Consider the following 72,089-nt stretch of genomic DNA (forward strand, 5'->3'; position numbering starts at 1 on the left):
CCAAACACAGATCAAGTTTGAATTTGGGTTTGTGTCACTTCCACCGTTCTCGAGTTATGTCAAATTAAAATGATAAAATTCACATATTTGCCATTTCTCCGATCTAAATTTACTCTGCCTCAACCCAAGTGTTATGGAACGTATACACAATGCTTATACCACTTAACACACTGTGTTACAGATCAAGTAGTTCGAGTTTGGGTTGCGTCACTTCTGTTCTCGAGTTATGTCCATTTATGAATGGAATTTCTAAATTTGCTGTTTCCGCGCTCTTTTACTTCGACTCAACAGAATTTTATGAAACTTATACATTATGATTATTAGCACCAATTACAGATTAAATTAGAATTAAGGTATTGTCACAATGGACACATTTTTCTTTTATTCAAGTCTACTATGCACACAATTATGGCAAACGAAATATATTTAGAAACACACAGCGTTCGATATCAAAATGCAATTAAGCAAGTATGATTTCATTATCAACAGATAAATTATTTTTCGCTTGTTCTCAAAACTAGCAGCATTGAGTTTGATACTATTATATTATTGCAGCTGCTCAATGATTTCATTAACGCAACAATTATCAAATCAAGTGCAAACTATTTATTTGGAATTACAGTTACATTTACCCTTTAAAAGAGAAAATCATGAGCATGAACTAAACAGTTCTATTTTATGCCATTTTAGTTTCATCCTGGCAGCTTCAATCGATGTTTGATACATGTGAAAGGGAACGAAGTCAGTATAGTTTATTTTTGGACTTCATGTCAGCATATTTAAACTTCAAAATCTGTGGAAAAATTTGAAGCCAACGTAAGAAAATAAATTGTTTTAGGAATGCACAAATCAGAGTTTAAAAAAAACAATATTGCTTTTCCTCGACTTGCCCCTCTATTCGTATATGATGCTGATTTCATACATCGGCTTATGAATAACTATAGGTAAAAAGAAACTATCATTTTAATTCAACTTCATGTTCTGCTATATAAATGAATTTCTCTCAGTTCAAAGTTTGTTGATTTTGTTGATCGCATCTATCCCATAGACATTGAAATAAAGGTTTCACAGATACCACAGATACAGTTACTTCAACTTGTTATCTTCAGTTTAATACAAGTTTTAACTGTACAACAAGAGATGGTTTCAATTTTCCCATTGTTAATTTTCTATCTTTATGTCGCAGCATCCAATCATCACCTATCATTATAGTAAATTTGCAGATCTAATATTATTGTCGGAGCTAAATCTGAAACGAAGTATACAAGTATATCCAAATTACTACGATACTTTAGGGCTTGTGTTTTTGGGGAATAACTACAAGGAAGCTTCTGAATCACAGGTTCTTAATGTGTTAGATTTAGTGAATGTTCGAAATTTTCAGGAATGCCACCATATTTTAGTTGTCGTCAAGGATAGTCTTTATCAAAGATGTTCACAGACAAGTTCTATTAGTCTATACGAGCAACACGGTGGGTTCCAAACTCCCCGGCGCTTTCAGCTCCCATCCGCATGTTAAGATCTGTGTTGTAGAATTAATATTGTAACATTCCTGAGCGCCTGATTTTACCTGTGTTTTGTATAGGGTAGGTGTTTTTGAATGTTTATTATATTGTATAGACTTAATACATTGACTTTTTAACTATTGCTTGCCCATTCGTCTTCTTTTGTTTTGTTTTCCAACGTTCATTGTGCTGTTTTATCTTAACCTTATACCTTGGTACATTCTCTCCAATTTATTTTCTTCTCTTGATGATTTCATTTTACGCTTTCAAAAAATGATTGGTGATTAAGGAAAGGGTCTGATTATTTACAAACAAATGGAAACACAAGTCAAGAACTTCGTAATTGATCATGTTGCTGGTTAAAGATCATATGAGTGAATTTGTGCATAGCTGCAGCACATATTATATTGACTGTGCGGTTATCGTACATTGTTGGCGCTTTCGTCGCTGAAGTCAATGTGTCTATTATTGGTTAAACTTCGGGTATTTTTTCTGTATTTCTGGTCTTAATTTACCAGTTAATTGTTTCTGATATATTTTCAAATCAATATTGGATCGGAGGTATCATATTGTAACAAGTATATATGGCATAAAGATATATGTGTTATACATTATTAAAAAAATAAACAAACAAATTAGATCGAAATTTGATAATTGAACATAAGTCTTGAACATTTATTCAAAGGAAATGTGTAATGTAGTTCAAAGAGATATCTGAAGTACTGCTGTGTCAAGTACTTTCAATAACACATTTTATTCAATAAACATGTCCTGTACCAATAAACAAAGTGGAATTGTTTGCTTTGGAAAACAATGATAATGACTTGTTCGATCCAAGCTTTTCAAATCAATTTAATTTACAAAACGTTAAAACAACGGTGCGCTGTTTCTTTCAATCAGAAACAGCAATCATGCAATCTAGAATTAAACATTTATAAATATTTGCATTCTCTCTGTGAGTTTACAATAAATGTGTAGTTGACAATGCATTTTTTGTTTCCATGACAACATTTAATCAATATCTTTGTAAGTAAGTTGTGTCCAAGTTTTAGCATTGATCGGGATTTGTGATATTAACAATTAAGGAGAATAGTTCTATGCATGTTAATATGATTACTAGTATGTATATTGAGATATCTTCTAACATTCCCAAGTTATGCTAGTCCAATAATAGCATAATGAATATTTGATAGACCACTGATCGTTTATTCCACTGTTTCTTGTTGTCAGAGGGCGAGAAAGCGATAGTCGACAGTTAATTAAATAATTATTAATGCAGGTTTATTCAGAATGAAAGCATGTTGTATGTTTGCCTTGAATGCATTGATGAAACGACAATAATTTACTATTAATTATATCTTTTGTGCTCTCCAACATTTGGGTCAATACTATATAGCATTGACAGCTCGGCATCGTTTTAAACGTCTGTTAGTGTCGTCTGTGTGAGGAGATGTGAAACGGAATGTCGTACTACGGTTCATTGTAATGTGTAGATATATTTATTTCTATATACTAAGTGTGTCCCTAAAAGGGAACCCATAGGAGGTATGCCTTGTTGGATTAAGGAAGGGATTATCAATGCTTTTGCCGTGGGTTTGCTGTCTGTCGAGAGAAGTGCGGAAAGCTGTAATGTTCTGTTGTGGTTCAGTAGAGGTGAGATTCACACTATTTTTAATTGAATTTTAATTACATTAACGATTTCAATAATTTGAAATCAATATCTATCTAATATAGAAAACGATTCATTATTCCACAGAGAACGACGAATAGGTTTTTGGGTCTGTCATAAATAGCTCTACCATATGTATACTGGGGTTTTATACATGGTATATATTTAAATTTTTGCAACCTAACCATTACATATGGAAGCGTTAATAATACTTCATAATAGTGTACAAGTATTCATAAAAGTTAATAGAAAATGTTATCTTGAGTACAATTTTTTTTCATTAAAAAAAACTTTCTTTTTTTTTGGCACGAAATTCTGTGTAAAACTAGTTTTTTTAATTTTTTTATTAGCTTTTTTAATGCTAAAAGGAAAATATAGCATATTTTTTTCTTTTATAGAAATGTCTTAATCAATATATCCTTATCATGAAAACAAACTTAAAGCCTACACTTACTCTTCATTTTGTTTTTAATGGGAACAGTTTCATATGTCTAATAGGGTTTTTAGTTCTCCAGTTGTTTTTTCAGCTATCAGTTCTTGATTCTTTTTTATGTCTTATCGCTGGATGTTCTTTTTTTGCTTGTAAATATTACCTTATTAATGGTATCAGCCATTTTATCCAGGCACAAAATGATGTATACAATTTAAATAGATCTACTAATATATAAAGGTTCAAGGTTTCTAATGTAGTATTTCACACTTAAAAACAAAATTATTGAATGATTTGATTCACTGGGTGGCACTTAGAACATTTACATGCTAAATTGAATACAAAATTTAACATCATTATAGAACAGCTTCAATAATTGCTATGTAATAATACTTGTCTTTGTGAATGTCCAGCGAATTGATTATTTATTATCATGGCTATTGATCAGCGTCAACTAATTATACCATAATCACCAGAGTGCGATTATTCTAAGAGTCATGGCAGGATTAACGTTAAATATTCACGAGAACAGTCTTGTACAACCATCAATGTGGATTAACAAGTACATAATACCAGAGACTCCCCGATGATAGCTATATTTCAGTTGCTAATTGACCTTTCTTTTCCTTTTTTTTTTTGTCAATATGTATTTTCGTTTTATATCAACATAGTTTTTGTTATTTACAATAAGCATTAAAAAACAAGAACACAAAACCAATAAAGAAACAGCCTTAAGATTATATCATCTTCCGTTTACAGGGAGTACATTTTTTTCATTTTCCTCCCTTTAAATTACAACACCTCTGTCCCAAGTTAGGAGAGGTTTGAGCGTTCACACACATTTTCACCCCGCCAAATTCTTTATGTGCCTGTCCCAAAGTCAGAAGCTTGTAGCTCATTTGGTGTCGTTGGTTCATGTCTGTTGTTTTTTCGCGGTAAATTGTTGTGATATAAATTAGTCTGTTAGTTTTCTCGGTTGAATTGTTTCACATTTTTCATGCCGATGCCTTTCATGGCCGACTTTACGATAGGGGTTTTTCTCATTGTCGAAGGCTGTTTTGTTGCCAATAATTGCTGACACCCACTTCGGTGGGTCTCTTGAAGATAGTTGTCTCATTGGCAATCATACCGCATATCCTTATTGTATATCACTTCTCCCTATTGTTGATGATGTTCCATTAAGATTGCTAGTTTCAGATAGATTCCTATTTTTTCAGATTTTTTGTAACCAAAAGCTAAATTAACATTACTACTTAGAATTAGAACATTTTATAGATATATCAGTTGGTTAAAACCGGGACCATCTGCGTGCAATTAAATTTTATCAATGAAATAGATAGAATCCAAATTCTATAAAGTACAAATCTGTTTGAAGCGACTGTAATGTTTTCCTAAAAGACTAGGCTTATTTATCTTAAGATGTTTCCATATCGATTTTCTCTTATGACTTTGGCCAAAAACTAAGATCTTTAGAAATAGAAGAAAACTCATTATAACAACCTTCAGGCTATGGTGCAGGGACTTTGATTTGACAAATTAATGACACGCGACAACCGGGAGGATATTGGTATATAGAGATGGTTCTTCAACTATCTATTGGGTTAATAGACAAACCAGTGGTTTGGCTCCTGTCATTATTTACAGGATAAAGACTCGATGTTTTCAAGGGAACCTTGCTAACAATGGTTTCTGATGGTAAAGTTGGAAGCTATTACTTCGAATGTTTTGCAGTAAATCTTATGCATGGGTTGAGCATAACGTGCACGTGTCACAGATGATCATGGATATGTTCCGAGTTTTATTTTTTTATTAAGGCTTACACACACATCCATATTTATCAAAGAGTATATCATTATCATTGGAGTTGTAGTAGGGTATCCCGTTTAGGTCATAAAGTCACATTTTAAAACTGCTAAGGTCACAAGGTCACATTTTAAACTTAGTGTTGATGCTGTTGACTATGTCTTTTTCTCTTTTTTATGCTAACGACTTCTTATCCGGTAAGCAGAAATTACGGGCAACATATCAACTTAAACTTAAACCTTATATCTTAGGGGACGACCATTTGGTATTCTGGGGAGGGGGGCAGGAGGATTTTAAAAATAGATAACTCAGCCATGATAATCAAAAAAATAAATGGTTTGTTCTGTTGTAGTTTGAAAATAAATTACCTGACTGGCAATGTATTTAAAATAAATAACTCAGCAGGTCTAATCGAAAGTATGAGATGGCATCATTCTTCGTAAATTCATCTTTCCCCCAAAAAAAATCGCGAAACACTTCCCATTTTTTTTAATAATAAAAGTATAAATATTATTTAAATAAACTTGATATGTCTGAAAATTGGTTTTATTTAACTTGAGGTATCTTGTCTCAGGAAACCTTACCTCACTTTTATTTTAACATATTTTAAATGCTTCATGTAGGAAATTTCAAACTAAACGCTTGTCTCCATATCAAAATGTGTTCACAGCGAGTGCCTTGCAAGAAGCAAATTCTGTTTTCCCTCAGACGTAGCCTTGATTTTTCGGGATCAATATTTCTTATTTATTTGTCTTTTGTTCATTGATTGCCCTTCTGTATTCTGTTAGTGTTGCATACCTTTTGTAATCTAGTAATTTTGTTATGAACTTGATCATGAGTTTAAAAAAAAAACGGCAGCCCCAGACTTAACTATGTGAATTCCATTTTTACTTTATCATCCACATTGGTCTTATGATGTTGTCCCTAGAAACTTAAGTCTTACACTGAATTTATACATTTTGCTTTGAGAACAAATTATTGTTAAAATATTATTGATACAAAACTTGCATTTTCAGATTATGAAAGGGTCTTCGGAACACTCAGAAAGCATGATTTTGCATCATTTGTTCTATAGCTTCTTGGGCCTTCAGTGGCTCCAAAACCCTTTAAAAAGAAATTGCCTCGCTCCGCTCGGCGAAATATGCTTGCCAATACTTTTAAAAGAGGCGTTACAACCAAACTTTAATACAATGTATGTATGCAATACATGTACAATGTATATGCAATTGGGAATATAAAAGATTCATTTCTGCAGAGGATGATGATTAATTCTGATTAAAATGGTACATATTAATGACTTGACTATACATGTATTATTTATAATAAACAAATCATTTAAAAATTGCATGTTTTCGAATATCATAAATATAGTTGTGAAAATGAATAATCAGTCCCTTTCTTTAATGAAAATAGTTTACAAAAATAAATAACCGATCAAAAACAAATCCTCCTGTCCCCCCACCCCCCTGAATATCAAATGGTCGTCCCCTTAACTATACAACTGCTTTAATATACTAGGTTAAATGTATATCAAACTATACATATGAAGATTCGACGAAGCTTTGTTTGTTTCGTTTTCCTACGATGGAACTTTATAGATATACTTACGGAGCGAAAAATTAACAACAACAACAAAATATATATCTTATGGACAGACTACAAAACTAAAATGTCATCTGTTGATCTACCTGTTTGTCATGACATTCGCAGCTCTTTGAATCTATTATTAAATACCATTAAATGGTGTAACATTGCATGTAAAATGCTATTTGTATTTTAATACAACACTTGTTGTTTCATGTTTAATTTTGTCATCGTCTCATTTATCATTGACAATATAACAAGATTAAATTAACCTATCCAATCGATAAAACCATGGTTGTTTCTATTTATTTTAGATTTCTCTTCAAAATTCAAGTACTTTAGAGCAAATTTATTTTCGTTTAATTGGGTCAAAATAATTTCATATTTCAATGTGTAAGCAGTCATAGTTTTCTCTTTGATCAAATACAATATTTATCTGGACGATCTCGAGTGTCAATCAATATGTTTCATCGATAGGTTTGGCTTAAAAAATCTGTAACAGTAGTTAATGCAAAACAAATAGATACAAACAATACAAAACAACTACAAGATACATGTACGTCGCTCCTAGGAAAAGTCGCATCTGCCTTCCCATTCACTGTACAAAAATAGTCCCATCTTCTTCCCCTGACACTTAAAAAGCCGAAATCGAAGAAAAAATAACAACACAAGGCCTAAGAGAAAACAGTTTAACAGGAAACTACGGTTAAAGATACACATAAGCAACATAAAACCAGGAAAAAACAGCTCAACTATCGTGTGCTCCGGAGGAATAAGCAGTTCCGATTGCAATATCGTGAACCGTCGTATTGAAAATTTAAAGTACATTTTACAGTGATCAGTCGCATTCGTTGTTGTCATATATAGAAGGGAAACCGACAGTATTGTGACTTCACTTCCGCTGTATTCTATGACACAGTTACACAATAATAGTCAAACTACTCAGAAGATGCATGTTACAGTTTCAAAGAGAGATCTTTGGTTCATTATGTCTACTGTAAATGATAAACTCAAAAATATCATGATACGATAGCGGCGACCATGTTGATTTCAGCGGCGGATCCAGAAATTTTCATAAGTGGGGGCCCACTGACTGACCTAAGAGGGGGCCCGCTCCAGATACGCTTCAGTGATTCCCTATATAAGCAACCAAATTTTTTTCCAAAAAGGGGGGAGGCCCGGCCTCCCTGCCCCCCCCCCCCCTAAATCCGCCTCTGGATTTTGGATGAGCTTATACCTCAGGTTGAATTTATCAAATGTAAACAAGAGGGTACACACTGAAATGTCTCACACTTTCTTTACTAATGATTGATATTATGTTGATAGTCCTAAATATAAATCTTTACTACAACTATCCCATAAACATAACATGATCCAAGAAAATGAGGTCAAGGTCAAATAAACTAAACAAGAAATACATTTACACCTTACAATCATTCAATACCCTAAATATAGTTGACCTGTTGTTTAGTTTGTAAGAAACAGATTTAACCAAGAAAACTAAACATTGACCAATGATCAACCATGAAAATGAAGTCAAGGTCAGATGAACCATGTCAGACAGACGTATAAAGTTTACAATTCTTCTATACATCAAATACAGTAGACCCATAGCATTCAGTATAAGAACAACAAACCAAAACACAAAAACTTAACTATAACCACTGAACCATGAAAATGAGGTCACGGCCAGATGACACCTGCCAGTTGGACATGTACACCTTACAGTCCTTCCATACACCAAATAAAGGAGACCCATTGCTTATAATATCTGAGATTTGGACTTGACCACCAAAACTTAACCTTGTTCGCTGATCCATGGAATGAGGTCGAGGTCAATTGAAAGCTGTCTATAACGGGCATGATGACCTTGCAAGGTACGCACATACCAAATATAGTTATCCTACAAAACATTACGTTTTTTTCAAGTAGTCACTGAACCATAGAAATGAGGTCAAGGACAATGAACATGTGACAGACGGTAACTTCGTAACACGAGGCATCTACATACAAAGTATGAAGCATCCAGGTCTTCCACCTTCTAAAATATAAAGCTTTTAAGAAGTTATCTAACGCGGCTGCCACAGTAGCCGCCACCGCCGGATCACTATCCCTATGTCGAGCTTCATGCGACAAAATTCGAAGGCTCGACAAAAAGCAATTTTGGATGATTTATCGTGTGTTACAATCACACAGATAAATGCACAAAAAAAAAGAGTTATATAAGAAGCAATAACTACTCGAGAATATATTAACATCCGCGGCATTAATAGTACTAAAATTTAATGGAAAAAAGAAGGAGTAAGACGGACAGACAAAACATCAGTATAACTGTGCAATACTCAACTGAACATGTGTAAGGCGACATAAATACGGCATATGTACTCCAAAAAGGACAGAGAATAATATCCCTTTTGAAAATGTCTATTAAATAATGATGGAAATATTTTCCTGATCTTTAAAATCTGCTTGAAAATTAACCTTATGCATATAAATATTTAGATTCTTTCAAGAAGAAGTTCTGTCATTTTGAGTTTCTTGTCTCTTTGATATTTACAAAGGGCTCTCAGTGCCAGCTAAAAATCCTAGTTAAAGTTAAAATTAGTTTTATAAAAGATTACCATTAACCACAAAATTTAAAAATGAGACCTTCCTGATCTTCTAAAAGAATCGTTTAAATTGCAGTTGTTCATTTTTCGTCTCGTGGCCTTTTATCGCTTACTATGCGGTATGGGTTTTTCTCATTGTTGAATGCTGTATGGTTACCTATTAATTTTAACTTCTATATCATTTGATCTCTCGTGAAACTCGTGGTCTCTTTAGTAAGCATGCCACATATTATTTGTATAGCTTAAAAGTAAGGCCACCGCATAAATACAGATGCTCTCTAAAACAATCCGCGACTTTTCATCAAAGATGTAAAGAGAAAAAAGTGCTATTGGCAATATTCAAAATCGACAAAAATTAAGAAAGAATTGCTTAAGGCAACTGGATAATGTAAGAAGTTTGTAGTCTTATATTCATACATTTGTATCTTTCAGTGGCGGATCTAGAGGGGGTCATGGGTTGGAACCCCCTTTTTTTACCCCCCCCCCCCCGCTTTATCCTGGGTTGGGAACACCTATCCCCCTTTTGAAAATGGTTGGATCCGCCACTGCCTTTTCCTTTAAAAGTTTAATTGGGTCAAAGAACGGTCTTAATAAAGTCTGTCTACTGTTGTTATTTTTGTCTATAAATAAATCTCTTGTTTGATCTTACTTTTTTTATTCTTTGAACTTCCTTTTTTTTATTTGAAAGTAATAATTTTGTAAGCCTTGTTCAATATCGTTAACGTTTTTTTATGATGGTTTTAATGATCTTGATAATTGTTTGCGGTAATCGATTGTTAGAAATAAAAGCAGACGTCATGTCAGATGCCATGTTTTATAACTCGTCTGCCATATTCATCATCGAACGTAGCTAGGAACATGAACATCCTCACTGGTACAACATAACTGAGGCGTGTATTACAAGCAAACTCCTTATTTAATTAACTCCGTTTTACAATTTGTTATTGAAGTGCCTCTCCATATAATAACTTGGTTTGAGATTATTGTCATTAAACAGGCATTTGTACAGCTTGGTAATATTTACACAGAATTGTAAGCTAGTAGTCTGTAGCACGTTAGAAGAGGATTAAGCTACGGATATGTTTGATTTATAATGTAAAATGATTAATTCTCTGTAGAGACTAACATCGCCTACTTCTGCAATTACTTTTCAATATTCAACGATAGTTTTATTTGTCTGTATCATTTTATTGTGAAATATCTAAAACAGCAAATTTACATGATACGTATGTGACTTCATATAAAAGAGGGGCGAGGATACCAGAGGGAACTCATAGATCGAAAATAAACTGACAACGCTATGGCTAACAATGAATAAGACTAACAGACAATTAATAATACGCAAGACACAACATAGAAAACTAAAGATTAAGCAACACGAACCCCATTAAAAACTGGGGGTGATCTCAGGTGCTCCGGAAGGGTAAGCAGATCCTGCTTCATATAAATATATAACGAAATATATGTAGAAAGAAAAATTGGGAATATATTCCCACAGTTGCATTTGCTTGCAGGGCAATTACAAATACTGTAAAAAAATTTGCTTCCTGCATGTACCAAGACGCACACCTACGCCGTTAGGAATTAACTAGAGGCTCTTAAGAGCCTGTGTCGCTCACCTTGGTCTATGTGCATATTAAACAAAGACACAGATGGATTCATGACAAAATTGTGTTTTGGTGATGGTGATCTGTTTGTAGATCTTACTTTACTGAACATTCTTGCTTCTTACAATTATCTCAAATTTATAATGAACTTGGCCCATTAGTTACAGAGGAAAATATTTTGTTAAAATTTACAAAATTTACAAAATTATTAAAAATTGACTATAAAGGGCAATAGCTCCTTAAGGGGTCAACTGACCTTTTTGGTCATGTTGACTTATTTGTGGATCTTACTTTGCTGAACATTATTGCTGTTTGCAGTTTATCTCTATCTATAATAATATTCAAGATAATAACCAAAAAAAGCAAAATTTCCTTAAACATTTCCAATTCAGGGGCAGCAACCCAACAACCAGTTGCCGGATTCATCTGAAAATTTCAGGGCAGATAGATCTTGACTTGCAAAACAATTTAACCCCCATGTCTGAATTGCTCTTAATGCTTTGGTTTCAGAGTTATAAGCCAAAATCTACATTTTACCCCTATGTTCTATTTTTAGCCATGGCGGCCATCTTGGTTAGTTGGTCAAGCCACACATTTTTAAAACTAGATACCTCAATGATGATTATGGCCAAGTATGGTTAAATTTGGACCAGTAGTTTCAGAGGAGAAGATTTTTGTAAAAGATTAGAAAAAATTAGAAAAAAATTGTAAAAATGACTATAAAGTGCAATAACTCCTTAAGGAGTCAACTGACCATTTAAGTCATATTAACCTTATTTGTAGATCTTACTTTGCTAAACATTATTGCTGTTTGCAGTTTATCTCTATCTATAATAATATTCAAGATAATAGCCAAAAAACGGTATAATTTCCTTAACATTGCCAATTCAGGGCAGCAACCCAACAACCGGTTGTCAGATTCGTCAGAACATTTCAGGGAAGATAGATCTTTACCTGATAAATAATTTTACCCAATGTCAGATTTGCTCTAAATACTTTGGTTTCAGAGTTAGAAGCCAAAATCTACATTTTACCCCTATGTTCTATTTTTAGCCATGGCGGCCATCTTGGTTGGTTGGCCGGGTCACGCCACACATTTTTTTAAACTAGATATACAAATGATGATTGTGGCCAAGTTTGGTTTAATTTGGCCCAGTAGTTTCAGAGGAGAACATTTTTGTAAAATCTAACGACGGACAACGACGACGACGGGCCAGGTGAGCTAAAAATATCATAAATGTAAAAGGCCAAAAATCTTAGAATATGTATGTCAATTCCCTGGAATACAGGTTCGAAAATTTGGAAATATGTTTATATACATATGAGAAACATTAAAACGGCAATTCACAGACACAAGACGGAGTTCACCAAGATAGACATTAAGAAGTCATCATAAAGCCTGCAATAACACGATCTAATACCATATACCAATAAACACCCGTCCATACCTGTATACACAAGTTGGGAATTATTACAATAGATTATCAAATGTCTTACAGCAACACAATAGTATCATATTCTCTATATAATTAAAGAGCATCAGGAAACATATACATTTCTTTGAATAGGCACACACATAGGTGGTTCAATAAATTTTATTTTCTAAATAATTGACCTTCTCATGATAAATTCGACCAATGGAATAGAATAAAGTACATGAGAAGGCACCACAAAAACTATAGTTCAAAAGTATTTCAATATAATATTTGTATTATGCAGGCACATATCTATATTTTCTACATGGGAATTCATAAAAGAGGTCTATAGAAATCCAATTGGCCGTTTCAGAATCTAAAGGACTATCATGGGTAATTTCATTGTTTGTACCCCAAAATGAAAATAACGTCACGTCATTGGTTGAATTTCCATTGTTTAGGACGTTTTAAACCAATCACGACGTTTTGGTGTACACTTTTGAAAATATTACCCAGAATGCATTAGATTCTGAAACGGCGAATTGGTGAAAGAGATTTCACCCTATTGTCGGTCGATTTTATATGCTAATTCCGAAAAAGGCTGTTCAAACCACCGGACCTGTTTCTCTCTTTTTTAATGTATTCTAATAGATAACGCCTTCGTGCAGTATGGTTGTCGTTTGTTGATGTACATCATGTTTGTACATTTATCAGGCTGTCAGTTTTCTCGTTTGAATTACTCTACATTTGTCATATTGGGCCTTTTAACTTACAACTTTTCGGGTTATTTCTAGCTCATGGTTGGAGGCTGTGTGGTGACCTATAGTTGTTAACTTCATGTCATTCGGTTACTGGTGGTGGATTGAGAGTTATCTCATTGGCATCATACCACAACTTCTTATTTTTATATCCTCCCTATTCTATATTGGCGATAATAAAAATGCTGCGTTAAACAGTGTTATACAAGAATGTATCAACGTTACGATTGTTCAAAGTAATATTAGAAAGCTTAAACTATTTTAACATTTCTTTTTAAATGATGTCTTCTCATACTTCTAAAAAGTTTTCATAAGCAGCATCGCGAACAGCGAAGAAAACGCGGTCATGCGCAAAATTCAAATCGTAATTTTCATGTTATACCGATATAAAAAAAATGTAACTTAAACTTTAAATTTTTTCAACAAATCAATTATGATATCATATCGGACGATAACCCAGAAAATATTGTGACTGGCGTTGTCAATTTTGTCAGTCCGTCTGTTGCTTTTATTGTTTTTTATTTTTGTATTTTATGTCAGATTTTAATTTAGAAAGCAGATTTTTTTCAAATGTAACGTTTAAAGGGAAGATAAATGAATAGCGGTTAAAGTATAATAGTAACATTTTAAAACTATATTTAATATAAAGTTAACAGACATGTAGTAATATAATTTAAATGCATGAAAGAAGAAAAAAAGAAAAAAAATCGCTCGAGCTCACGAGGCTTTTCAACTTCGTACTTTATTTAACCTTTTTAACTTTTTTGGATTCGAGCGTCACTGATGAGTCTTTTGTAGACGAAACGCGGCGCGTCTGGCGTATATACTAAATTTAGTCCTGGTATCTATGATGAGTTTATTTGCATGACAAGTCATGTAGAATTTATAAGAAACACAACTCTTGACAAAGTGGACTCTTCAATTAAAAATCCCCCACCCCTCACACACAAATATTAAGTGCAAACAAGGATTATACAATACAAAGTCTTGGTGCAAACAAGCAATTGAATTAAAGTACATATTTTTATTTCGGGTCAGCTGAAACCGGCTTCCTGGTGCGGAAGAAAACACACTTTGATGACATTCGGCTGTTTTTTTGCTGTTATTTTGTTGTCTCAATAACACATTCCTAGTTTCCATACTCAGTTTTTATCAGAGACATATAAATTAGTATATATGTCTCTGGTATCTCTGGTTTTATATATTATGCATAAATTTGTCCAAAATCTAACGAAAATTGTTTCTGATAGACAAGTTATTCTATATATGGAAAGGCTGGAACAAACCAGAGACGTCTTCAAGGTTTTTTTTAGGGGGGGTGGCGGTGGCGGTGCCAGGACGGTCCTCTTATGGAGCTACATTTATGGTTCCACTCAAAATTTTGTCTAGTTTCGAACCTGTAGTTCCCCTTTTTACACAATTTTGGATCTGCATATGCAAACGGCATTCCAAATTTTCCGCTTTGGCCACTTAGTTTGCTTACTTGTAGATCTATATATGATAGCCTGAAAAGTCCAACAAAATCGATAAAACAATCGAGCAGTGCAATCACACAGACAATCAGAATATGGAATTGATTGCCATGATCCAGTTTTAGTACAGGCATTCTCCTGATAAAATGGGATGGTTGAACATGTTTTCTGTACCAACTCGCAGGTGCACAAACCATGCAAATGGGCTGTAAGCACGAAAGAACTTAATATAGTCTGTTACATTTCACAATGAAAAAATATATAGTTAATTAAATTGTATTCTGCTTTATATGAACAAAATGAATATGGCAACCATTGAACTTTGACTAAAATTGCCAAAATACAAATTAAATGACGGCAGTCATCATGTTGCAGTTTCTATGCGGCATTGCCGTTTATTCGAGTTGTTCACTAATCTTTAAAACAAAACTTCGGTTTTTTCATCTTTATCTATATATCGGAATACGACATTTGAATGACAGTCAAACGATAATAAGTGTAAATTCCTGCAAATGAACATACTATTATTCAATATTTATTAATATTTCGCTAAAATTATTTCACACAAGACGTAAAATTACAGCCAGCTATTTTTAAGACAGTAAAAGACGTGACGTACAGACCTAAAAAATTACAATTATGTGTATAGTTGTACTTAGTTCTGAAACTTTTTATTGAACTTCTACACACTGAAATATTTTGGGTGCTTTGATGATGGAGAAAACAAATAAGAAGTTTTCCTGATACCCATTCTCTTCATCGGAAAACATTGTCCACTGAAAAAAGGCGTTTCTTTGTGAAAAATTTATGCCATCAATTTAATTGTAAAGCGCGAACCTGAGAGAAAGCACCACTGATAAGTTCGGTGCGGACCTCGTTGAAAACACCCTTACTTGTTTAGTTTTATAAGAAAGACAGTTATCTTAGAAGCGATGATCTAAATGAAAGCACAATTATTAATTTTGATGCAGACTTCTTGGACAATAAATATAGTAGTTCTAAATTTTGAAGAACTAGAAGTGTTATAGTAGTCTCAGAATAAATCGAACAAATTTGAAAATTGATTATCGAACTGCAGTTTTGTAACAACACTTCGATGAATATGTAACATAGTAAATTGTCGCTTTTTACACTAAAATCGATTCCCCAGCAGTTAATAATTAATACCTTATTCGTGTTCAATGTAAAATCTAATATTGATTTACTGGCGATGAATCATTCCTAACGGTGTTACCTCCTCTTGATTGGAATTCTTCAAGTCGGTGAAATCACATAATGCATCAACTGATGATCACTTCCTGTTATTGATTTCGAAAGATGTTATTAATTTAATCCATGTCGTTTCCCCGATGGATGATAATAGTAGTAAACTATTTACTTCGTATTTCAGGAGGAAGAAAATTCTATGGCACATGGATTTCTGACTACACAAGAAAAACGACCAATACACAGAAAAAAAGTAAAAACCACTCAAGAAACCGCAACAGACACATATGTCAAAGGTGATCAAGCAACGAATGAAGCAAGTAGTGAAAGTTCCCCCAGTAATGGTACAGGCTTTACCGGAGCACCTGATATGGGTATAAAAAACATAATGATGGAAAATTCACATTCTATACAAACTGTTGAAATAAAAAAGAGACCCGGTCAGTCTTTAGGGTTTTATATTAGGGAAGGAAATGGCATGGATAGGAATGGTGGTGTTTTTATTTCTCGTATTCAGACAGGAACAGTTGCAGATAGCAATGGACTATTACATATTGGCGATGAAATTCTAACAATAAACAAGAAGGATGTGTCGAATATGTCTCTTGATGATGTAGTTATTCTTATGTCAATTCCAAAGAAATTAACTTTAAAAATCAGAACTAGAAAGTGCCATAAGAAAAACAACTCTTGTCCTTCTCTAGCAGTCACAGAACAAGAAACAAAACCTATTGTAAATGTATTTCATAAAGTACGCTCATCATCTGAAACAGCGCTTGAAGAAACAGAAAAAGCTGCAAATCTGGTGGACCCATTTACTCAAGAACATGAACATCAACAGTCCAGAAGGAGACATGATAGGCCTACCTCATCACAATATGCCAGTATTTTTATTTCACCCCACAAAGCTGAAGCTAAATTACTTTCTGATGAAGCAGATAGTGAAAATTCTAGTGATGGATCCTTACCTAGAAGCATCGATTCTAATAGTAAACATTACTATGTAGGATATCGAGGATATGCATCTGATAGTGCATACGACCAAGCCAGTGCATATTACAGTCCAAACCTATCACCTAATCAACATGGGAGTGCGAGTGATCAGGAATATTTAAAATATATGTACTCAGACGGTGGTCTTCCTAGAAAATTAATTCCAAAGTCACCATCAAAATCTTTAAACAAAAGTGGATTAAATATAAATTCTGATTCTGAAATATATGTAGGAGGTCAGCTCCCAAATTATCATGATGTGTCTTCAAAAACATTAGAATCAGCAAGGAAATTTCAAGGGGGTTTGAAAGACATGATACACGTAAAAGGGAAATATGGCAAATCACAACGCAGCAGGTCTCCAGAATATTATAACTCAGATTCAGAATTAGTTTTTACAACACCTCAAAAAGGTCAAACTGATATGAGAGGATTTGCTTCTGACTATGAAACTTATGCTGGCGGTGGTAGTGATGATGATCCGATTTATTGTGTTCCTAAATTACCATTTAGTCATAGTGGCAGTTCTGAATTAGAAGAATTACTGAGAAAATTTAACACTCTTTCGATGGAATTGCAGCAGGAAAAAAATAAACTGCAACGACAAGTGTCTGGAAAAGATGTAACAGGTAATGGTACTATATTGATTTTCCTTGACTAGTATGAATCATCATACAGCTCCTGTAGTATAAAGTGAAAGGTTATTTTAAATCAAATATTTCTTTACAACATTGATTAAATATGTGTTAGACAGACAATATCTAACATCACTACAGTATTCTATACAAATTGCATTTATTCAATCCAATAATTATATATATATATAGGCATGCTGCTAATGAAAGTAACCCAAATCTCTTGGTACCCAGTAGTTATCTATAGAAGACATTTGAGCGTCAGAGCCTTATCCCACACATGAACTTAAATGAAGTTTTAGATTACCAGACGTACGTTTGTACAGTGATACTTATACTTTATGCACAAATGTATAATGAACATAATGAAATGATTACTAATGTTTTGCATTGCATATACATGTAAATTCATTATGATAATTTGGTATTTTAAGTTTTGATTGCAGATGATTTTTTTTAAGCAAGTGTTGATTAGTACATGTATATTTATAATAAATATGCTTAATATAATATTAATGCTAATATTGTACAATGCACAATGTACACATAGTTCCTTCAACTTTCATTAAAAAAAATAATATATATACATTTGTACATGTACAACATACAAATGACATACATGTACATGTACAATGCAAAAAGGCTGTTTGTGTTGAATGGAAACTGGTATGACCAATATCTGTCTTAAGCTTGCAAATCTTTAACATGTACTTTGTAAGTAGCTTAACCAAGTTTATATTTTTTACATGTACACAATGTACATGTAGTTCTAAAGATACATATATATACGTACAGTAGTAAGCAGATATAAAAAACAAATGATTAAAAATTATGATTTCATCATTTAGGGGTACAATGTACAAGTTACAACATTGCGAACAATGTAATGAATCCTGATAGGGCAAAACAAAAAAGTACATGTATGTGTGTTCTTGCTGAAAAAAATATAGGGCTAGCTACATTTGCAGACCTGTACTTAATGAATTTTCATTTTTTTTTATGTACATTAAGTAATTAGTATACATGGTACATTGTATGTATATATGTATATGGGAGAAACATTGTGACTTTAACCGTCATGACCGTGCTGAATCAAAAATGGTTATAAAAAAAATTGTGTATCATTGGCATTTATACCACATCTTCTTAAATCTTATGGGTATGGGATAAAAAAATAGTTTACAAATGTAGGTAGGGTTACTGTCACCGTACAGTTCATGTACATGTAAACACACATACTTTTTTGTTCTGCCTAAGATTTTGGACTTGTTGATGTACATTATACTTGTATTTGTTGAACCTGACTTAGACTTAGTAACTTTACTCTACCTTACTTTATTTACTGTTTAAAGACTAAAGTACAAATGATATCAGTCATGTTGACTCACACAATGTATAAATTGTACAATAGATATTATTTTGCTGATATTTTACTGCTACATAGATATAAGAAGATGTGGTATGAGTGCCAATGAGACAACTCTCCATCCAAGTCACAAGTAAACCATTATAGATGATCTTCAACACGGAGCCTTGGCTTACACTGAAAAGCATGTACATGGTGCATTGGACATAATTATAAACAACAGAACAAAATGAGGATCAAGTGCAGAGAACTAAATTAAACCTAGAAATAGAATGTATCTGCTAGTTAAAAATGTACTATAGTCTATGCAAATATGCAAAATATTAATCGTTAAATCATCATTCATCATACAAATCTCTTTTAAGGAGTTATTTGACACTTTCCCACTGATGATTCAGGAGTTTTATTGGCCATGTTGACTTGTTTATATATTGTAGCAGGTCTAAGTGTGCTGAAGTTGAACATACATGTATGATGTATATGTATTCATTTTTTTATATAAATAAGGCCGTTAGTTTTCTCTTTTGAATTGTTTTACATTGTCATTTAGGGGCCTTTTATAGCTGACTGTGCTGTATGGACTTTGCTCATTGTTGAAGGCCGTACATTGACCTACAATTGTTAATTTCTGTGTCATTTTGGTCTCTTGTGGAGAGTTTTCTCATTGGCAATCATACCACATCTTCTTTTTTATATGTACAAATGTATAATATATGCTATAAGTTATAACAGTTATTACATGTATCTATTTATTGACTTACTTGACTTAATCCACTTCACCACAAGGGGGACATAGGTTGACTACAGTTTCTTTCCATTTCTTCCTGTCCATGACTGTTTTCCAGGTATTCCCAATTTTTCTAAGCTCAGTTGTAAGTCCCCTGTGCCCAGTTTTGTTTGGCTTCCCCCCTTTTTCGATGTCCTTGTGGGTTCCAATCTAGGGCTTGCTTGGCAATGTTTGGGTCTTTTTTTCTGAGGGTATGCCTGATCCACTTCCTCTTTCTTGTTCTTATTATCTGAGTTGTTGGCTGTTGTTTGGTTCTTCTCCGGATCCATAACTCATTGTTAGATATTTTGTTTGGCCATCTGATGTTGAGGATGTTTCTCAAACATTTATCTATTTATAATTAGTTTCTGCAAAAAATGTTAAAATGGATAAAAATGGTCTTTCAAACATTTGTCAAAGCCATGGCCAACAACTTCTTCATCATGTACATGTTTATGTAGGGATTCATTTGAAGACATTTGCTAAGTGACTTATTTGTAGATTATATTTTGCTAAATACCAATTTATCTATTTAAACTTCTGAAAAAAATATGTACATGTATGCAAAAATGGATACAAACATTTTTTTTTTATTTGTATTACAATGTACTATATATATATTATATGAATTACATGCTTTAATAAGTAAATGTTTTGATAAATTTTTACAACTTCTTTAACATGTCATCAAAAATTATCTTCAATGCATTGAAAACACAATTGCGGCAGTTTAAGCAGGAAAATTAGCTTTTGCATGTAATTACGATGATTTATATAGATTACACAATGACCATGTCAATTTCTCAGTCAGGTCTTTTTTTTACATTACATGCGTAAGGCATTATATGACGATCTGTGTTTTAGTATTCGATGAAACTACGTACAGTTTATAATAAAACATACTTTGTATATATTGCGATATTTAAGAAACAATATGACGATCTGTGTTTTAATATTCAATGAAACTACGTACAGTTACATTAATAAAACATACTTTGTATATTAAGAAAATAATTATATATTGCGATAATTAAGAAACAAACAAGGTATCAGAGACATATTATTTCTTACAAATCTCTGATGGATTGTAAATTTTGTTTTTTTTTTATTGTCAGACTGAACTGCATATACATGATATATGTAGTCTTATAACAATGAAATACCTGCAAGTGGATTGGTTGCGATTCGATCACGATGTCCCCATTAAAGATCGATAGCAATAGATACATATGTACTAAGACCCTACTAACATTAATCATGTTAATACAACTAGGGTGTTTCACTACCGTTTAGTAGTCAGCCGAGAACCCGCTTAGTCTCCAACTGTCGGTATACCGGTTTGTGTCATCAAATCACTACCTTTTAAGTTATCACATTTTGGTTTCAACGATAACATTTTGAATCTTTTCTAGCTACTTTGTTTCAATAACTACAGATTTCTCCCTCACATTCTGCCTCGGATAAAATTCACAACGTAAAACAATATATCTCCTAGAATTTCCTATAGATCAATATACTACGACACTAAGTCCTATACTTAATGGTTATTTCTTTATTGGTACTATGACACATTTATTCTTCGATCTTTTCCTATAACGATGCCTAAAACATTAAGGAAACGGCGATGAACTGAAAGGTCACGTTTAAAAGGTTATTTTGAATGACTAACACCTGGAACCAATAGATCACATATATATTAGCCTAAATTAAAATGTATTTGGTATATTGTAGAATTGCTTAAATGATAATACAACATATTGATAAACATTGCCTAGTTCTGCAAGTCTAACCAAATTTGCTCATCAATTTTTTTAATTATCAGTTTTAGGGTAGTTCGATACTGGTGCTATTGATAGTAAATTTGATTCAAACTTAAATGTATTTTTGACGCTTTAGATGTTAATCTCATTCACTGACACGCAAACCTCCTCTAATTTGAGAAAATATCGATCACTTCTATAGAAGATGTCATTATTGAAATGCTTGGAATCTCCTTTAAGCCGTACAAGTGCTTTAGATCCATCATATCAACCGTCTCCCTGTATACTGCAAATCTAGAAAGCAGCTTTAGGCATGATGGAAACCATTTTATTATAATTATATACATTGTAAGCTTAATATTTTTGGGTTAAAAGAACAATAACACTAAGAGAAAACTACATTATCTGTTTCTGTAGTTTCGGAACAAAATTTCACTGACATACTGTATGTAGCTATAGTCATCTCTAAGTACCCGGTTAGTCTGGTACACCTTTGACGCTTTTGTTGGCCTACTCTAATAGAAAAACGTAACTGAATATACCAAAATGGACATGCAAAACATAAAAGTCAAAGAGAAAATGACAATATAAAGGCAAATAACAGAAAACGACGAGTCCACAAAACACTTTATTGAAAATCTAAAGCATAAGCAATACGAACCCCACCAAAACCTAAGATTACTAATGTATATACAAATTAAAAATTAATGACTCGAGGTCACATTTATATGAATACTAATTACTCTTTTTCAACACTATAACTTATTCAGGAACAAGTATGTATGAAGCAGTCATTTGGGTTGAAACTAGTATCATGTTATCTATTCCCGACAGCTAACATGCATATGGCATGTATGGCTAACATGACAAACTGTCATGTATGGCTAACATGCAAAACTATAAAAAAAAAGTTAAACCTGTTTTTCACCCAGTAAAACACGCAAGAAGTTATAGCTAAAATGTTAACCTTGCACGTCTCTTTATGATACAAAACAGATTTATTGATGACGTGAAATCAATACATAAAGGCTCTGGATAGCTTTACAAGATTGTCTATAAAACTGCTACAAACGAGTATGAGAATTGTTCCGTTTAATGGCGGATATTGTCATCATCATCTATAATACCTGATCGTATAATCCGTCACATTTCCAGGATTCACATCTTCCGTCGTCTTGGCAGTAATGTTGTCGTAATTGATAAGAAAAGACTGGAATTTCTATACATACAGCCAATGCGATCAATAGCAGATACTCTCAACTTTAACACGAGTAAAGCCATTAGGAATCTTATGTTTCAACAAAATAATTTGTTAAAGTTGCGGGCATTTAAGTAAATTAATAATAAAGTAAATTAACTCTCTGAGTTTCAATTATTAGAACATGATGTGAATGCCTTTAAGCAATACATGTACTGTAAATCCATGTATACATATGCACTGGCGGATCTAGACATTATCATAAGTGGGGACCCACTGACTGCCTTAGAGGGGGCCCGCTCCAGCCACGCTTCAGTGATTCCCTATATAAGCAACCAAATGTTTTCCAAAAAAGGGGGGGGGGGCAGGCCCCCTGGGCCACTCCCCTAAATCCGCCTCAGATATGCATCACTACAGTGTGGGTCTCATTGGGGCCTAAGCGTGACGCGGGATTGCCGGTTTTATGTAAGCGTGACACGTGAAAGTCAAATTATTGTTCAGTGAAAACAGGAAATTTAGTCTAGCGGGACACGGGAAATTACAAAAAAAAATGAGAATTGCATACGTACATAGTGTAAGAGTGATACGGGAATCTGTCAAAACAGTAAGCGGGATCCGGGATCAGAAACCCCGCACGAGACCCCTACAGTGTTTAGGGACCGTGCTCCTCTAAATTTTGAATGTTAAGCACTCGTTGCATTTCCAGCACCACTCTTGATTTTCTCCGCATTAATATTAAATTTTGAGATACTAAAATATGAGAAGTTTCGAAAATAATTCTTGATCTGGCAGTACTGTTTGAAAGATATTATTAACATAATTTGTTCACAAATAAATTCCAAATAGTTTATGGCTGTTACTAAAAGTAAAATCACAAAAATATCTAACTCTGATCAATTCAAAACGGAAAGAACGTCCCTTATCAAAAAGTAAAATCACAAAAATACTGAACTCCGAGGAATATTCAATCGGAAAGTCCCTAATCACATGGCAAAATCAAATGAGAAAAGTTTGGTAGGTCACATTCGTGAAAACGGAACGGGATTGTAGTTACGATATAAGGAACATGTCCGATATCATCTATATAACTGACTATATAACAAATATTCCATAACTGTCAACCAACTCATGATGGCGTAAAATTTACTAAGTTATGATTTCAGCTTCCCAATGCTTCACAATTGGGAAGCTGAAATCATCTCTTTTGTCAAATGGCAAAATCAAAAGCTCAAACACATCAAACTAATGGATATCAACTGTCATATTCCTGACTTGATACAGGCTTAACACGTCTACCCAACACAACAAATGTAATCGGTAGTCAATGAACATTCCAGTATCCTAATGGGGTTCAATTCAACAAAAAATTTGGTGAAGAGGAGAGGTTTTGTTAAATATGACATTTGTTTTGTAAGGCAAGATATTTGTGTATGCGTTGGAAATTACGTTTTTGGTAACAAAGTGTGAATAATACTTTCAGCCTGTCTTTAAGTATTAAGGTTTGAATGATAATACACTTGTGTAAAGATTTGGAAGATCACACTTTTATTAACGCCAAGTATCAAATCTAAAAAATGTGTTTGGTTCAAATTATTGCTCCCATAGATATATTTATTTTGTGGAAATATTGCTTCAAAACGACTCTTGTCAAAATCTTTCGTCAGCTGTGTCTTTATTTCACCCTGACGTCATTTAAAAAAACATGAAAACAACACGTTATAAATTCCATGCATCTAAAGCGCATTCCCGGATTGGCCGAACATTTGAAAGCCAATTATGTGTTAGAACCGAATCAGTTAATACAATGTAGCTACGTTACCAAAAAAGACATAAAAATAATCATCCAGAATATTCATAATATTGAACGCCATATGTATAACATATATGTAACCATCAACAGATGCGTCATAGGTAACCAGGTTCAGAGAGTTTGTCCAGACTAATGGCTTTTATAATATAGCATATATAAGGTTTTAGTAGCCTCATTAGTTTAAGAGTGAATATTCGAAGTGACATTTCTAAACCCTGTAATTAATTATCATGAAACTTTCGCAACGCATTTGCATTCATATTCTATAGAGATCTTGATATCTGTATAATATTTACAAATCCTGAACAGTCGATACAATGGTATTGTACAGAAGCCGTGTTCCGACTACTATTGTGACATACTTTTTCTTTTTCCTCAATTACTTGTCTTAAAAAAAGTTTCTTCACAATTCCTAAATGTCATGCAAAAAAAGTAAATTAATAATACAATGTGAACAGATAGTCCAATAAGTAAGATCTAGAAAAGTGAAAAGAAAACAGTTCTCGTTCATTTAAATATAGTAAAGAGAAGAGTCTTCCTTCTCTATCTAAACCTGCCTCTAATTATCAATGACCCATGATTTTAATTCTCATAATCTTGATAAGGGTTTTGGTCAACTTTGTAAGTTACGGTTATTAATCTCAATGGTCAACATTATTCTATGTTTCGTGATTTTCTATTGCCCTGCTGGAGTAGCACCATACCAAATGAGTGATCATTTTTTTTTAATATGATCCTTTCAATTAGCTTAATTTTTATCTCCACTTTTTCACATTCCACAAAAAAAAACAAATATATTAGACCCTGTTCGAACAGTTTTTGTTAGATCTGTATTTGCAGTAGTAAATTGTTCTACTTCTCTCTGTGGTCTTTGATCTATGCTTCAATAACATTACACGTATATTATTATTACTAGTATACAAGATTTGGACAAAAAATTAAAGAATTGTAACTTTCTTTTCAGGTTTAACAGCACCATCTCCAAGGAACGTTGATTATTCATCTGACGAATATGCATACATAGGATCTTCAAGAATTTTAGGAGGAAAGCCCTCATCCCCAATATCTATTCAAAAGGCAGCATCAACACAAACTCCGGGACAAATGCAAATGACCCGTAATAGAAGTGCAGATTCAGCTCAACGGAGTAGAACATATCATTCCGATATGGGAAAAGAGCTTTCAACTTCATATCAAGAGTCAAAGTATGTCCCTCCTTCTATCCATACAATGTCTAGGGTAGGGATTCCTTCATCAGCATCTACCTCGTCTGCTTCTGATAGGACCAAGTTTATAGACACTGATGGTCAACATATATCTCGCTCAACGTCAAGATTCAAAGATCTTCAACTTTCTAGGAAGCCATTACAAATTCCTTACAGTGAGTTCGAATTTTATCGTCCAGATTTAAGGAGGCGATTAGAATTGTCAAAGAAAACGGGTCAAGATGGGATTCTTAGTATTCATATTCTCTCAGGACAAGGGCTAAAATCAACAAAAATGACTCTAAGGGATTTATATTGTGTTGTGTCTATTGATTCCGTAAATAAAGCACGAACAATGATCAGAACTGGTGCTGTAAATTTCGATTGGGATGAGGCTTTCGATGTTGAACTTGAAGATTCTAAAGAAGTGTCATTTCTTATTTACAATTGGGATCCAAATTTTAAACACAGACTTTGCTTTCATGGCACCGTTTTACTTCCATCAATTCTCGAAAATGGAAAGAAAAAATGTATAGCATTAAAAATGGAACCAAAGGGCTTGTTATATACCACCTTATTATATCATGAACCATCAGTTTCCTTGCAGCGACTACCATCTATGCGGAAAAATGGTGTATTTGGGAAAGATTTAGAAACTGTGACCAAACAAGAGGGTCGGAATGTACCGATGGTAATTAGAAAGTGCATTGACGAAGTTGAGAAACGTGGACTTGATGTAGTAGGGATATACAGATTGTGTGCTTCAGCCAGAAGAAAAGCCCAATTAAGAGAAACGTTTGAGAAGAATGCTCAAGCTGTTGATCTTTCTCCGGAAAATGTATCGGACATACATGTGGTTACAGGTAAGACTGATATTTTTCATTTTTTTTTCGGAATATTTATGACTTACATTCTAAAAGGAAAAAAAATCGGAATCATGCCAACTTGAATACTTGTTCCGATCCTTCAAAACAAAGAGGACGTTAAGCAATGATGTATCTATCAAACCATAAAAGGAGAGTGCTTTTTTATTTAGTCAATTCCGGATTCAATATCTAAATGTACATGTTAAACTCACCATTTACAGTTCCTTATCATTAAAATGTTGTTGGTATTGAAACCATTAGTTAGTCAAATGATTAATCGTTGGAATACACAACTCTCTATTTCTATTTTAGTAAATATTTATAATGGACATTTGTCTCATTGGCAATCATACCACATCTTCTTTTTTATATTAACTTATCTGACTATTTGTTTTTACAGGTGTTTTGAAAGACTACCTCCGTGAATTGCCTGAACCACTTTTCACTAATGCTTTATATCAGATGTTACTCGATGCTCTCAGCGTCCGCTTGCCAAGCGACCCAGATGGAAGTGCCAAATTAATGCTTAGCATTTTAGAGTGCCTTCCAAAAGCCAATCAGGTATTAAGATAGTTTCACATTTTAACTTAGAATTTATTTAAAACAGTATGACAGAAGGATTTTATTTAGCAAATTTTTGATGGTGATCTGTTCTATTTCTTGTATTCACTGAATCAGGTATCCATGTCAACATAGAAGGCGAAATATTTTTGGTGTAATATAACAAAAATGTTATTAAGGCATAATGTAATAGTCCTTTTTAATAATCATTTTAGTGAAGCGAGATATATGACTTTTAAATAATCATGTGCAGAACATAATAGTTTATATTAACAGCCAATCTTGCATGTATCAGAACTATCTTCCGGATCCACATACTTTCTTGCAAGTATATAAGTATGTTAAATCAAGCTTTTTTTATTTTATGATTTGTTTTCAATCTATGTATCTAAATCCTGTTTTAAAAACATAATGACTTTCCTTAATTTCAAAATAAGATGTTTGTCTTTTTGATAATATTTTACTGAAAGTTCAATTAAGTTAATTATGCTATATATGATGGTCTTCAAAAAAGATATGTAACACTAATATAGATCCACAATAAACTTTACAGACATATTATTGTATAATAGTCTGAATCAAATTGACAGTAACATGATGCATTATAAATAGATCCTAACCTTTTATTAGCTCTGTGGGTGCACTTGAATAAAAAAAGTTTAATTTATTATATTAATATACAGAAATAGCAAACAACAAAGATAAAAGATCAAGAAGAGAAAGAAGTTCATAGTCTTATTATTGCAATGCTTTATTGATTATATTTATTGATATTGAAAACTCATTTTACACTCTGTGTTGCTTCAAGTTACAAATCTCTTGTGATATATTTCAGAATTTTATTTTATTGTAATTGTATCAAGAATAGAAAATTTTCATATGTTGAATGTAATTATACTTGCATCAAGAAGAAACATACCAAAATACCGAACTCTTAGGAAAGTTCAAAACGGAAGTTCCGTAACAAATGGCAAAACAAAGCTACATCTTTGCCAGCATATATACAAATCACTACCATCAACGATTTCAAAATAGATTAGGCAGTATTTGTCTTCTGATTGGGGATTCAATTAAAGCAGAAGACTTGAAAGTCATACATCCAAACAAAGTACTACAGGGTAATTTGAAGTAGTCTATAAAACTCCACCACCAAGTCTAATAAGATTCTTTTTTCATTCTCTTTGTTGAATTGAAAATATTCCTGATATGTCTTTTATAACCCATCTTCGCTAGCCAAGGGTTACAATCCACTCCCGTTCTCTTCACCCTTGGCAGATTAAGCCAGCATTTGTGATAACAATGTTGCATCATCTATCGGGAAATTAGTCACGCCCATTCCGAATACATTATTCTTGACCAATGGTAGCACTTGAACTCTTCAATTTGGAGGTAAAACACGGTAGCTAAGCGTCTAGATTCTACACACTTGGTAAAGCCGGAAACGAAAATATACGTCAACATTCATGCATTTGTGCATGAAACATACACAGGAACTTCTATTAGTTGATTAAAAACATTCAAGTTGTCACTAAATATAGTCGTATGTTTAGGGATTCAAATACTTGTTGCACAATAAACACGTGGTAATTGTTTACAAACACTTTCTACATTAAGTACATTTACACCTGATCATGTTATACGCGCTTTTTGATTGGATGCAGCAAGTTTAGACTGCAACCAATTAAAATCCTTACCTTGTATCTCCGAAATTTTATCTCAATCCGCCAAGGGAGAAGAGAACGGGAGTGGATCGTAACCCTTGGCTAGCGAAGATGTTTATAACCACGGTTTGGTGATTTTGAATCCCAAGTGAATTCTTTAAATGTACAGGACTATGCTAAGAATATGGCAGTTATCATAAAGTAAAATCACAAAAATACAGAACTCTGAAATAAATTCAGAATTCCCTTATCAAATGGCAAAATAAAAAGCTCAAACACATCACACGTATGGATAACAACTGTCAAAGTCCGTTTCTATGTATTTTGGGGTGTGTTTTTGTTGCAGTTCAGCGTTTTTAGTGTTCCATTCTTTTCCTGTTATAGTTGATGTTTCCTTAAGTTTTAAGTTGTAGCCCTGGTTTGTTTTTGCTTAATTATTTTAGGACTAATGAACATGGGTATACTACTGTAGCATTTGTTCATTTTTGCTTATATCTGAAATCTATACCAAGGGAAGTTAATCTTGAATGATATTTGAGAATTTGACAGACAAGTCTTCAGCTTACAGAGTAATATTGAAGTTGAAATTTTCATTTTTCGTATCCTTTTATGTTGTTTTTTTTTTGCATTTCAGGAGACGATGGCTGCGGTGCTTAATCATTTAAAGAAGGTTGCCAGTAATGCTGACAAAAATAAAATGAACATTGTCAATTTGGCAATATGTTTTGGACCGGTGCTTCTCTGTCCATCACCAGTGTCATCAGGTGGTACATCATTAGATTTCAAAAAACACATTGAGGTGCTTAAATACTTGCTAGAAATCTGGCCAGTTAACTATGGTAAGTTAATAATGTAAGACATTTGTTTTTGAGTAAGCTTCTCTTGAGTTTAAGAAATATGAGGTACACACTGAAATCTGTATTATATCAATATATAAAACATGGTTTTGTAATACATTGCCAAGCTTCCCACCCACTAGCTGCTAACTATTTGATAAATTCAACAAATGGTAAATTTTATCTACGATTCATTTTGCCAATACATCTGTTAGCTAAGAATTTCACTAAAATACCAATCATGGAAATCCAATGGTAGAATTTATATTATGACTCAATATCTCATTGTATTTCTACTATTTCAAATAATGTTAAACTTTATAACAAAACGAACTGAATAGTTATGTGTTTTCATGTATAGGGCAAATGTGTTTTATCAAATTAAAGGTACATTTGTAACTGTATACCGAGGTAATTAGTTTTTGTGTGTCTACCTTATAGCAAACATATATCAGATAGGAATAACATTGTTTCAAGGAATAAAAATATCTTATTACTTTGACATGGACATGATGGATAAAAGGGACGTGATCTATAAATTGTTGACACAAAATCCTAACACTGCATTGACTAACCCAAAGCAAAATAACTTATTTTTTTGGGGGTGCTGTTGTTTATCTGAGAGACACTGTGAGGCCTTAAGTACAAATTAAATCTGACATCTCCCTACATACTAGTACATGTATTGACCTTATTTGTACTTTTAGATAACACATTGATATTCTTTTTCAGAAATGGTGAAGGTATCTAGTCAGACATCAATCAAGAATCAGTGTTCATGATAATAGTTATACCTAGGGATTTTTACAATTATATATTTCATCTTTCTTATTCATGTTAAGTAGATTTTAAGGATATTCCTATTTACTCTGTATTTATATGCTATTATAGGTTAACATTTGAAAGATCAAATATATTAGGGACTGTCTTTATTAAAGATATATATTATGTGACCAAATATTATGTACTGTTGAAATTTGTTTGGGCATTTTAAAATTAAGTAGCTTATGCTACATTAATGGCACCCATCGTGTTGCAAATTAAGAGTTGAAATATGGATATATGTTAGATTATTGTTAACACTAATACGGCATATCTATTGTCATTATTAAAATAACTTGAAGCTATCAGGCTACTGTTGAATAACGTTCTGTAAAAAAAAGATGTGTTTGAAGCATTCACTCAAATTTGATCAATTTGTTTTAGGATCAACAACTAAAGATCTTTTGTAATTTATCTTTGGTTTGCTATGATAGTATATATTTCATTTTGAATTAAAAAAAATCGACTTGTACTTACAAATGTACTCTTAAAAGAGGCTGTTGGTTTTCCCGTTTGAATGGTTTTACACTAGTAATTTTGGGGCCCTTTATAGCTTGTTGTTCGGTGTGAGCTAAGGCTCCGTGTTGAAGGCCGTACTTTAACCTATAATGGTTTACTTTTTAAATTGTTATTTGTATGGAGAGTTGTCTCATTGGCACTCACACCACATCTTCCTATATCTATTGATAAAGAAGTTTTGAAAAAATACTTGGAAGGGTTACATACAAGTTAAGTCTCACCTTTTCTAGTTTTGCAATCTTTAATTTTAGGTGCTACATTTGATTTTCATGATTAAAAAATGATAAAATGTAAATACTTATTTGCCATTTATAGATAACAACATATTTCAATTATCTTATAATAGTATGAATGCCTCATAGACATATCACATGGTTTGTTTATTTAGTTTTGTTGTTAAATATTGTTGAAGGAAACATATCATTGTTATTTATTGATAATTTATCAAATAAGTCGAGGTTTTTTTTATTTTTATTTCTAGTCAGCAATTCTCAGCATTCCTTTATTGATATGAACGTTTATTTATTTATATATATTTTATTTTATTTTACATTAGATTTGCTTATTCTTTATTATTAAATGTCAGCAAAATTTTTAGCAATTTTTTTGTTTGTCGATATGTTGAAGTAATAAAAAGAAAGGTTTTAACGAAAATATTGTATGAATATGTATATTTCTTTTGTTTTCAATGAACAAGGGATGTAAACATTTGTTCAATTAATTCAAAGTTTCTCCCACAAATTGACCACTCCTTAGTTTTGGCACAATTTTGAGGCTTGTTTTTGATTAATTACTTTTCATAATTTGATACTTTTTTGGTACAAATTGTGAGTTATAGTTTAACTGAAATGCGGATATGCTGCATTTAACTGATTTTGGCATCTTGTGAAGTTTTGAAATGTGAATAGTATTATATACATAATTGCATATTTTCTTCAGTTTTGATTTAATTTTTACTTAAGATATATATTTAGAGTTGGTTTAAGAGAACTTGTCAGTTTCTGTCCACACATACTCTACTCACATTACAAGTTCGAATTATTTTAAGCTAGAAATAAAATACAGGGAAGTGACATTTGAGCAGTCTAGTGATTTACTGAAGAAATATTATTGTATCAAGTGTTTAATAAAAAGTTACTATTATCTGAATGTTCATATGGACATAAATAGTGATTAAATTGGTTATTTTAGCAAATTATGAAATGGACTTAATCTCAAATATATTGCAAAGATTTCAAATTTGCCGAATAACAGTTCTTCCTATTCTTGAAAAACTAGTTGGGAGATTCATAAAAAAAAACAAATCACTAGTTACCCTTTTTGGAAATAATGAGTCATAATCTTATAGAAGAGTTGTTCAGGATAAATATTAATTGCAGTTTATTTTCAAGCTTTGTTATAAATTTTTTTTTAAACTAACATAAATAGAATTCATGTTTTATACGACCCCAAAATTTTTTTGGGGTCGTATAATGAATGGTATGATGTTGTCGTCTGCGTCATCCAAATACACATTGGTTTCCAGATTATAACTTTAGTTTAAGTGAATAGATCTTTATGAAATTTTTTCAGAAGGTTCAATATCACAAAATGAAGGTTGGGATCGATTTTGGGGTGGATGGACCCAACCGTTTAGGAAAAAGGGACCCGAAACAAGCATTTTTCTAGTTTCAGGATAATAACTTGTGCACAAGTATTTCAATTACTCTGAAATTATACTGCAATGTTTAAAACCACAAGTATAAGGTTTGGATTCATTTTAGGGGTTACAGGGCCAAAGTTAAGGAATTGAGGGCCAAAAAGGGGCCAAAACAAGCATTTTTCTAGTTTCCAGACAATAACTTGTGTGTAATTGTATGGATCTCTCTGCAATTGTACCACAATGTACCATATAACAAAGGGAAGGCTGGGATTAAGTTTTGGGTTAATTGCCCTAAAAATGTAGAAATTAGGGGCCAAAAAAGGGTAAAAAAGAAGCATATTTCTATTTTCCAAACAATCATGACAAAAAGTTGTGTTTAAGAGTATGGATCTCTTTAAAATTGTACAAGAAGTTTCAATACTACAAAGGAAAGCATGGGATTGAGTTTAATGGTTATTGCTCCAAGGGGGGATTTTTTGTTTACCATTTTTTAAGGGATTCATTTTTTTTCCAAAATTTTTCAAATTTCGAATTCTGAAAAGTTTCAAGAGGAAATCTTCAATTGCACAGTATTGTGCAATATAATTGTTAGATCTTTGACCACATTAATTTTGTGACAAAAACCTATATTATGTCAAAAATTTGATCACAATCCAAATTCAGACAGTATCAAGCTTGAATATTGTGACCAAATTTGCCCAAACTGTTCAAAGTTCGACCACTGGGGTCGTATAAAGCTGCACCCTGTGGAGCACCTGGTTGCTGATAAACCTGAGATTACATTTTTGATGCCACTTCCATATAAAGTCGACTGTTAAATGTTTTTTTCATTATCCCCTTTTATGGATAAATTCTGTTGTGGTTACAATTTAAACATGAAATAACAAGATATTATACATGTCATGTCGTGATAAGATTTCAAGTAAGCCTCATGTTCTTAAAATTTTTTGCTTGGGAAATTAATTGTTCGCATTGAGTTCACCAGCACACAGTTAAGTTGAATTTTTAAATTGTATCAGTTGGATAGGAAGAATGATGCATTTCATTTTACATATTGATATACTAGGGCCATTAAAAATGATGAAAGTGAAATGTTCTTTACTGTTCCTGTCTAGTCTTTCTTTTTTTTTTTTTTTTTTTTTTTTTTTTTTTTTTTTCATCTTTTTTTTATTTTTTATTGATCTTTTTGGTGTTCAAGCTACAGTGCATACATACATACATACATTTTTACAATATATAAGTGATTGACATATGGCATAGTCATACTATTGATATTTTACGAATAAGACATAGTAAAAACAAATACAAGTAAATGATGTGAATAATCGGTATATGATACAAGTAAAAGATACTTTGGAATACATTAAATATACATGATCATATCGAGAATAAAATTTAATTAATAACTTCCATAAATTCCCCCCATCTGTCGACAAATGACTCGTGCTTGTCTTTAGAAAGATATAAATATTCTAATATCTCCAGACGTCTTTTCAAAAATTTGAGAAAAGCTTGCACAGATATAAACAATCTGTCTAATTGTGTGTACTTTACATAATGAATGTAATATTTTGCCTGTAAAATACAATAGTTTAACACTAAGTTATCAGAATTCAATATACCAAAAATGACACTGTCTTTATTTAAAAAAAATTTTACTCCAAAAACTAAATGCCACCAATTAGAAAATTCTCTCCAAAATCGTTTTATTTCTATACATTCAAAAAATTTATGCTCCATAGTTTCTATTTCTTTACAACTGGCACACTCATTAGTTAAAGAAAGTTTATATTTTCCAAGGAGATAATTATGTGAGACTATTCTGTGTAACACTTTATATTGAAAAGCTTGTAGTTTGCTTTCAATAGTACATTTAAAAGCTAGTGAATAAATATTGTTCCACTTTTCGTCACTAATTTCTATATTAAAACTTTCTTCCCACCTTTGCTGTGAAATAGGAGAAACACTTACCCGATCGATAAAAAGTGAATATACATCTTTAGTATATAATTTGCTAATAGGCATTTTTTTATTCTCATGCTCAAAAACGAATCCAAAAGAGTTGCTCTTAGGTGACATGTGTTGTTTTAATAACAAATCTTTCCAGTCACGTGGTATAGCAAGTTTAATAGAAAGAATGTCTACAAAAGTAACATTCAAATTATATTTTTTGTTAATAGCGTCATGAGACAAAAATTCGCCTGTATCATCTACAATATCATTAATGAACCTTATGCCTTTCGTGTACCAAGATCTGTAAAAAATACTCGTTCTGTTAACCTTGATAAACGGATTGAACCAAATAAATTCTTTTCTAACATGAAATGCATTTAACGGGATGAAAATACCCTTGAAACGTTTCCAAGCAGATAGCACTTCTATATAAAAAAGAGGTGCTTTTAAATTTAAAAACTCAAATTCACATCTGCTCATAAATAAGTCCTCTAAATCAAAAAGGGAGAAGAATGCTTTGGAAACATGTTTCCATTTAGAGTCATGTTCTGACAAAAATCGTTTTACCCACATGATACGAAAGGATAACAGCTGTACTTCAAAATTTGGTGCTTTCAGTCCCCCCTCGCTAGGAGACTTTTGAATAACTTCCGATTTAACTTTCGGAGTACTCTCATTCCATAAAAAGTTATTAATGTCCCTTTGTATTTTAATTACATAAGATCTTGGTACATGTGTAGATGAAATGACATAAATAAGCTTCGATATTGCAAGTGATTTAAGAATTACGATTTTACCGATCAAGGAAAGGTTTCTGATCCTCCACATTTTAATAATTGATTCCATTTTTTCTATGCATGTATCTAAGTTAGAACAAACCATTTCATCAAAAGCGTTAAATTTTAAACCTAAGGTTTTAAAACCATCTGTCCATTTAATAGGAAGGGAACCTTCTTTGTTAAATTTATTTCTTCCAATCCATGTTGCTTCGGTTTTCGAAAAATTGACTTTTAACCCTGAACACTTCTCAAAATCATTAAAGGAATCTAATAAAATTTGCGCAGAAAATACATCTTTCAAAAAACAAGTGGTATCATCAGCCAACTGTGAAATTTTTATTTCAGTATCCCCAATTTTTATACCTGATATATGGTTGTTCTTACGAATATTTATTGCCAGCAGTTCAACGGCCAAAATAAATAAAAAAGGAGACAAAGGACACCCTTGTCGAACACCTCTCTCAATTTTGAACGGACTAGAACTAAATCCATTATTAACGACAAGACTAGATATATTTGAGTATAAAGTTAAGACCCATTTCCGGAACTTGCTACCAAAATTAAAACAGTCTAGTCTTTCTATTCTTCTACATATCTTTTTGAACAAACAAATAAGCAAGTTTCTTTCTGTATATTTTCGTCTAGTCATAAGTGATCTCTTTGTGAATTTTTTCTTTAACCTTGTGTAACTCTCTGATATGGTGATATTGTACAAAACAAATTTAATGTTATGTTTTGTATGAATGTAAGTTGAAAGTGTTTTACTTCAATGCTTATTAAATTGTTAAAGCTTAATTATGTATTATTTACAGAAACGTTATGAAAACATGTATTTATTGTATTTTTTGTATGACATAGGTTATTAAAAGAATCAGAAAACGAAAAGTGTTTGCTTATATCTTTTGCATGAACTTCCAAGTTAGAATACTACAATTGTGTATCTTTTAAATCATCAAAGAAATGCACTTTTGAAAGATAAAATCGAGTATTAGTTAGTTTGTTTCCTATTAACGATTAAATCATTTTTGACCGACTGTAGTTTCACATTAGAGGAAATATTTACCTTGCCCACTCATCTTATTTCTCGCTCAGTTTGAACTTCACAAGAGTCCCTCAAGTTCTGTTTTGCCATTAATTTCTATAATTTCTGATGTCTGACTATCGGTAAACTAATGTTGCCTTTATTATTACAAATCATTTTGTAATATATATGATGTTGCGTGTAGCAAGAAAAAAAATCAATATACTAGGTTTATGTCAAATGTGAAGTTAAAGAGCATTGAAAATTAAAATTGAAAAAAAAATTGTGTCACATATGGACTATGTCTTCTATGCAAGTGGTGCAAAAACCTAACTGTTTGAAAATTTACAGAAAATGAACATTTCATTGGTAGTTCGTAAACGCATAAAAAAATATCAAATTAACACGTTATAAATAAAATGCATCCGAAGGTTGTTCAACATTTTCATTCATCAGCAATGCTCAAAGTCGAAAAATTTAAAGCCAAGGATGTATAAGAATCAAACTGCTGACGATGATGAAAATAAAAGTGGTTTACCGACGTCTCCTTTTGTTTGTGTGTAATTAATGAGGAAGATTTATTTGTAATCCTTTATTCATTATATATTGTTGAACACATACAAAGATAAACACAAACATAGTTTGTCATTTGATGCCAATTTACATTTTGGTCTGCATGTCTGCTAACAATTGTTCCATGTCACTAAAAGCGTCTTGCATCTCTGACGATAAATTAGATGATGGAACTGAAAAGTACATATGCTTTTTAAAAGATCGTCATTCAAACTCGTTTAACCTAGAAATCTTGCAAAAGTTTAAAAAAAAAAAAAAGGCATAGAAAATAATATTTAATGACACAACTTTTAAACCAGAAAAAAATCAAAATCATAGTTTAACCATTAAATGACCATTTAAATAAATAATACTTAACACAAATTACTTTCACTGAAACTCTATAAACGGGTTTCCTTTTCTTTTTGACATTCATGAAACAGTAAAAACAACAAGAACTTTCTAACGGATTCATAGAGTTTTTTTTTGTCATCTTGTCACACTACATGGTTCAGTTTTGGGGAGGTTGAAGGCTCATAAACATGTTTAACCTTGTCACATTCGCTGTGTGTCGATCCGAAGACATGAGCGTATAGTACAGTGGTTGTCGTCGGTATTTGTTTGCCGTTAGTGTTATTTGCTTATCGTTCCAGTAAGTCAAGTTCGTCATTTGTTTACTAATGGCCTTTGATACGTTACTTCACGACACGGGTATTGCTCATAGAAGACGGTGAACGGTCATTGTTCACCTCTTTGTCATGTTGTCTACATCGGTTAATTCTTTTCTATAATCACTTGTATATATATATATTCCTTTATAAGATAATTAAAATTTATCTAGTAACCCGATATAGAAATTTCACTGAAATTCCTTATGAAATGTTACATTATAGACTTACGTATATCAATGTCTGATGGTGCCAGAAGTACAATGTCTGGATGTTCTACAGACTGGACAAAGCATCGATATTTCCCTACTATAAATTAGAATTTAGTCATTGTTAACCCTAATAAAAAAATAACGCTGCAAAATATCAAAATATCTTACAAGAGACTACAAAGATTTTAAGAAAGAATTGTTTTATATGGAAGGGGAAAAACCCAATAATGACGAACTGTTGTGCTAAAATATTTGTCTTTGTATACGATAAAACGATATCTTTGTCGGAATCCTTTTCTATCAGTATCATTGCACAAACTCTATACGTTTGTATTTATTTATATACTGTTATACTTAGTATCTGTAAATAATGATCAATGTAGTCAAATTCTTGAAAGCTAGAACCTATTTGAATGTGCCTACATTAGGTTTCGTTGTATTTACAATATTTAACCAGCATAAGTTTGATCAAGTCTGGAAACGTCATCAACCAAATTTTTTCCCAACTATAAGAAAAATACCAGTCATTGTTTCTTTATTTCGTGTCTGAAATTTTCTTAACAATGTAATTATATGTTATTACCTTCTTTCTGAATAACCATTTCGATAGCTAAACATGTATATACTGCGGTTTTGTAGTTTTGCTGGCGATTGCGGTGACGATTAAGACACAAGGAGAAGTAAACCGAACGAATTTGAAAACGTCAATAAATATGGTTGCGTTTTTGCAAAATGATTTGATACGAGCAATAAAAAGTCAAAGTATCCAGCCTGGCATTACTACAAATGATAATACGTGCAATAAATCTTTACTTCTTTCTCATATTAACAATGAAATACTAAATGTGCATGTTTATCTATAACACATACCAATACCATCTGACTTAACATAATTACCATTTGGTATTGCAACTCCGGTAAATGTTGCAAGAGATTGTTGGTTTTCGTCTAAGGTTTCCAAATGAGTTTCAAATTCCTCTTTTATCTGTCTTTCTGGATTGACACCTGTAATATCAAATTATCTGTGAGTTTTTTTGCTGGCACATTTATATGGATATAATGGAATTTTATGCGACTGCAATAAGAGCGAGAGGTTTAGCTAGAGATAAAACCAGGTTTAATCCACCATTTTTTACATAAGGAAATGCCTGTACAATGTTAGGATATGACAATTGTTCTCCATGATTTTTTTTTCATTTGGTAAGGAACTTTCCGTTTTGAATTTTCCTTGGAGTTCGATATTTTTTATTTAACTATTGAATGCTTGTACGTTGACTACATATTTTAATTTGTGTGAATGTGTAATAACTTCGAAACTAACGTTCACTTCAATATCTACATACTTGCTTTTATCCTGTTTCATTCAGAACATGATAAAACAAGTGCGTGTAGGTTAGAAAGTAACATTCTTATATGTTTTTTTTTAAATACATAACATTTCATTGTAAAAGTAAACCTACCCTCGAAACACAGTTTTAATTTCTCTCTACATCCTGGGTCTCCTTTTACAACTATGTCTGGAAATATTACAGACTGTTTGACTGCACATGGTGGTTGATGTTTCCATTTTAGAGATTTCAATTGGAAATCTGAAACGAAAAGTTACACCAAAATTAGTTCCAAAACTTATCTTCTAAAGTAAACTCGAAACAAATTAATCCCTAGTGCACAATAGGCAAAATGTTTAAATGTATAAACAATGTACTTATAATAGTGGAATCGTTGGAATTCATTTTTGCAAATGTTATGTGAAATATGTAAGGTTGTTCAGTAATTTGTACGGTTTTAAATTAAAATATGCTAGCATCATATTTTGCTATTAGATTTTTGCACAACTAACCTTTTCTGGCCTCTTTCTCTAGTTCAGTCTTCACTATTCTTTGGTGATTTTCATCTGATATCTATCAATACATTATTGTATTTAAAGAAAGCTAAGACTTATTCAAATTTTTACATTTCTGCTACCAACTTTTAATCAAATACCTTTCAATAAAGTTTTCAAATCCGCTTTGTTTTGTATACAGCAAAAAAATTTGCCAGTGACAAAAATTAAAATTCTTTATCAATCATGAAATTATAATAAATTTTGAAGAATACCAAATTGTAACTTATCGACTTCGGAGCTCAGTATTTTTTTCATACATTTTTGTTCTATAATCTTTATTAGTATCCATAAAAAAAAACATTTTGCTGTTCCATACACATCAGGCTTTTGAGAAAGATTGATGTCTTGTGATATATACTCAATACACTCATGTACGAGAGTGATTTCCATTCACATAATATTAATACATTGTATTGAAGAAATAATTAATAGGGACTTGAATTTATACTGATTTTACCACGGTTGGCCCTTTATGCTAAATATTTTACCACGAGCGACAGCATGTTTGATGCATATCATCAGAGCCTTTCTATTCAACTTTAAATGTGATTCTATAATGTTCATGTGACTATACGAATTATTTCTTCATGTTCAAGAGGTATTCAGTAGAACTGAAAGTTTTTAAATTGGATTGTAAGTATTCGCACCAAATTCACTAAGCACGATTCGTGCTTCTTAAATAACCATTAACTATGCTCGTGACCAAAATAAAGTTAATCAGTTTAAATATAAATCGGTTGTAAAATCAATTTTGCCTGATTTCTTTTGTACAGTTTCATAGTTTAAACATAGTTTAATTTGTAAAAATTTCCCCATTACAAACATTTCTATACTTACAATCTTTTTCAGATCATCTTCATATATTAAGAGCAATTTTGTGTGTGTGTTATATCCCTGAAAGTATGATATACTGCAGTTATAAAGCGATATATATATATATATATATATACATTGTACTTGTTCAACTTCATGTAAGCCAGAGTAATATTGAATTCGTGTGGTATTATCATGCTGTCATCGTTATACAGAGAAAAAAAACCAAACATGTACTATCTCATTTTAATTAATTTTGAGACCTATAGATAAAATATGTATAAATATCATTCCAACTGAGTGATGAAAAAATAAGGAATTGTGTATGTACAAAATACGGATCTTTACGCTTCCGCTTAGGTAGAGTAAAAAAATATAGTAACGGAGGAGTCGTTGGCATCTAAATATAGATAAATAAATGACACCTTTCTCAATTTATAAAAATCTATCATTTACAATCTTTGGTTTGTGATTCTGCATCTAAAACATACTGTAAAGTTGATCCCTTCTTACAATTTTGCACTTCTTGCTTTGACTTTCAAACATTTCAATTTAACTACCTGAATAATAAATTGTTCTGCATAATCAACCATGTCTAGTTCCGTAAAAAATGTTAATATTCTATCATCAGCACCGTGTAAACCTAATCCTTGGAAACATGTGCAACTTCCACCGAAATTTTCTAGTAAATGATATCTCCAGTACCGAGAACTAGCGGTAAAATCTTTAAATGTCTGTGGAACACCTAAAAATTACAAAATATTCTTTCCAAATTATGATAATTATAAAATGTTTAATCTCGGATTGTACCAAAATGAGAACTAAAGAAGCTTCGATTATTTATCAAAATAAATTAAAAAAGTTTTTTCTTTTATTTTTATGGATGGTTCATACTTCCTTGAACCTAAATAGCTTGTGTCCCAAGTTTCATAAATTTCAATGAAGGATTGATATCTTAAACCATTGCTTGTTATGTATCTAACTGATACTGCGAAATGTAAGTTCATGTAACAGTAAAGTACAGAGAAAAAAATATTTAAAGGAATTGGTTTCCATATGCCTTCTCTTGGTTACGAAGAAACGTCTGTCCAAGGTAATTAACTATTTTGTATATTCCATTGAGATTTAACAAAGTCATTAAAGTTTATTAAAAGAAAGAAAAAGATAAAAACAGACTTAATCTGAATTTTGACGACACGACGATGCAACGAAACCGATGAAGACGACGGAATATAAAACCGCTTGATCAAGCTTTCGATAACTATTTACACCAGTGGGTCAATGCCACTGCTGGTGGACGCTTCGTCCCCGAGGGTATCGCCAGCCCAGTAGTCTGCACTTCGGTGTTGACATGAATATCAATTATATGGTCATTTTAATAAATTTCCTGTTATAAAAATTTGATTGTTTTCGAAAAATTAAGGATTTTCTTATCCCAGGAATAGATTACCTTAGCCGTATTTGGCCCAACTATTTTGGAATTTTGGGTACTCAATGCTCTCCAACTTTGTACTTGTTTGGCTTTCAAACTATTTTGATCTGAGCGTCACTGATGAGTCTTATGTAGAAAAAACACGCGTCTGGCGTATTGAATTATAATCCTGGTACCTTTGATAACTATTTCGCAACTTTGGTCGGTCGCATTAAACACAATGCAACAATTATGTTTAACTCTTAAACGTTGATGCTAAAAATAAGTATGTATAGTAATACACAGTTTATAAATGTAACATTAAATAAATATACCACTGAACACTCAACCTTTCATATGTAAAAAAAAATCCAAGAGCAGGATTTCATAATAGTTTACTAAAAGATGACCTTGGATAAACAAAAACAAAAATATACAATTTATTCATTCACGATCAATATCAGTATATAATCCAAATGGAAATGTTTAAAATTGGGAGTTTTAACTGGTGACATTTACCATTGTCTTTTGGATTTTTGCTCCCAATTCTTTTACATACAAAACAGCCAACAGTTGTCCATGGTCCTCTGAAATAATAATACGTTGCTGTCAGATAAAGAAAATACTTTAAGTTTTCATGAAATCAGAGAGATGGTAATCATCTAAAGAAAAAGCTATGCGAAATATGAAATTTATAGTTGTGAGTAAGTTTACATCACCAATAGACGATAATGAAAACATGGTTTATTCTTGAAATTTCCTTTAAATTCAGATAGAAAAATGTATATAGTTTCATAATTTTATTACTAATAAATAATACGCCAGTTTATATATGTTTGGCTTTCAAATATTCGGTTTCCTCGTTCCTGCTGAAGGTAAATACAGAGAAACGCTTCGGACGCATGAAATTTATAACATGCGGTTTTTTAATTTATTAAATTATTAAATTTGTTTGACTAAATGTCCTTGGCCTGGAGAAATATTTGAGAAATTTTACTCTTAAAGGTGAATATCATGGTATCAAATACATTACTTACTGAACAGTTGGTCCTTTTTGAAGTTCAAATCTTTTAACCATTTGCTTACTGTCCCTAATAAACATGATAACAATGTATGAAGTTTGAATATTTCAAAATATTGTTCGTTATTTTATGCATGTAAAATTTATAAATCAAACGTTTGCTTAATTGCTAGCTGGTTAGAAGGTTTTTGTTTTCTTTATAACAGTAAAGTTTCTATATCATCTGAAATCATGTTTTACTTTCTGACACTATAAGACTATGTTAATATTTTCTTAAAAAAATTACAAGTAAAAGTTCCCAAAAGACATAATGTCAAATGTATCACCATAATCATTGTTTATCAAGTTAATAAATGCAAAATAAACTCGATTCTACCCTTTTCACCCTTTATATCATATCTTATTATTTTGAAATGGATTTATAGCAACAATTAAAACAAATTTTTACCAACCATCCATATATCGTTATTCCCGTCAATGTATGTTCTGTTTGTAAGTCTAATACTGTCCACACATATTCTGATGACTCTATCACCCAAAATGTCTGTAAATTGCCTGATAAAAAAATAATGCTTGGTATACTTTGAACGTCTTCATCTGGTGTCTAATCAAAACAATGTGTATCAGTTTTCTTTCCAGATAGGCGAAAGATACCAGAGGGACATTCAAAATCATAAGTCGATAACAAACCGATAAGGCCATGGTTAAAAAAAAGTCAAACAGACAAACAGACAAACAAAAGTACACCAAACACAATAGAAAAAACTTACCGATGAGCAACAAGAACCCCACCAAAACACGGGGGTGATTTCAGGTGCTTCGGAAAGATGAGCAGATCCTGCTCCACATGTGGCACCCGTCGTGATTCTCGTGTCAGTACAAACCCGGTGATAAGTCTAATTTGGTAATTCCCATTCGGATAAAGTGGACAAGATTGTAGTAACGACATTAGAAACATATCCGTTATCATCTGTGAAACGGATATTCAATAACGGTCAAACACTTTTGTAAAACTTACGAAAAGATAATTTGAACTTAATCAATTTGAACTCTTGTCTAAATGCTTCCCAGTGAGCAGCAACCCTCTTTCAAGTAAATCATGATAGGAAATACAATCCATGGAATCTCGTATCAATTTTTTCTTCAAAAGAAAATGTGTTTAACTTCAATGTAACAAACAAACATATTTATCACAATAAGATTGTAAACGATTCGTTCCTGTTTTAAGCTATGTTGTGAGCATACAATACAGTTCCAGGGGAGCTAACGTAAAAAAAAATTTCGCGACGTCAAAAACAAGCTGATCATAGATACCAGGATAAAAAAATATCCCCGGCATAGTATATTTTTAGGATTTGGATTGTTTAACGTACGTCGTTACAAAATCCATAGCTCCTGAGTGTTGCTAACCCATATCCCCAGACGTTGCTACCCATTACATCGGGGAAATTCACGCGCGTTTTCCTTAGTTCCATGGTTGCTCCTTGTGAAATATCGAATTCTGCATGTAAATTATTCATGATGCCTATATAATTAGATACTTAATCCACTAATGATTTTATCTTATTATGTCGATTTTTTGCACTCATTTTAGGAAATGCATCACTATTCTGCTGCATTGTCAATGAATGGGACTACTGACCTAGCTATGCAAATGACCCACGTTGACGTCACACCGTCTATGATGTAATTCTCACAACTCTGAGCGCCAAATTCGGCCCATTCCACTTTCTCTGTCTTTAATTAAAAACGTCTTATATTTGTCTACCTGTAGGGTTCTACCAAAGGAAGTACCCTACACTCTGTTGAAAATATGTCAAAATCCCAAATTTCAATAAAAGATATTTAAAAAATGAAAAAAAACGTTACTGTCACGTTAAACTTTGTGGTAGAATTTCTTTAAAAATCGCCGATTTAGACTAAGACCAGGGATAAATTCGTTATCTACGTTCATATCCGTAATAATGGATATTTTAACACCCTTCAGTACCCTGTACACCCTTCGGCTGCGCCTCAGAGTATACTTGGATACTTCAGGGTGTAAAAATATCTTTTTTTAACACTCTAATTGATTCTTTATTGCACATATTGCTGTTTCACAATTAAACTTGGTGTACAGCATTTCATCAAGTTTCCCTGTTAAATTACCACTGAATACCCAGGGATAATATTCAGTAAAATTAACTAATAAATTACATTGGTTTAATTAACACATTAAACTATTATTATATTTGTTACAAATAGTCTTTGCTACTTCACAAAAAGTATTTTCAGATATATTCATAAAAAATATCTACACAATAATTTTTTTACGGAAATTGATCATTCATCCGGAATGACTTTTGGGGTATAAAAATATCTACGGATATGAACGTAGATAACTTATATATTGAAGATTGTTTTTACCTATTTTCATGAACAAGTCAATTATTCATTTTTCATTTGACAAATAAACAGCATAAATTTTTAAAATGACGTTTTTTCTACATTCATGAACATTTGATAAATTTAAGTTAATTCTAAACAAAAAAATCTCATAAAATTATGGAATACTTATATAAACGAGAAGCTATAAATAATTTAACAAAAAACAGCCTGTGTTTATCTATTAAAACAAAAAAGTTGTGCATTTCTGTCGGAAGGAAAAATACGTCCACAAATCTGAAATTTGAGCAAATGTCTGAAATTTCGACCTCATTCTAATGAAAAAGTAGCGCATGAAGGTATATTTTTTTTTCCATATTTGATTTAAGCAGCTAAAAAAAAGCCTATTAGCAAATTTTCATAAAAATTTCAATATGGAATCGTATGCCCTTAATAAGTGATATGTCCTTAATAAGTGATATGTCCTTAATAAGTGATATTACGAAATCTGTCTGTACATCATTACGCTTTGAATGAAAACAAATTAGTTCTGATAATCATACAATTTCACTAAGGTAACTTATACTTATGTGCAAATTACCGTCAAAAATATTTGTATTTGGATGTTCAGCTGTACAACTGTTACAAAATGATGTTGAATTTTGTGTCCATTCTGTTCTAGAAGGGAGTAAGGGATAATCTGGAAAAGTAAATGAAATTAATAAAACAAATTGCCGTGATTTTAAATGAATATAACCGAAGCTGTTTTTCTTAAATTCTGGAGAGGATCTGAAATCTTTAATCTGTTCAATTTTTTTTAAATAAAAATGAATTAAAAATTGTTTTCACATACCTTAAAAGAACATATTGCTTGCAAATATATTTTATAATTTACATTGGCAGCTACCAGCAAAGAGTTAAATCATGGTAAATGTTAAAAAGACCCTGAATTTGCATTAAAGAAATAAAACTTTCAAGTACCAGTTATGTGCTTCGTTGGTGAATATGATATGCCTGCATTCCGAAATCGAGGTGTAAGAGATTGTCTTTTTGAACGATCTACAATAGAAAAAAATATCGGCTTACATGCAATATTTTCTAGGAAATTCCCAATGGAAAATCCAAGAGCAAAAAGTCATCGCCCCTGCAAACCCGGAGAAATAAAGGACTCCAGTGTTTGACACGTTCTCTGTGAGGACGTTTCTAAATGTAAGTTCACAACAAGAAATGCTCTGTAATTAATCATCATGAAAAATATAATTATAATAAATCCGAGATACCATATAATGTTATCATTAAATCATAATTTAACAAGACGAGAACTGTAGACTGTAGAAATTATTTTGGTTTGAAATATTTCTTTGGAATGATTAGTCAACGTATCATCCAAAATTATTGTTTTCTACTTGTTTAAAATGATGACGTTTACACTATTGATGCTCAAGCTTTCATTGTATTTGGAGTTTAAAGATTCCCTCAGTTTGTGTTTGTTGCCTTTGATCTGTCTCTTCTTAATCATATTGTACGATTTTGGGCATAGGTAAACCTACTGCTGCCTTTATTTTGAGATCAACAATTAAAGTCATGTCAAATAATGAATTAAAACAGACCAGACCTTACATAATGCGAAAACATCAAGAAAATTTAAAATATTCCTTAAAATTGAATAAAACAGTATAATCACTATTTCACATTGACAGATACAACATTAAACTTAAACGTTATATTCAATATTTAATTAACAAAAAATCCTGGAAAACGAATGTACGCGTTAGTTTAAAAACATAGATGTAGGAAATATATAGATTTCGAGACATTGTGTTATGCAGAACACATTTGAAATTGGTGAAAAGAAAAATATTTAGATATTTTATGTACGTGATTTTTAAAAATGCAGGAAAGATGAATATATTTTTTTAATATAAGGGTAATAAGGTTCTGAAAAGTTTTTCATGAAAACTGATAGATGTCAAGTATATGACAAATGACAATAATATATTGGCTTAGATATTCTAATAGCGGCAATCGCATTATAATGTTCTAATTGAAAATGTAAAAATTCCTATACGAGAACTAATCTCACCAAAACATTCTTAGGCTTTGGAGTTTCAAATCATAAATGTTTATGCAATATAAAGACACACAGTTGTTAATGTCTGTGTCATTTTGGTCTTTTGTGGATAGTTGTCTCATTGGCAATCATACCACATCTTCTTTTTTATACACAAACACTAACACAAATACAACGGGATATTGAATAGTATACAAGTGTGTACGTATATAAAAAAAACTTACCTTTGAATAATTCAAGAAATTTTGTACTTAAATTCGGTGGCAAGGCTTCTGCAATTTTCAATGGCGTCTGAAAAGTACATTTCGACACTTTCATAAAATATTAAAGTCGTATAGTACTTATATCTAACTTTATAATTTGTCTTTTTATTACAATTAGTCACGAATGCCGTTGTAAGTAATATACAAAATATAATCCGGTATGTTAAATGTTTTATTTTTTTAATTCAGAAGAGAAACCAAGAATATTAGATCAACAGATTAAAGATCATCAAAATGAGTTTATGAAACTTACTTCAGATTTTGGGTTTTGCAATAAAGGACTAGCACCATATTCTATCAGATTTTCTGCTGCGTCATATCTGCAATTTCAATAGTAAACTGAATGGCATTTTTTACATATCTACATTGATACTAAATAGGCATAAGTATTCTGCTTTTTGTGCCACTGGTCTAATAAAGTACGGAACTTATTAAAATGTTGGATTTACAAATTTGACTTTTTTTGTAATACAGGACAAATCAAAACAATCATATAAATCTATAATTGCAATTCAAATATGGATTTTAAAAAATCTACAACAACAATATGTTACGTCAATTGCTTCAATTTCTTCAATCATAACCAACACTTTATTACAACATCAAAGTTTCCGATTTTGCTTCACTATATTTTTCATTCTTAATTGAAAGATCGACTCCTTAACATTATAGAGTATTGTTTTCTAAAAACAATCTCTAAATGCAGATAAAAGTTGTTTGGTCTTGGTTAAAATATATCCTACTTTGTAAAGAATTCCATCATAAAACAAAATTACACAGTAGTTATTGTCAAAATGATGAATCCGTTGATCAACAACATATTTTGGTGAATTTGTTGTTATTTCAGTAAAAGCCATCTTAATTTTGTAAAATCCTTTATTTAATATCAATATGAAAATATTGACGATGTGCTATCATATCTACACCTGCCAAGTGTATTGCATCACTCTGATTCTTCTTATAAACAAAAATTCATCAACAAATATTGTTATTTATGGCTCAAAAAGAATATATCTGAGTCCATCATCTTGTTGCTGAATAAACAACTGGCTTAAAATTTTGAAAAAAAAGATGGAATAAAGGATGTTCGCTCTTCTTGTTGCCAAAGATTTGCCAGATATTCGGAATCCTCTGGTTTTATCGGTGTTGTACAATTAAAAAATCCCCCTTACTTTTCTTTTCATACTTTTATTACACATAGTTTTAAGAAAAAAGACAAATTCGAAAAGGCTATAAATTCCTTGTTTTTTTTTTTATCATATTTCTTAAAAGAAAAAGAAAAAAACTAGATGTGTCAAAGCGACACGAATGGCCCCGTCCTCAATAGTTGAAAAATCTGCAATTTCAATAACACATGTGGACAAAACCTGATGGTAGTCTCACATATAAAAAATCAGCTCAAAATCTGGAGACGTATAGAAAAAAAATCTGTATAACTGTGATTTTCAATAATTTATCAAAAGTCCAAAGCCCGTAAGTTCAACAAAAATTAGCGAAGCGAAACGAAACTTCAACTTGATCTGTAACTCATCATGGTTAACTTACATACCAAAAATCAGCTCAAAATCTGGAGGCGTATAGAAAAAAAATCTGTAGAACTGTGATTTTCAACAATTTTTCAAAAGTCCAAAGCCCGTAATTTCAACAAAAATTAGCGGAGCAAAACGAAACTTAACTTGATCTGTAACTCATCATGGTTAACTCACATACCAAAAATCAGCCCAATATCTGAATCGTTTAGCAAAAAAAGTCTTTATAACTGTGATTTTCAACAATTTCTCAAAGTCCAAAGCACGTAATTTCGGCAAAAATTAGTGGAGCGGAACGAAACTTAAACTTGATCTAACTCACATACATGTACCAAAAATGAGCCCAATATCTGAAAGAGATTAGAAAAAAACTCCGTATAATGGACTGTTGCGGAATGACGGAATGACGGAATTACGGAATTAAGGAATTTCGGACAGGGGTAAAATTATGACACCGACAACTTCGTTGCGGGGACATAAAAAGTTAAATGTATGAAATGTCTAGAGAGAATAATTTCCTCGCCAGATTTTTAATGGCTTCTATCTCAAAATCAAGCGCACGAAGACTTATTTATTTCTGCTTTTTTAGTTCCTATATTCATATTGTATCAATTTGTAACAGTCTTTTAAAAAGCCTGTCATATTAAAACAGAGTAGTAAACCCGAATGATCTAGGTGCCCTGGAAGGGAAAGCAGATCCTGATACACAATTGGCAAACGTCGTATTGCTCATATTAGTACAAATTCGGTAAGTCACAATCGGGGAAAAGGAGACGGAATTGTAGATTTGACATTTGAAACATGTCTGCTATCAATTGTTAAACGGATATGTCATAACAGTCAATCAAATCGTCCGTACAATTTACGAAAGGGTGGTCTCAAATTCACTACTTAGCTCTTGTTTTGATATAATTTTTGTGACAGCAACCCTATAGCAAGGAAATCATGATAGGAAAACAAGCCCTGGAATATCATATCAACTGAGATATATATATCCGTATGCAGGCGGTGCCGGAATGTTGCTACATAGAAATGGCAAGTTCAGAATTTAGAAGCTGAAATCATCACTTTTGCTTTCGACCGACCCTCATTGTCAATTTCAATATGCAAATCAAGATATGAGGCAGACTTAACTGTGTCTGCTGTATCTTTTTATTGTAAGTTCTATGGGATAGATGCGTTGACCATAGTCACCAAACTTCAAATTATTTAGTAAGAAAACATCATCTACAATGTATATAGCGGAAAGTAAAGTTAAACTTTATTGCAACTTCTTTTCTTTCATCCTTAGAAGTTCCTCTATAGAATTAGCCTCATGTGAATAAAGACACAAGTCGGAAAGAAGTGGAGCACAGTTGGTAATCATGGGAATGTCGATTGTTTGTTGGAAGACACATCCTCTGAACGTATCAATGAAATTTTAAAGTGTCAATATGTATCAGCAGTTACAATATACAGGATAATGTTCAATATCAAGTGTTACTACAGTTTGTCCAAATCACGAATGCTACCAGTCTTCTCATTCCTTGGATCGAACATTGAGTTCAGCGTTGTGTAAGGCTGTGTCAGTCCTGCCGCAAAGCTAGTATTAATTTAGCTAGATTTTAAACTGGAAGTTCTCTCTCACTTACACATCGATTAATTAATGTTTCAGACAGGCTCGATTGAGTTCAGATCTAGTCTCAATGGAATGGTCATAAAGGTCTGTCGGTGCAAGTAGCCGATAACTGCATGGGCACGGTGAGGTATGGCGTTATCAATTATAAATATTGGTCTTTTCTGCAGTGGATGGTTATCGAAATGATGCACTACGGCTTTCTGTGGGATTTCTCTCAGCTTGTACTTTTGACAGTTAAGGTTGTCTACTAATGTGGTGAACTTTAACTTTTATTCATATGAAACACAACCTATAACAGTATACGCTGTCTCCTGTATGTTCTATTATTTTCTTCTTATGCAGTATAATGATGTTGCCATATCCGAACTCGTCCATCAATCACATGCAACAGAGAGCGGCCGTCGTAAGACCAGTTTACTTTCGCTATGATTCCAAGTTCCATCGTCGATGGGCAAACGGGCTGCCATTTGTCTGTTAGAAAGCAACGTTTTATTATATGGTCTACTGGGTCGATATCCAACTTTTCTCTGACGAGTTCTGCTCGACAATGCACGGCGCTACAACCACTGACTAACAAAGTATTGTGTGAGACCGGGTTTCTTCTAACCAGTCTTCCTAAAGCAGCATCTTCTCGATCCGTCGGTCGGGGGTCCTTAACAACATTTGTAAGTAGTTTCTTCTGTATAAAACAACTAATGATTGTGGGATGATGTCCCATCTACCTATGTCTCAGTGACATCTACCAGCATGTCTCATCCCAAAAATGTGTCTTCTTTTCTCATTGAGATCAAGGTGGACCCATGACTCTAATTTCACGTCTGGCGAACTAAATTATAATCCTGGTACCTTTGATTACTATTTACACCACTGGGTTGATGCCACAGTTGGTGGACGTTTCGTCCCCGAGGGTATCACCAGCCTAGTAGTCAACACTTCGGTGTTAACATGAATATCAATTATATGGTCATTTTCATGATAAATTTTCTGTTTCAAAACTTAGAATTTTTCGAAAAACCAAGGATTTTCTTATCCCATGAATAGATTACCATAGCCGTATTTGGCATAACTTTTTGGAGTTTTGGGTCATTAATGCTCTTCAACTTTGTACTTGTTTTGCTTTATAACTATATTGATCTGAGCGTCACCAATGGGTCTTATGTAGACGAAACGCGCGTCTGGCGTACTAAATTATAATCATGGTACCTTTGATAAATATTTACACCACTGGGTCGATGCCATTGCTGGTGGACGTTTCGTACCCGAGGGTATCACCAGCCCAGTCGTCAACACTTCGGTGTCGGTGTTGACATGAATATCAAAAATGTGGTCATTTTAATAAAGTTCCTGTTTACAAAACTCGAATTTTTCGAAAAACTAAGGATTTTTTTATCCCAGGTATAGATTACCTTAGCCGTATTTGGCACAACTTTTTTTAATTTTGGGTCCTCAATGCTCTGCAACTTTGTACTTGTTTGGCTTCATAAATATTTTGATCTGAGCGTCACTGGTGAGTCTTATGTAGACGGAAAGTGCGTCTGGCGTACTAAATTATAATACTGGTACCTTTGATAACTATTTTCACCACTGGGTCGATGCCACTGCTGATGGATGTTTCGTCCCCGGGGGTATCAGCAGCCCAGTAGTCAACACTTCGGTGTTGACATGAATATCAATAATGAGTGGTCATTTTTATAAATTTCCTGTTTACAAAACTTTGAATTTTTCGAAAAACTAAGGATTTTTCTTATCCCAGGCATAGATTACCTTAGCCGTATTTGGCTAAACTTTTTGGAATTTTGGGTCCTCAATGCTCTTCAACTTTGTACTTGTTTGGCTTTATAAATATTTTGATATGAGCGTCACTGGTGAGTCTTATGTAGATGAATCCCGCGTCTGGTGTACTAAATTATAATCCTGGTACCTTTGATAACTATATTCGCGTTATTCAAATTGTAAAGTTGTATAAGTGATCACAATATCAATAGTGAGTGTTCTCTAAGTTGTCAATATACAATTATATAATGCTCGTGCAAGTTACGATTTTTAACAGAAGACAACAATCGACGTGATAGAAGTAGAATATCAAAAAAGCTAAACATTATCAATAATTATTCTATTTCGCTGGGAAATTTTTCTAGTCATATGTCCAAGGTGGTGCGATACTTTTTTCAAATGCGTAAACTTATCAGCATTTAATTCAAAGCTGTACATCTCATAGATTTTTAAATAAGCCATAATAAATTAATAATCATCGTTTCAATAGTCCTTACCTCAAAAATCTAGTGGCTTCATGTAGAGGTCCAGTTTCTTTTATGTCGTTTATGCAGTTGGCATTTACTCCATAGTCTAATAATAAATGAACAACCTCTGTGTATCCTCTTAGAGCTGCTTCAATAATGGCTGATGTGTTAGAACTGAGTGACGAATCATGGTCCAATAATACAGAAACAGCGTCTGCAATCAAGCATATGAATTATATTGACTGTTTTGTTTGTTATGGTTTGTGTTTAATTGTTCTTGTACATTTTTTTAGGGGGGATGGATGCAAATAGTAATACTTCGAAATATTTTTTTTTCAATACTTTAAATATAAATACTTTTAAATACTTGAAAGATTGTTAAAAGCAATTATTTATTCGGCAATTACATACCTTTTTTACCGTACATAGCAGCTACGTCTAGTGGTGTACTTTTGTTCTTATTTTTCAAAAATACGTTTGCTGAATACTGAATAAAAAATAGAACATAGAAGTTAATTTTAGAGAATAGAAAATACAATGTTAATATTCTATAAAATTTTACCATCACTGCATGCATGCATCTAGAAACACACATGCAAGACAAAACCACTAAGTTACAAAAGAATGCAAGTTTGATTGGATTAAATATCAACATCAAGAAATCAGAAGTCATGCCTCTTAACACCTCAGAGCCTCCTTTAATAGATTTAAATGGGACACCCCTAGATTGCACTTCATCTTTCACCTACTTGGGCAGCATCGTAACATCTGAAGGAGGAGCAGACAAAGACATCAGAGCCAGAATAGGAAAAGCAAGAACTGCATTTTTAAAACTAAGACACATCTGGAAGACAAGCAACATCAGTAAGAACACCAAAATTAGATTATATAACAGTTGTGTACTAGCAGTGCTACTATATGGGGCGGAATGCTGGAGAATGACAGAAAAAGACATCAACAAGCTCTCCAGTTTTCACAATGGTTGCCTTAGAAAGATATTAAGGATATTCTGGTCGCGTAAAATCACAAACAAAGACCTCCATGAAACAACAGGATCCAACAACATGGAGACTTTATTGAAGCAGAAAAGATGGAGATGGATTGGCCATGTTCTTAGAAGACCAGCAGAGGACTTGACCAGAGTAGCCCTAAGATGGACACCTGAGGGGAAAAGGAAGAAAGGACGCCCCAAAACAACTTGGAGAAGAACAGTTGAAGCTGAAATGAAAGAACATGGAATCAGCTGGGGTGTAATAGAAAAGAAAGCACAGAACAGAGATGAGTGGAAAGAACTAGTCCTTGCCCTATGTGCCCCCGGGCATAATAAGGACTAGGTAGGTAGGTAGGTAGCATGCATAGAAATAGCGAGTAAAATAATTTGAGGAAGTACACACAACATCATGGTCGGATCAAAATACATACAAGACTGTACAGAAACCTAAAGATAGATCAACACTTCGCCGGGTTGAGGTCAAGTTAAATGGAAAATTGGCAGTTCCTAAATAAAGCAAGTGGCATATTTCGTGTTGTTTGTTACAAGCTTAAGTTAAAAAAAATCAAATGATAACGCTGAATCGGTCATCAGAGGTTAAGACTACGGAACTCTGGCTGCGAAAAATTCGTTTTCATATAATTCATGTTATTCTCTTGCAAATATTTTCTGTAATCACGTCATGTCAGCGTCCATTACACCTTACATGATATAAATTGGTTTAAATAATAGTTTATATAATATCTGGCACATATATATACGTATAACCAATTAGGATTCATAGAGAAGCATTTTCGCTATTTTACGAATTTTTCTTTTCATCTTGCTGACTGATAATTTTTCTCTCTCAGCGAAGTCGAGTGATATGAAAATTATCGCTAGAAACTAAGGGAACACGTGCCGTTGTCAAGGAAATTAACAACGTCTTCATAGGTAAAAAAGCGATAAACAGATTATTATTGGTCATCTCAACTCGATTGCTTTTCTCACTTTCGCCGTACCGACTCAAGCGAGAAAATCAATCTCGTTGAGATAACCAACGATAATCTATAAATATCGGTCCTTTAAATATATCTCATAAGAATATTGACAAACAGTTACGAGTACTTTTTCGAATTATGCCCTGTCACATTGTTTATGTATAGTAAAATTATTTAATGCAACTTAAATTGGATAATTTTGCTTGGAAGAAAAAGAAAAACAAGAGGATATAACTTAAACAGTAAACCAGATAAAATTCAAGAAACCATCCAGAACCCTCTTGTGAAGTTTTTTTATTCGTAACTTTTAAACAGAAAAGCGCTTCGGACGAATTTAATTTCAGCGAAGGCACCGTGTTGAAGGCCGTACTTTGACCTATAATGGTTTACTATTACAAAGTGTCACTTGGATGAGAGAGTTGTCTCTTTGGCACTCATACCACATCTTCTATTATCTAATGTGTTTATTTTTCATAATTTTCAAGTTTATTTATTTTTTAATCTATAGTTTCATTACGTGTTGGTAAACAGTCATTTTTTTTAAACGTGATATTTAAAGCATGAATTCAGACTCAACTGATCGCAATGCACTAAATTTGATATTCCAATTATAACATTTTAGTAAGTATTATATATCGAAGACACTTTAAACATCCTGTAATACTATCCTTGCATTGTCACTTCCTGATACTCATATTTAAAGGCGTCACGTTAAAATTACTGAATTTAGCAATAACTTTAATATAGGCCTGATATATGATTTTTTTTTCAACTGTGAGAAAAATTCACCTTTATAGCAGCCCATAATGTCTCATCCTATGAATAATAATATATACATTCGAACATATCTTTAAATCAAAAATACATTATTCTAAAGATTAATGTAAAATTCGGTGTATTGAATTGTATTTATTATTTTCTTACGCTTTTTTCTAAGAGTTTGAAGAAATTCTAAAGGCAACTACAAACCATGAAGTTTGCTTTGATTTAAAGTCATATTAAACTTTAAAAAAAAGTTGAATATATTTAGGTACTTGAATGGCTATGTTTTACTATAAAACAAGTGAAGTTGAACATTCCTTTAAAGAACATCTTTTAAATTATCAAATTCTTAAAAAAAGGTATCCATATTGAATTATTATCCGCTCAATCTGGTTTTTTAGCTAGCTAAACCTCTCGCTTGTATGACAGTCTCATAAAATTCCTTTATATTGACAACGATGTATGAACAAAACAAACAGACAAAATAGATACAAATTTCAAAAAGAGGGGTACAGCAGTCAACATTATGTTATAATCTTAATTACTATAAAAACAAACAAATAAGGCAACAAAGAAACTCAAAAAGGCACACATGCAATACACCAAAAAACTATTGGTTCTTATCTGGTTAGTTCCTTTTTTTAATTGTTTTTTATGTCTGTTTTACGAATAAAACCTTTATACAGGAACAAGAAAAGGTGTACATTACTACATTTAGAAAAACAATTGTCTGTTTGGTTTTGAGTAAAGAATCATTGTTTTAATTCTTGAATGTGAATAATGTTTAACATTTTAAAAATTAACTAAAAACAAAAGTTTATTAAGTATTTACGAACGATAACGTTTGAGAATTTTCAAATGAATTTTCAAATGTTTTATTGTTGAGTAGCTTTTAAAAGTGAATAGTTTGCCCGAGTATCAACAATAGCGAAGGCTTCGATAATAATAATAATAGAAATAACAAGGTTTATTGAAACGATGCAAGCTTGAAATTTGTTAGAAGACGTCTACAATTTCCTTTTTAAATACAGACCTGTCTGGTAAATTCACCTCAGAAGCCCTCTGAAGGTAAAAGTTTTGAAAAAAGTTTTAATTACAGATAAGTCTATATGATTTTTTTTTAATATTTGATATTCCATCTTATTAATGATTACCTTTAACAATTTCAGCATTATCATGACACGTCTTTCTTTTTCACTCTGGCAGGCCACGTGTAAAGGAGTGTTCCCATCACTGTTCTGTTTGTTAACCTGGTGGGAAAATATTAAGGCAGTTGATTATAAATATAGATAAAATTGAGAATGGAAATGGGGAGTGTGTCAAAGAGACAAGAACCCGACCATAGAGCAGAGTCGGTAGAATTTATATATTTTTGTTAATATGAGTGTTAAATGTTGGATATGTGACAACATTATACAAACAAGCTTAAACGGGAATAATTAATGATGTGATTAACATTTATTTTCAAGAGTAGAAGATTGAATACCTGTGAATTATTCTTGAGCAGTATTTCCACGAGGTCAGCCCTCCCAGCAAAAACAGCATAGTGTAAAGGTGTATTTCTAAAATGATAAATACTTAAAAACTGTATATTCATAATAACTACCTTCTATGATATGCAGGATACGATTGGATTCATTGTTAAACTTGATAGATAAATATATTACGGATTACAAATGTGTCGAGATTTCTGATTGGATAACAACACAGAGATGTCAGTATAAAATTATATTCAGGAAACTGCCGGGGTATATACGACGTTTTTATCCCCAATAAATATATGTATGTGTAACTATAATGTTGTCGTTAAAGCTGATTTTTAACATTGCCGTATAAGCGGGAGGTTTGGCTAGCCACAAAACCAGGTTCACCCCATATTTTTTTTGTTAAAATGTCCAGTACCAAGTCATAAATATGACAGTTGTTATCAAATAGTTCGTTTCTATTTATGTTGGAGTTTGGTTTTGGTGTTTTGTTTTGGTTTGGGGGGAGTTGTAGCAGTTCAGTGTTTCTGTTGTTCCGTTTTTAGCTCACCTCGCCCGAAGGTCCATGTGAGCTTTTCTCATCACTTTGCGTCTGTCGTCCGTCGTCGTCGTCTGTTAACTTTTACAAAAATCTTCTCCCCTAAAACTACTGCGCCAAATCAAACCAAACTTGGCCACAATCATTATTGGGGTATCTAGTTTAAAAAATGTGTCCGGTGACCCGGCCAACCAACCAAGATGGCCGCCATGGCTAAAAATAGAACATAGGGGTAAAATAAAGTTTTTGGCTTATAACTCAAAAACCAAAGCATTTAGAGCAAATCTGACCAGGGATAAAATTGTTTATTAGGTCAAGATTTATCTGTCCGGAAATATTCAGATGAATCAGACAACCCGTTGTTGGGTTGCTGCTCCTGAATTGGTAATTTTAAGGAAATATTGCTGTTTTTAGTTATTATCTTGAATATTATTATAGATAGAGATAAACTGTAATCTGCCATTATGTTCAGCAAAGTAAGATTTACAAACAAGTCAACATGACGGAAATGGTCAGTTGACCCCTTTAGGAGTTATTGCCCTTTATAGTCAATTTTTAACCATTTTTCGTAGATTTTAGTAATCTTTTACAAAAAACTTCTCCTCTGAAACTACTGGGCCAAATTAATCCAAACTTGGTCACAATCATCTTTGGAGTATCTTGTTTTAAACATGTGTCCAGTGACTCGGCCAACCCGCTAAGATGGCCACTATGGCTAAAAATAGAACATAGGGGTAAAATGCAGTTTTTGGCTTATAACTCAAAAACCAAAGCATTTAAAGAAAATCTGACCGGAGTAAAATTATTTATCAGGTCAAGATCTATCTGCCTTGAAATTTTCAGATGAATCGGACAACCCGTTGTTGGGTTGCTGCCCCTGAATTGGTAATTTTGAGGAAATTTGCTGTTTTTTGTTATTATCTTGAATATTTTTATAGATAGAGATAAACTGTAAACAGCAATAATGTACAGCAAAGTAAGACCTAAAATTAAGTCAACATGACCAAAATGATCAATTGACCTCCTAAGGAGTTATTGTCCTTTATAGTCAATTTGTTTTAAATTTCATAAAATTTGTAAATTTTTACTAACAATTTCCATTGAAACTACTGGGCCAAGTTCATTATAGATAGAGATAATTGTAATCAGCAAGAATGTTCAGTAAAGTAAGATGTACAAACACATCACCATCACCAAAACACAATTTTGTCATGAATCCATCTGCTTCCTTTCGTTTCATATTCACATAGACCAAGGTGAGCGACACAGGCTCTTTAGAGCCTCTCGTTTTTCCTCTTAGAGCTGAGGTGTTTCCCTCGGTTTTGGTTTGTGATCCAGATTTGTTTTCGCTTAATCTATGGATCGCGATTTATAACTTAAACAGCTGTATACTACTTTTGTCTTTATTGATTGTCATATGTAACCTCTATAAGTCCGTATATTTAAAAAATTCTTTTTAGAAATACATGCCCTTGGAAAAAAATAGTTCAACCACAAAACGTAAAGAAAGGAAAAATGAGGTTTTTTTTAAACAGAACATTCAACCATCAATATAGTAGGAAGTATCAATGGCAAGAATTTACAAACTATATACATGCCAAAGCCCATTGATAATATTTTCTACTATAGTATGTCCGTAAGCAAAATATATGTGCGGAAGTGGGTCAAAATATTTGGGAAAAAGATATACATGATGTAACATTCAATAGATATACTGGAAAATGATAGCATGTCATAGGAACAGTGCTTATGTTGTTGTACCCTTTTCGGATAAAAATGTACCTTTTGGAACATTTAAGAGTGAAATATTAGCCGAAAACGAAACAATTCATCAAACATTCTAATAAAATGTGTTTTCTGAATCTAATATTTCAATAAATATCTCGTTCAATGCCAAATGTTTGGAAAGACACATACATACCTTGGTATGCTTTTCCGCCCGATACTGAGAATTTTGACCAAAATTTTGACCAGATCATAATCAGACAACGAATTTCCTGTTCGAATGGATTTTTTTATAAGCGCAACTCTGACAAAATCGTGGATCATCCAAAGTCAGTGTTTATGTACTGCAATGTTCTAAGCCGTAAAAATGTAGGTTTTTCCCATACAAAACACATCTGTATTATTTATCTAAAACAGTCAGAAACCTTTGGGAGCGAATAAGTAACAAGAGACTTACCCTTTTTGATCAGCAATATTTACATCAGCACAGTGAAAGATGAGAGTATCGGTGACATCTTTGTTTTCTGAAATTAATAAAAACAAGAATGTGTCCCTAGTACACGGATGCCCCATCCACACTATTATTTGCTATGTTCAATTGACTGTGTGAAAATGGGGGAAACTTTCTTAAAATTAGAAAGATCATATCATAGAAAACATGTGTACTAAGTTTCAAAATGATTGGACCTCAACTTCATCAAAAACTACCTCGACCAAAAACTTTAACCTGAAGCGGGACAGACAGACGGACGAACGGACGAACGAACGAACGAACGGACACACAAACCAGAAAATATAATGCCTATAAATGGGACACACAAAAAAATACAAGAATATCTTACAAAGGTTTTGTAATATAGTTTAATGTTTTTCATTCACTTGAAATACTATATATCGCGCAAAATGTTTGTTATTTCAATTGCAATGGTATCGATTAATTGCTGGTTGCTTTATAGCCAGTGGAAAATAGTTCATACATGTTCAGGTGAACTAAATAACAATAAAAACAATAAGTGGGTCATTTAATAGATGACGTCCGGAATGAATTTCAAAGAAACTTGGAATGTCAGTGGAAAATGAGGGAATGATTGGTAAAGGACAAATTGTGTCAAACAACAGGACACACGCGGACCCTCAAAGATTTTTTTCACGTGTTCTTATCGTGCGCAGATAGTAGCACTCTTTCTGAAGGATGCATCGGATTTAACGTCCTTTCTTTAATTAAAAATGGGATTTCATTTGATATGTTACTTGTCTAAGGCTTAGGGCAATTAAGGGGAACATGATAAAATAAGATGCCATGAATACAGTTTATATATTATTATAAGCTGTATGTAGTCATTTATTGTGAAAAATGTAGACTGTCATGCAGTCTAAATTTGTAATTTCAGCTTATCATGAAAGCCAGAACTAAACAGTAAATATGTTAGAAATTGAAGCCAAATGTTTGCATGACAATCTTTCTTGTTGGCTTATTTATGTATCCATACCAATCTTAATTTTACATCAAGTTTGTGAAAATTAAGAGGCCTTTTTAAAAAATTCGTATAAAAAGATCTATTCATGTGTTTCGAAATTTGATGTTGAACATAAAAATCATACAAACACTGGAGTCATTCATAAGTAAATGAAAAAAAATATATATATATCAATACCATACATTCAATAACAACGTTCCAAAGTTGACTTCCTTCATATGAGTATAGGTTAAACAAAAGACCAACCCGTTTCCAGAAAATGAAATATAACTTTTTTCTATTGGTATCTCCACTTATAAAATGTGTCAAGCTGATAAAATAACGTAAATAGTTGTAGTTTTAGTCACCTGCAGGAAAAGAAATATCTTTTTTTTTTATAATTTTGCTATCAGAACTTAAACACTGAGCTTGTTAGAAAGAATAGGGGAATGGCATGCTTTCTGTTGTTTAGTCATTACACTTCTATGTAAATATAAGACACATAAATAGTATAAACGAACAGTATTTGTTTAGAAAATAGTTACCATTGAGTATAGCAATAATAAGTGGTGTATATCCAGTTTCTTTTTCGGTACAGTTTATATTTATGTGATCCAACTGCATTCGAATTCTACCTCCAGGTGAGGATGGTGATTTTGGTAACTTTGGATCTTCCCGTGAAATTCGCCGAATGTTATAAGTTGGTGTTTCAGGCACAAGGAGTTTCTACAAATATGTACATATTCATAAGGTTTTAGTGGTATATAAAAGGGTTCTAGCTATCATATATTGTTTATGTGTATTAAAACTTTCATTAAAACAAGGTGAGCAGATCTATAATAAACGTCGTGATTACAATATACTTTTTATTTATATCTAATTTTACTTGTACTACCTGGACGATTGACACAGATATGTAAAATAATCACATACCAAACTCAACATGCTGACAACATGTCATTTACCATAAATACGTCTTCACTTACCTGTATTTTTTGTTGGTCATTGTTATTTACAGCTTTGATCAATTCAGTTTCCTTCCCCATATTGTTTAGAAATAATAATCAAATTAAATGCGTTTCACCTTTTTCACCTGCGTTGAGCAATGCGGAAGTTTTGATCGAAGTGTGTATATATGAAATATACCAGTATCTTATATATTGTCACATGGGGCCGGTGATCCAAACCATAAATCATGAAAGTGGAGTGAAACGAACCTATGATACGTGTGTAAAAAATAAGACATCTATATAATTGTAAATTTCGTAGTATCTGCGCATAATAATGATCAATAATGTTATCTAAGGAAGTAATCTTTATACAGGCTACGATAATGAGGGCTTTGTCCAAATTTGTATCAACAAAAAATCTATTTTTAAGATTGAAAACTTCTACAACTGTATGAATCCCCATCGGACTAATGTGTCCCTTCTCTGTATCGTATCATGAGTAAACTTATCTTGAATAATATAATCTGCCGTAAAGATCAAGAAAAAGCATCTGAAGGAAAGGTTGAATTTGTACTTAAAATCGTGTATTTTACTGATAAATCACTCGATCTGTACGCTATCCGCGGAAGTCGCGATTTTCGAAACGATGATTTCCAACTGGCTAACAGGACAGTTTTGCCTACGGTAACTTTCTCATCATTTGTTTACTCCTATATCTACAAAGCGCTTGAAAATCTTCAAGGTATATATCGCATCACAAATATGAGTTACTGTAACAAAAACATGCATTAGAATATAAAATATACGTGCGCATCACATCAACTTGGTAGAAAAAAGTGAAATCGATGGACAATTTTGCTCTCGTAGTACACAGGAAATAATCTTTTATTGCAAATATTTGCATCAGTTTACAGTTAAATATATACTGTTTCAATATTCTTTTCGTATTTAAGTAGAATATTCGTATTTCCCATAAAAAAATATGTTTTCCTTGAGGATCCAAAAATAAATTACTGTACGATCAGTCTAGAACTGACTGTATTCTAGAAGCGATTTCAGATTTTTTGACTGTATGACCAGTCGTGATTTATGAAGAAAAAAAACAACAGCAATTTAAAGGTATATACGAACCTTATATATGTGATATTATGAACTATCCAGGGAACTATAACGTGCAATTACTTTCATCAGACAATACAAATATATTTCTGATGAATTTTTTAGATGACAGGATAAAAGTATTTTTGTTCAATCAGTCTTATTTAAAATCAAATGCCTAAAAAGTAATACATGATTCGCTTGTGGACTTAGTAATAGTGTATCGTTACAGTTATCTGTTTATAGCTACTACATTTTTACAGAGGATGACCTTGAGGTCACTCCGATGTATTGTTATCGCTTAAATTTCCGTCACGCATAAATTAGTCAAATTAGTTTTGGGTTTTCAACACCAGTGAAAGAGTGCATTTTCATACCTGCGATTTCTGTTCTCCGGTTGTACGATGGTTCAACAAAAATATGGAATCATTTCAGTTGTTGATTTAATAGTGAAAATTTGACTGAATTATCTTAATAAATACGGTTTTATATGTTTAATTGGTGTTTAAGAAAGAGGTCAGGTGCTCTTGTTCATTCATAAAATTATCGTTCATTCATAAATTTATCGTAAAATCAAAATCACTACACAGGTTATACGTGTAGTGTAAATGACAACCTGTAATCTAAAAATAGCGGTCTCACTAATAACGACAAGAAGAATTTTTAGCGACAAGAAGCGTCAAGAACGGACAAGAAGAATAAATTTAGCGACAAGAAGACTATTTAGCGACATGAACACTTCTCGTATCGCATGAGGATGACACATATCAAATGAACAATTATGTGTGGGACTTAGTTTTAAGAAATGATGGCAACGTAACACTATGAAAATATTTTAGTAAGCTGAAATATATATTTATTTTCAACATGTTTATGTCTTGTAAGATATTTTATTTCTGTCCCATTTTTCAACATTAGCGTCTCGAAATGTGAGATGTTTAAACTGAATGGTTAATTTAAATTAATTATGAAAATTGTTAAAATTAAATAAAAGTAATTATTATACCTTACATATATTTTAAACAATTCTATTGGGTGAAACGTTATCACGTGACATGGAACAATTCGGTTGTTTTTCATTCAATTGCAAGGAAGGACGAATAACCCTAAAAATTTGCACCAGCGGTGAATAACCCTATTATCACATATTTGTTACGAATACGTCTGGTTTTGCATATGCAATAACCTCAAAATTGCCCGGGGCAAAAAAGACCATATTCATATTGTGCCCTGATTCTAAATGACGTGACGTCACTGTGTCCTTAACGACACGTTTGTGATAAAATGTTTAAGATTTTACCTTTTTTCTTTCATTAAATTGTTATAATTGACCTTTGTTTCTCTTTTCTGCAGAAATAAAATATGTGATAAAAAGATTATAACATGTCTTTTCCATATTGGCCCTAGTATCATCCCTCGACCCATATCGGCCCTCGGCTAAAGCCTCGAGGCCGATATGGGAGTCTCGGGATGATACCAGGGCCAATATGGAAAAGGGCATGTTATAATCTATACTTATTCACCGGTGAATAACCTTTTCAGTTTGTTGATTTGTACTTGAGTTACCTCCCATGAAAATGACGTCACAGACGTAAATAAACAAAATGGCAGCGTTCACGTTACACTGGAAGCCCACCGAGAGAAATGGAAATAAGGCAGTGGTCATGAAAAGAGTGCCAGCAGCCGTGTCTCTTATAAACGGTCCTTTTCAGGGCCACCAATATTTTACAAAAAGATTCTACCTTTGTTGTACATTCGAGAAATTCTAGAACACAAAGCCGTTAAAGGTATTTTCAGCTTGTGTGTTTGTGTTGACTGTTGTGGAAAGTCCAAAGAAGTGTTCGAAAGGCCTTTCCAATGTTAGTTCGGTATAATTGTATATTATTGCCCAGTTACAAACACTACCAGGGGATAATCCATAATTATCCCCAACTTGAGCCTGGTAAACTTGTTGTCTCCTTGTGAAATATAAAACATATTAAAAATAATTTCCTGCTTTAGTCTTTTATTGATAAAAAGCCAAAACCTTCTTGCTTTTCACTAGACAACCATGTCCTGTCAGGTTTAATTCTTATATATGTAGATAAAAAAATAAACATTAACATGGCAGCAATTGCTTTTACAGCCTTTAAGGCTTTTATTTTTTTTTACAGAAGAGTGTCCACCATGCACTTGCACTGCACTATATTAATAGTAGAATAGAATGATCATATACAAATAGATGAAAATTATATATACATGCAATTGTAATATTAATAATATATATAACAACAAACCAGTGTATTATCTATACGGAAGCCCTGGAGTGCCATGCAAAAAAAAAAAATCAACTTGTGCGCACAAGTTACCAACTTGCGCGCACAAGTTACTAACTTGCGCGCACAAGTTACTAACTTGCGCGCACAAGTTACTATCTTGTGCGCACAAGTTACACAACTTGTGCGCACGAGTTACACAACTTGTGTGCATGAGTTATTAACTTGTGCGCACGAGTTGTACAACTTGTGCGCACAAGTTGCACGTATCATCTTATAGACATGCGCTGTTTGGCTAAAGAGACTACTTTATGGAACGCCGTAGCTGCCGAATCATGTGACAAACATATGTTTATATACATGAATGCACATACTTTTCAATGTCTGCACATGTTTTTTTCTATTTATACACATACTTTGCATATATATGAACATAGTTGACTTTATATGCACTTATTTTTTATATATATATGCACATACTTTTCCTACATATGCACATCGTTTACCTTATATGCACATACTTTTCTATATATGCACATTTTTTATATATCTATTTGCACATATTTAACCTCATATGCATATACTTTTTTCTTATTCTACATATGAATGTACAAATGTAGTTCTGCATGTGAATACTTTTCTCAGTATATATGAACATAGTTTTTCAACGTAAGAATTACAATTCATATTAATGTTATCTGGTTTTTTTTTCAAACTGAACTAAGCCTAAGGGTTCCAATATCATAAAAGGAATGTTTATTAAGAATTTCATAATGTTGTATGTTGTTCAATTAAGCAACTGTTGGAATCATTTTTATATGAATTCAATATTATTTTGGTATGTATGATGGTATGGCGCTGTTGTCTTTATCTATAGTCACTTGGTTTTTATGTCAAAACGTTGAAGGAGTCGATTTGTTTTTATCGGACCACAGATGAATTGTCACGTTGTAATTGGTTAAACGCCGTCACGTGGTGACCCCCTATGAGACCGTATGGGGTTAGTAAGTTTCATATGGGGTTCATGACGCGTTAATGGCGACGTCATCTATTAATGTTGTTGTGTTTCATTGTTTATTTTTCAACAAAACGCCGTAGAAAAAGTCCAGCGTCCGATAAATTCGTTATACGGTTAACTACTGACCCCCTACAAATCCATAGAGGGTGAATACAATTCATGGATTTTACTAACCCTCTATGGATCCGTAGGGGTTCAGTAGCGAAGCGTATAACCTATAGTATTAAATTTTAACACATGGATTGTTACCACTAACGGGTCAAAAGTTGAAAAATGCATTCTTATAAAACTTAATTTAAATTGCCATTTTCCTTACCAAGTTTAATGTGTTTTCAAAGTATTCAGTATAGTCTAAGATCTCAAAATGTGAATTGTTTTCTATTATTATGGTGTTATAGAAAGGACCAAAGACGGGGAATTTTTTTTATGCCCTGCCGATAGGCGTATGGGGCATTATACATGTATTACCCTTAATCGTCCGTTTTACCGTCTGTCTTTCCATCTTTCCATTTTATTTTGCAGCACTCTAATTCAACTTTGCCTCTACTTAATTTGATAAAGCTCATACACAAAGGTAAAAAAACTATAAAACGCAAAAGTCACCTGCTGTACCACAGTTCTGCTCCTTTATAACTAGGAAAATTTCATTTCTTTTTTGTTTGTTTTTGCACTCTCACCTTAATCCCCAAATGCTGAAAATGTAGACGCAAAACAAGAAATGCAGAGTAAATCAGACAAATCATAATTTAGAACTGCAGCACGTCATATCATATTTGATATTCACACCTTTTTTAAAGCTTTTCAATACGTTTACTATACATTTTATTTTTACGGCGTCGGCGTTGGCTTCGCAATGTATTAGTTTGTGATTAGGTCTAGTTTATGTTGAACCACAAGTGGTGCTTCAATGATATGTTTTATGCAGTTGTATAAGTATTAGAACATCTCATTTCCATAGATAATATTTGGCCCTGTCCCCTTAGTAATTGTCTATTGACTTTGAAAATTTATTGGCATTTGCAAGTCATATTTTTATTTTGGTTTCAACATTTGCATTGTCAAAATTACAAAAAGTCGTTACATAACCATTTCAGTTTATTTTTTTTAATATTTTAAGGAAGTTATATATATACAGGTCCCTCGTGGGAAAATCGTTGACTACTATTCAGACGTTTTATATATATATAATATAATTATTTTCTGTGACTGTATCTTACATTAATTTGTAGGATCCTTTACTATAGATAATTTAGCTGATCTGTAACAGTAACATCTTCATGCCTTATATATCATGTACTGTAGTACGCCGCTAGATTAAAACTGACGTGGAAAGGTAACACATGGCCAGCGAAAGCTCTATTATTGTAGAGCCCAGGTGGTCGTGTGGTCTATCGGGACGGCTGCAGTGCAGGCGATTTGGTGTCACGATATCACAGTAGCATGGGTTCGAATCCCGGCGAGGGAAAACCCAAAAATTTGCGAAAGCAAATTTACAGATCTACCATTGTTGGGTTGATGTTTAGACGAGTTGTATATATATATATATATTTGACCTACTGCATTATTACATACAACATATGACAGACGGAAATTTCGAAATATAAGGCTATTACAAACAAAGTATGAAGCATCCAGGTATTATATCTTAATACCGAATACAAAGCTCTATAGAAATAGTTTTCGCCATCGCTGGACAGTAATACCTTTGTCTCACTATGAAATTTTACATTCACTGTTTATAGATTATTCCGACACCGACAAAGTGCATTCGGCTCTTACTAATGTTTTTACTAATAAAACATAAAACCTGTTTAAAAAAAAAGTTTGAAATCACGAATGCCCCCGCTTAAAATTTTCAATTTTCCAAGTTATAAAGGGGCATAATTGTCCAAAAAAGTACTGCCCAAAATTCTAACTCGGCCTAACTTTGTGTGATTATTAACATTGTGTGTGAATTTCAATAATTTTTGATAAGGCAAATTAACGACAGAGTGCGGAAACCAAACTAAATAAAATTGAGAATGGAAATGGGGAATGTGTCAAAGAGACAACAACCCGATCGTAGAAAAAAACTACAGCAGAAGGTCACCAACAGGTCTTCAATGTAGCGAGAAATTCCGTTCTTCAGCTGGCCACTAAACAAATATATTCTAGTTCAGTGATAAAGAACGCCATACTAATTTCCAAATTGTACACAAGAAACTAAAATTAAAATAATACAAGACTAACAAAGGCCAGAACAAAAATGTTATCTAGTAAAAATTCAAGGGCATATATAGTATCAAAGCATGTCCAATTGACATAGTTTTTTTGTTTATTGCTACTAAAAACTGACCTAACAGAGTTTGAACATATATATTCACATTCTGAATTTTTAAATGCCCATTTAATTAGGTGTGTGAATTTTTTCTTAATGAGAATGTGAGGCAATGTGGTATACAGGGTAGAAAAATCAAAATTTTCAACAGATTCAAAATCACCAATATAAGCATGCAATTTATCAACTACTTCCAACGAGTTCTTGACACTCCAAAAGTAATTAATTCCACTATTTTCGAAAGCCTTATTTGAATAATTTATTATCAGGTTTTTAATTGTACCAAGTGTGCTGGTAAGAAGATTATAGACAATTTAGTTGTGTAACAATGGCTTGAAGACGAAACAAATCTATATTTGTAAGGTCTTTTGTGTAGCTTCGGAAGCCAATACATAGTTGGAACGTTCATTGTATTTGGCTCTGCTTGTAAAGCGGTAGCTAAAATGCATTAATATAACTTGTGACCCGTTATCACTGAATTGTTAGGACAAAAACCACTGAATTCAACACGCCATTAGTGATAATAATCCTTGTGTTAAAATGTAATACAAACGACTCATACAAAATACAAAGTTATGGCATTAAAACAAGTGACTATAGATGAAGACAACAGCAAAATACCATCATACATGCCAAAATAGTATTGCATTCATATGAAAATGATTTCAAAAGTTGCTTAATTGAACAACATACATCATTAAGAAATTCTTAATTCACATTCTTTTTATGATACTGGAACCCTTAGGCTTAGTTCAGTTTGAAAAAACAACAGAAAAGCATAATATGAATTGTAATTCTCACGTTGAAAAACTATGTCCATATATACTGAGTAAAGTATTCACATGCAGAACTACATTTGTACATTCCTATGTAGAATAAGTCTGTGCATATATAGAAAAAAAGTATATGCATATGAGGTTAACTATGTTCAAATAGATATATAGAAAAGTATGTGCATATAAGGTAAACGATGTGCATATGTAGGAAAAGTATGTGCATATATATATAAAAAATAAGTGCATATAAAGTCAACTATGTTCATATATATGCAAAGTATGTGTATGCATAGAAAAAACATGTGCAGACATTGAAAAGTATGTGCATTCATGTATATAAACGTTTGTATTCGGCAGCTACGGCGTTCCATAAATAGTCTCTCTAGCAAAACAGCGCATGTCTATAAGAATACGTGCAACTTGTGCGCACAAGTTGTACAACTCGTGCGCACAAGTTTATAACTCGTGTGCACAAGTTGTGTAACTTGTGCGCACAAGATAGTAACTTGTGCGCGCAAGTTGGTAACTTGTGCGCACAAGTTGAATTTTTTTTTTTGCATGGCACTCCAGGGCTTCCGTATATCTACGACTATTATTATATAAGTATAATAGTCCAAGGTATACTGATTTCTTGCACTACAATATAATAGTTATTACGGTGAGGTTGAATTTCCTGTCATTTATTCATCCAAGCACGAACTTGTATCAGAAAAAAATATCTCTCTAAATTAACCCCAGTTTCAGGTATAGAGATGTGATCTGTTTCTGTGAAATGTGCTTTTGACCATCCACAAGAACCTGCGGTCATCCGATGTTCAGTACTTCAGTACTTTGATTAAAGATTATTTACACCGTCCTCCGTTGACCAATTGATAATAACATTAATCAAGGTTGTCTCTTTTAAAATAACAAAAAATGGATAAAGATAGCTTTGCGTAGGGGGTTAATTCATGTGATATAGTTTTGGTAAGTTTACAGAAATAGAAGGTCCATAATGCATTAATCGAGTAAAAATGGAGCAATTTCAGAAAACTTTAATGATTGGTTTAGGTGTTGGAAATACCTGATGGGTGCCCCCATATAATGCAATGTTCATGTCCGTATCTTATATAAAGTAACCCCATACAAGATTTTTACTAAAATTCTAAATAGACGGTGCACAATACAGTCATTATCATTTATGATAAGGAATCCGAATAAGATTAATTAATAGTTATATCAGTGACGGATTCAAAAAAAGGCGATCCGGCAGTTTGAAACCCTTTTTTAACTATCAATGCATTTGTATGGAAACATATATTTGAAATCCCCTTTTCTCCTGGATTGGACCCCCTCTCCATTTAAAAATGGCCGGAACCCCCAATGTATATAAAGTGATTTATGAGGAGATGCGCTTACAAAACCGGCGAAACATATTGTACCGGTCCAACGGACGAACGGAAAGACGGACTTCTTTATCACTATAACCCCCCGCTTATCAAAGTGGTGTACAATTGAGTGTCAGAGAGACAGCTCTACATCTTAAACAAAGTGAAGGAACTGTGATCAATTATAGGCTAAAAGTACGGCCTCGAATGTGTGTAAATACATGCATTTTTATATAACAACTAAATCTGTGTGTTTGTACAATTTTAAGTATAACGGAGGATATTTCTGAAACTTATATACTAGTATACATCAAACCTTCCTCTTATTTTAGCAACATTTAAACATCCTTATACTTAATGTAGTAAGTCGAGTACACCATATTAAGCTAAAAAAAAATGTTTCATAAGTTTTTAGGATGAGAATGTATTTAAATATATTTGTGTTATTTAGAAAAATGCCACCTTCTAATGTATCGTAAATAACTTTGAAATCACCACTAGAATACAATGACACAAAGACTGATCATACAGTTTTAAAATATACAAGCGAGACTGATCGTACAGTGAGAAATTCAAACAAGTGTAATTTTCTTATTTCTGGCTTCAAAGATCTGGTTGAAACTCTTAACACCACTTGAAATATACTTCATTTAGTTAATTAAGTCTGTTTTTTACGTTAATTTGTACACTAAGAGGGTAAAAAGATTGTGTTTAGGTTCGCCGACTGATTTTTTTAGTGATGCACTTGAAATCTCTTGATTAAGGCAAAGATACGAATAATGAATGTGTGGAATTTAATTCTAAACCATTTGAGAATATCGATGTTGGCTGAATTAATCATTAAGCAATGTTACAGATGATCAACTTACCGTTTTTTTTTCAGTATACCCATCAAATTTAAAATGTGATCCAAAAAGTTCTCGCTTCGAAAATCGCGACTTCCGGATAGCGTTCAGAATAGTATCTACACTGTGTAAACGGAATCTTTTTTTTTCTTACAGTCAACATTGTACTTTTACGCTGAGAGCAGCGATCCCAGGCCAGACACTTGAACTTTTATAATACACTTGACAATTTATAAAAAATCATTATTTCATGTGACATTAACAGAGTTTACACATGAATTTGGGACAAATTTATAGATAAGGACAAAATAATTAATAGAACGACAACATTGAAATGGAGACTTGCTCTTTGATTACCTTTAAAATTTGGATTTTTCGTCCAGTGATTGTTTTATCCTGTATTTCCTTTTAAAACAGCAGATTTTACT

At 32.5% G+C, this 72,089-nt stretch overlaps 2 protein-coding genes across 2 annotated transcripts; one reads left to right on the top strand and one right to left on the bottom strand.

Annotated features, from left to right (window-relative positions):
* Window positions 1–2,805: 2,805 nt before the first annotated feature.
* On the top strand, window positions 2,806–30,673 carry LOC139526272 (rho GTPase-activating protein 100F-like). The gene is made up of 6 exons (XM_071321407.1): window positions 2,806–3,158; window positions 16,243–17,680; window positions 25,551–26,654; window positions 27,058–27,218; window positions 29,514–29,718; window positions 30,448–30,673. The coding sequence occupies exons 1-6, from the start codon at window positions 3,084–3,086 to the stop codon at window positions 30,495–30,497; spliced, it is 3,033 nt and encodes a 1,010-aa protein (XP_071177508.1). The 5' UTR covers window positions 2,806–3,083; the 3' UTR covers window positions 30,498–30,673.
* Window positions 30,674–37,028: 6,355 nt separating this feature from the next.
* LOC139525363 (uncharacterized) lies at window positions 37,029–62,321 on the bottom strand. The gene is made up of 21 exons (XM_071320599.1): window positions 62,022–62,321; window positions 61,581–61,761; window positions 60,036–60,102; window positions 57,318–57,393; window positions 56,986–57,081; window positions 53,510–53,585; window positions 53,129–53,312; window positions 47,965–48,031; window positions 47,673–47,739; window positions 46,359–46,436; window positions 45,979–46,077; window positions 43,466–43,568; window positions 43,030–43,083; window positions 42,512–42,579; window positions 41,142–41,326; window positions 40,606–40,662; window positions 39,724–39,784; window positions 39,344–39,472; window positions 38,781–38,888; window positions 37,903–37,980; window positions 37,029–37,197 (listed from the first exon to the last, which is right to left on the bottom strand). Exons 1-21 carry the CDS (start codon window positions 62,079–62,081, stop codon window positions 37,112–37,114), a joined length of 1,980 nt encoding a protein of 659 aa, XP_071176700.1. The 5' UTR covers window positions 62,082–62,321; the 3' UTR covers window positions 37,029–37,111.
* Between the last annotated feature and the right edge of the window lie 9,768 nt (window positions 62,322–72,089).

This window comes from Mytilus edulis, chromosome 1, assembly GCF_963676685.1.
Source record: "Mytilus edulis chromosome 1, xbMytEdul2.2, whole genome shotgun sequence".
Taxonomy (NCBI): domain Eukaryota; kingdom Metazoa; phylum Mollusca; class Bivalvia; order Mytilida; family Mytilidae; genus Mytilus; species Mytilus edulis.

Coding starts and splice junctions, on each gene's coding strand:
- LOC139526272 (XM_071321407.1), top strand. CDS start 3,084: ATGCTTTTGCCGTGGGTTTGCTGTCTGTCGAGAGAAGTGCGGAAAGCT. Junction 26,655..27,057: donor GGACATACATGTGGTTACAG/GTAAGACTGATA, acceptor TTGTTTTTACAG/GTGTTTTGAAAGACTACCTC. Junction 27,219..29,513: donor GCCTTCCAAAAGCCAATCAG/GTATTAAGATAG, acceptor TTTGCATTTCAG/GAGACGATGGCTGCGGTGCT.
- LOC139525363 (XM_071320599.1), bottom strand. CDS start 62,081: ATGGGGAAGGAAACTGAATTGATCAAAGCTGTAAATAACAATGACCAA. Junction 41,327..42,511: donor CAAAAATCCAAAAGACAATG/GTAAATGTCACC, acceptor TGTAATTTTTAG/GTGTTCCACAGACATTTAAA. Junction 38,889..39,343: donor ATTAAAACTGTGTTTCGAGG/GTAGGTTTACTT, acceptor TTGATATTACAG/GTGTCAATCCAGAAAGACAG.